The sequence below is a fragment of the Rhinopithecus roxellana genome, chromosome 5, assembly GCF_007565055.1.
Source record: "Rhinopithecus roxellana isolate Shanxi Qingling chromosome 5, ASM756505v1, whole genome shotgun sequence".
In the NCBI taxonomy this organism is placed as follows: Eukaryota; Metazoa; Chordata; class Mammalia; order Primates; family Cercopithecidae; genus Rhinopithecus; species Rhinopithecus roxellana.
This window is the reverse complement of record NC_044553.1, coordinates 79,318,287-79,388,200: the sequence shown is the minus strand read 5'-3', so window position 1 is coordinate 79,388,200 and position 69,914 is coordinate 79,318,287. Positions and strand designations below refer to the sequence as shown.

The 69,914-nt window shown below is 49.7% G+C and overlaps 3 protein-coding genes across 6 annotated transcripts; 1 reads left to right on the top strand and 2 right to left on the bottom strand.

Annotated features, from left to right (window-relative positions):
- Window positions 1–3,499: 3,499 nt before the first annotated feature.
- Window positions 3,500–32,960, bottom strand: SNUPN (snurportin 1). 4 transcript variants are annotated; one of them, XM_010381894.2, is made up of 9 exons: window positions 32,810–32,960; window positions 27,781–27,943; window positions 23,398–23,542; window positions 15,661–15,765; window positions 15,327–15,420; window positions 13,304–13,401; window positions 11,203–11,280; window positions 6,531–6,611; window positions 3,500–4,098 (listed from the first exon to the last, which is right to left on the bottom strand). In XM_010381894.2, the coding sequence occupies exons 2-9, from the start codon at window positions 27,936–27,938 to the stop codon at window positions 3,775–3,777; spliced, it is 1,083 nt and encodes a 360-aa protein (XP_010380196.1). In that variant the 5' UTR covers window positions 27,939–27,943; window positions 32,810–32,960; the 3' UTR covers window positions 3,500–3,774. The 4 variants fall into 4 exon arrangements, with proteins under 4 accessions (XP_010380196.1, XP_030787562.1, XP_030787560.1 ...); XM_030931702.1 differs by lacking the exon at window positions 32,810–32,960 and adding an exon at window positions 32,194–32,211; XM_030931700.1 differs by lacking the exon at window positions 32,810–32,960 and adding an exon at window positions 29,750–29,888.
- Window positions 32,961–46,315: 13,355 nt separating this feature from the next.
- IMP3 (IMP U3 small nucleolar ribonucleoprotein 3) lies at window positions 46,316–47,541 on the bottom strand. The gene has a single exon (XM_010381895.2). It carries the CDS (start codon window positions 47,390–47,392, stop codon window positions 46,838–46,840), a length of 555 nt encoding a protein of 184 aa, XP_010380197.1. The 5' UTR covers window positions 47,393–47,541; the 3' UTR covers window positions 46,316–46,837.
- Window positions 47,542–53,087: 5,546 nt separating this feature from the next.
- On the top strand, window positions 53,088–67,970 carry SNX33 (sorting nexin 33). The gene is made up of 2 exons (XM_010381896.2): window positions 53,088–56,201; window positions 62,688–67,970. Exons 1-2 carry the CDS (start codon window positions 54,731–54,733, stop codon window positions 62,939–62,941), a joined length of 1,725 nt encoding a protein of 574 aa, XP_010380198.1. The 5' UTR covers window positions 53,088–54,730; the 3' UTR covers window positions 62,942–67,970.
- Window positions 67,971–69,914: the final 1,944 nt, after the last annotated feature.

The following is a 69,914-nucleotide window of genomic DNA, read 5'->3' as shown; positions in this document are numbered from 1 at the left end:
AGACCGGGTGTCATGGCTCATGCCTATAATCCCAGCACTCTGGAAAGCCAAGATGGGTGGATCACTTGAGCCCAGGAGTTCAAGACCAGTCCGGGCAACATGGCAAAACCTCGTCTCTACAAAAAATACAAAAATAGCCAGGCATGCTGGCTGTAGTCCCAGCTACTTGGGAGCTGAGGTGGGAGGAGAATGTGATTGGCCCGTCTTGAGTTATGAACCTGACACTTGACTAAGGGAAGGTAGTTTTCCCAGACTATAGCACCACTCAAATATATTGCATGGGAAGATGACTCCACAATAAAAAGAAACTTGGGGCTGGGCGCAGTGGCTCACGCCTGTAGTCCCAGCACTTTGGGAGGCCAAGGCAGGTGGATCACCTGAGGCCAGGAGTTCGAGACCAGCCTGACCAACATGGAGAAACCCCGTCTCTACTAAAAATACAAAATTAGCCGGGCGTGGTGGCATGTGCCTATAATCCCAGGTACTCGGGAGGCTGAGGCAGGAGAATCACTTGAACCCAGGAGGCAGAGGTTGTGGTGAGCCAAGACTGCACCATTGCACTCCATGCCTGGAAAACAAGAGTGAAGCTCTGTCTCAAAAAAAAAAAAAGAAAAAGAAATAAACAAACAATAACAACAAAAAGAAACTGGGTGCTGTTTAGAGGGTTGGCTAGAAAACTAATATGCAGTCATAGCAACCTATAACACAACCATCTTTTTTTTTTTCCTTTTTTGAGACAGGGGCTCACCCTGTTGCTCACATTGGAGTACAGTGGTGCAATAATAGCTCACTGCAGCCTTGACCTCCCAGTGATCCTCCTGCTTCAGCCTCTCAAGTAGTTGAGATTACAGGCGTTAGCCACCATGCCTGGCTAATTTTCGTATTTTTTTTAGAGACAAGGTTTTGCCATGTTGCCCAAGCTAGTCTCAAACTCCTGAGCTCAAGTGATCTGCCCACCTTAGCCTCTCAAAGTGCTAGGATTACAGGCATGAGCCACCATGCCTAGCCAACACAACCATCTTTAAAACAGGTGGCAAAAGGTGGTTTGATAATCCCTAAAGAAATATGACCAGGTGGAGGCCAGGTGCCGTGGCTCATGCCTGTAATCCCAGCACTTTGGGAGGCCAAAGTGGGCAGATCACGAGGTCAGGAGTTCGAGACCAGCCTGACCAACATGAAGAAACCCCGTCTCTACTCAAAATACAAAAATTAGCCAGGTATGGTGGCACATGCCTGTAATCCCAGCTACTCAGGAGGCTGAGGCAGAAGAATTGCTTGAACCCAGGAGGCAGAGGTTCCTGTGAGTTGAGATCATGCCACTGCACTCCAGCCTGGGCGACAGAGTGAGACTCTATCTCAAAAAAAAAAAAAAAAGAAATATGACCAGGTAGAGCCTAGGCAACATGGCAAAAGCCCATCTCTACAGAAACTACAAAAAAAAAAAAGAAAGAAATCAACCTGGCATGGTGGTGTGTACCTGTAGTCCCAGCTACTCAGGAAGCTGAGGTAGGAGGATCATTTGAACCCAGAATGTCAAGGCTGCAGTGAGCTGTGTTCACACCACTGCACTTCAGCCAGGGTGACACAGCAAGATCCTATCTCAAAAACAAACAACGACAACAACAACAACAAAAACAGGTGGCCAGGTGTGGTGGCTCATACCTGAAATGCTAGTGCTTTGGGAGGGCAAAGGAGAATCACTCAGCCCAGGAGTTCAAGACCAGCCTGGGCAACATAGTGAGACTCTATCTCTACATTAACAACAAAAAAGACACACAGAGAGTGAGAGAAATATGACCAGGGGACACACTGCTATTCAATGACCAATAGATAATACTGGCTCCTCAGTTAAAAATGTAAGGGGCACTCTGAGATAGGTCCTTCAAGCTACCATTCAAAAATATCAAGATGTGGGTTGGGTGCAGTGGCTCATGCCTGTAATCCCAGCGCTTTGGGAGGCTGAAGAGGGTGAATCATGAGGTCAGGAGTTCGAGACCAGCCTGGTCAACATGGTGAAACCCCACCTCTACTAAAAATACAAATTACCCAGGCGAGGTGGCAGGTGCCTGTAATCCCAGCTACTCAGGAGGGTGAGGCAGGAGAATCGTTTGAATCAGGGAGGAGGAGGTTGCAGTGAGCAGAGATTGTGCCACTGCACTCCAGCCTGGGCAACAGAGCAAGACTCTGTCTCAAAAAAAAAAAATTCCAGTTGTGTTTGTTGATAATTTTGGCTGATATATCCTTTGATTCATGCCACTGCCTCCAGAGTGCGCCCTTTGGGGAAGCAGTCCTTCCAGACCTGATTATTTCTGAATACGGCGTGGCCAAGTCACTATTGACACTAGCATGAACAGCTCCTGAACTGATACGGTTGGCTGCTGACAGCACAGACTAGAGTGCTCAGAAAATTATCAAACAGAGACTAAATGTCTAGGCACCTACAACATGCTGCTTGGCAAGAGGAACACAATGTTCCTATTGCAGAATTGACCTAAATTCAGGAAAGAGCTTATTGATATAGGCAAATGCTTGAATCTGCAGCCAGGATCATCAATGGATGAGGGTGGGAGGCAGGAATCTTCCTTCTCCAATTTTACAAGGTCAGCTTGAGCAGCTCTCTAAGAGCCGACACTGAGACTAGTTCCACTGGATGTACTGAAGTTGTGTAATCAGGCTCCAAATAACTACTACCTCTGCCCAAATCTGTTCCCAGAACTAATCAACACAAAGGGACCACTGCATGTCAGACAAGAGCTGACCTGGACCCCTGTGAAAATTTGTCCACAGGACACTAGTGCTGCTGGAGGGAATGGTGAAGTACTTGCATCCATGACAGAGTCCTAGAAAGATGGGAAGCAATGTGGGAGCCGACTGAAGCCACAGGAAGTGGGATCCATTTCCTGAACACAAGGCAGAAACTAATTAGTTAGTTTCCAACACAATCTTCCATTCTCACAGCTGCCAAAGAGCTCCAGTTTACAAATCTCAAGGGACCTTGCCTGCTCAAAGTTTTTTCTTAGCTCCCTTCATCCATTACACAAAAACTAAAGCCTCCTATCTCTCTCCAGTATCTTCTCCCAAACTGTCCTGGTGGGCTTATTTTCTCATGGGAGTGTGAGCTCCTCAAGGGCAGGGACTAAGTCCTGTCCACCTCCATAAACCCTCTACTCGGCAGGGGCCTAGGACAAGGCTTATCTCCTGGTAGGCACAAATGTTTGCTGAAGGAGTGAATGAACTCCATTTGCATTTTATCTCTGGCAATGTCTAAACCAAAGAAAATCACACTTGTCTTCTCAGAAGAGGGAACATATTCAAATACCCAGAATTGCAGTTCCTGGTAAAACCTTTCAGCAGCAGCAACTGGAAACTCAGCAGAATCTTTGAGTCTAAAAAGAGTGAAACGGGCCAAGACTTGAACAGCCATGGTTGAAGTAGCCCAGAGGACTGGGGTCGGAAGGGGAGATTCATGGCTATCTAAAGCTTAAGAACCACAAACCAGTTCTTTCTTACAAATCACATATATTTACATTGTGGATCTGGGATACACTTATCACAGTAGGAGCTGCTCAAATCAATCTGAATGCTACCCAATCTGGGAATCTCCCCATAACTGTTTGAGCCAGCATTTCAGATTATAGATAAGCGGTTTCCAGCCAGACTGGCTTTGGAAAGTTCACTCTAAAGAATGAAGTCACCTGTTGTCACTGTCCTCCTCCCCAGGATTCCTTTTGGGGCCGGGTACCATCCTGTGGCTCGTTAAGGAGGCTTCCCTCTTTAATTCTCCATGAGGCTTCCAGGGTGTTCTGGGCTATGGGGAGAACTCTTCAACTTGGGAGTAGACAGGTGCTCCAACTCATAGTGCCCATTTTCAGAGGCCGTGTGTGTAAGTTTCTCCTTCATGCCTTCCTTCTGGCTCTTTTTGTGCTCCATAATCTGCTGGAGCTGGTGCCCAGCATAGTCTGGCTTGGTGGTCAGTGGGCCAGCTGGCACAGCTACACCAAGGACATCTGACACCATGTAGGGACGCAGCCAGCCCACCAAGGGAGTGCTTCCGGGGCTGTAGTGGGTCTGCTTATGGTAGAAGAGAAGTCCATCTACCTATAAGATGGGAGGAAATTCAGGATCAAAATGACTTCTGGGGCCACATGTTTCCAGGAGAGCCTATACACACAAGGGCAGCTCTTGTGGTCCAACTCCTTTTTCTGGGTCACTGAAAGAGGAAAGAGTCCCAGCTTCTCACACATGCACTTTCTCTAAATAAAGAAATGGCCTAGAAAACTAAATTTGAGAAAATAAAAACATTGGCTGAGCGTGGTGGCTCATGCTTATAATCCCAGCACTCTAGAGGCTGAGGCAGGCAGATTGCTTGAGCTCAGGAGTTTGAGACCAGCCTAGGCAACATGGTAAGACCTCATTTCTACTAAAAATACAAAAAAATAGCCAGGCATGGTGGCATATGCCTGTAATTCCAGCTACTCAGGTGGCTGAGGCACCTGAACCCAGTAGGCAGAGGATGCAGTGAGTTGAGACTGCACCACTGCACTCCAGCCCGGTGACAGAGTAAGACGCTGTCTCAAAAAAAGAAAAAGAAAAGAAAAGAAAAACATAAATAGCACTTTCCTGTTTACAGAGTGCTTTCCTGCCCACTATTTCACTATCTTACCCATGACGGTGTCTGAGAGAGGGGGCTGCTGATACTCAGGGAGTTCTGAGGACCTCCTTAAAACACACAGTGAGTAGGAAGCAGGAATTCAACTTGAACTCTGGTCTTCTGTCCCTAGATTCCATGGACTTTCCACCACTTAGGGGTCTGTGTTGCATTGGATGAGCTCTGTGCATGGAATGAAAAGCAGAGGAACTGGACAGGCCCTTTGGAGGCAGCAGACTGCTGTGTACAGGGAAAACAGGCTGTCCAGATGCCCTGCTCCCCTGGCTACCGCTGGTTGCCTAAACCTCCCCCTAAATTGTTTGTGAGCCATGTTCTGGGAAACAGTTTTTCTCAACGGGAAGACCTCCTCCACATTTTATTTTCTATGATTCAGTGACTCATCTCTAAAAAGCATTTATTGTCACTGGGGCATAAGGGTTATAAATAAAGATGGTATTCTTACCACCTTCTTAATTGACTCCCAGAAATGCTGGCAACTCAGCCTTTGCCATTTCCTCATTCGGGAAGCTGTGATCCTTATACAAAATTAAATCCAGTTCAAGCAAATGCTTGCAGTGACTAGGCAGTTTTTGTTTTTTTCTAATTTGTTTTGAGACGGAGTTTCACTCTTGTTGCCCAGGCTGGAGTGGAGTGCAGTGGTGCGATCTCAGCTCAGTGCAACCTCCGCCTCCGGGTTCAAGAGATTCTCCTCCCTCAACCTCCCAAGTAGCTGGGACTACAGGCATGTGCCATCACACCTGGGTAATTTTTGTATTGTTATGTTAGTAGAGATGGGGTTTCACCATGTTGACGAGGCTGGTCTTGAACTCCTGACCTCAGGTGATCCACCAAAGTGCTGGGATTACACGTGTGAGCCACTGTGCCTAGCTAAGGCAGAATTTTTAAAGGAATGATGGGCAAAGGAAAATGTGCTTGTTGAGCCTAGAGAAGGTAACTGCAGGTTCTGAGGCTGACAAGACTGTCGAGGACTTGGGAGCCTCTGGGGCTGTGAGACTTTTTTTTTTTTTTTTTTTTTTGTGAGACAGAGTCTTGCACTGTTGCCCAGGCTGGAGTACAGTGGCTCAATCTTGGCTCACTGCAACCTGCCTCCCTGCCTCCCTGCCTCCCGGGTTCAAGCGATTCTCCTGCCTCAGCCTCCCAAGTAGCTGGGACTACAGGCATGTGCCAATATGCCCAGTTAATTTTTGTATTTTTAGCAGAAATGGGGTTTTGCCATGTTGGCCAGGCTGGTCTTGAACTCCTGACCTCAAGTGATCCACCGGCCTCGGCCTTCCCAAGTGCTGGGATTATAGGCGTGAGCCACCATGCCCGGCTGCTGTGAGACTTTCAGTGCTAAAACAGGGCGAGTCCTGAGCAAACTGGAATGAGGTAGTCACCTGATTCATGTGCCTGCTCAGCAAGTGCTCCCGTCCCCAGGGGCCATCTTCCTTGGTGATGAAAGGATTAGGGGGTCTGGACATTTGTTGGGGTCATTCAGTCACAGAAGCCCTTTCACTTTATAAGCAGTCACGACAGTCAAACCAGGGACCTGGGTCTCAGTTTGCAGTAGGAAGAGGCACACAAGAAGGATCTAGGCATGGGAGTCTTGCTCCTGTCTGGGCCTCAGTGTCTCCATCTGTAAGATGAGGGAGTTGGACGAGCTGTCCACTGGCCCTTCCAGTGCCAGCATTCTGACTTATCCAGCAGGGGTGGAGCTCAGGCTCTGAAGGGCAGCAAGTACATCCTTTCTCCAGAATCAGCTTTCAGTCCCTTTCTGATGCTTTGACACAGCACAATCAAGGAATATTTTAAGACTTTGTGTAACTAAGTCTCTCCGCAGCCTATTATCATGTCAAGGCAATAAAGACAATGGTTTCGTTACCTCAAAAGGGAAATCCATAGACAGCACATCACACAGGCTTTCGGGAGTGCAAGGGAAATTCTTTAGCCCCACAAATTTAAACTGAAATAGAAATTAGAACAAGGAATTAGTACACGTTATAAATGATATTGGCCCAAGCAATTGAAAATCTCTGTCAGGCCGGGCATAGTGGCTCACACCTGTAATCCCAGCACTTTGGGAGGCAGACGCAGGCGGATCACCTGAGGTCAAGAGCTCAAGACCAGCCTGGCCAGCATGGTGAAACCCCATCTCTACTAAAAATACAAAAATTAGCCAGGCATAGTGGCATGTGCCTGTAGTCCCAGCTACTTGGGAGGCTGAGGCAGGAAAATAGCTTAAACCCGGGAGGGGGAGGTTGTGGTGAGCTGTGATCATGCCACTGCACTCCAGACTGGGCAACAGAGCAAGACACCATCTCAAAAAAAGCAAAAAGAAAAGAAAATCTCTGTCAAAGAAGAAAAATCTGTAGTCCCAGCTACTTGGGAGGCTGCTGAAGTAGGAGGATCGCTTGAGCCTGAGGTCAAGGCTGCAGTAAGCTGAGATCGCGCCACTGCACTCCAGCCTGAGTGACAGAGCCAGATCCTGTCTCAAAAACCAAACCAAACCAAACTAAACCACGCCAAAACAAAAAAACAAAGAAGAAAAGTTTTCAGTCTCATCCTTCTCTACCAATTCCCCTCTACTTACTCTCTTAACTACTAGGTCATGGTTCCCAATCTTCCCCCCTTTTTTGTTTTAGAGACGAGATCTCACTCTGTCACCCACGCTGGAGAGCATTGGCACAATCACAGCTCACCGCATCCTCAAATTCCTGGGCTCAAGGATTCTCCCACCTCAGTTTCCCAGTATGTTGGGATTATAGGCATGAGCCACTGTACCCAGCCTCAACCTTCTTTAATCCACAAGAATCATCTGGGGAGCTTTTAAAAATTACTGATACTCGGGAGGCTGAGGCAGGAAAATGGCGTGAACCTGGGAGGCAGAGCTTGCAGTGAGCCGAGATGGCGCCACTGTACTCCAACCTGAGCGACAGAGACTCCGTCTCTTAAAAAAAAAAAAAAAAAATTACTGATGCTGGCCAGGTGTGGTGGCTCACACCTATAATCCCAGCACTTTGGGAGGCCAAGGAGGGCAGACCATGAGGTCAGGAGTTCGAGACCAGCCTGACTAATATGGTGAAACCCCCATCTCTACTAAAAATATAAAAATTTGCCAGGCATGGTGGCGCACACACATAGTCCCAGCTACTTGGGAGGCTGAGGCAGAAGAATCGCTTGAACCTGGGAGGTGGAGGTTGCAGTGAGCTGAGACTGTGCCACTGCACTCCAACCTGGGCAACAGAGCAAGACTCTGTCTCAAAAAAAAAAAAATTACTGATGCCCAGACCCTACCCTGTGATTCTGACTGAACTGGTCTGGGGTGGGATCCAGGTTTTTGTTTTTTTGTTTTTTATTTTTTTTGAGACAGGGCTGCACTCTTTCACCCAGGCTGGAGTACAGTGGCACAATCACAGCTCACTACAGCTTCAACCTCTTGGGCTCAAGTGATCCTCCCACCTCAGCCTCTCAAACAGCTGGGACTCTATAGGTGCACGCCACCATGCCTAATCTGTTTTTGTATTTTTTTGTAGAGATGGGGTTCTGCTGTGTTGCCCAGGCTGGTCTCAAACTCCTGGGCTCAAGCAATCCACCTACCTCAGCCTCCCAAAGTGCTGGGATTATAGGCACATGTCACCATGCCTGGCTAATTTTTTTTGCTTGTATTTCTTTTGTAGAGATGGGGTTTTACCATGTTGCCCAGGCTGGTCTGGAACTACTGAGCTCAGGCACTCCACCTGCCTTGGCCACCCAAAGTGCTGGAATTACAGATGTGAGCCACTGTGCCTGGCCCAGGTATTTTTTTTAAAAGCTCTCTAGTGGGCCCGGCGGGGTAGATCACGCCTGTAATCCCAGCACTTTGGGAGGCCAAGGCAGGCGGATCACGAGGTCAGGAGAACGAGACCATCCTGGCTAACAGAGTGAAACCCCGTCTCTACTGAAAATACAAAAAATTAGCTTAGAAAATACAAAAAGGCGTGTTGGTGGGCGCCTGTAGTCCCAGTTACTCAGGAGGCTGAGGCAGGAGAATGGTGTGAACCCGGGAGGCAGAGCTTGCAGTGAGCCGAGATTGCGCCACTGCACTCCAGCCTGGGCAACAGAGCGAGACTGTCTCAAAAAAAAAAAAAAAAGCTCTCCAATTGATTTTAACATACAGTCAGAACTGAGAACCACCGTATTATACTAGGTTGAAAGGTTGTGTGTTATTCTCTTGGCCTCATGACAGCTACCACTAATAAAGGGCTAGTGAAATCCTTTTCACACCTGCAAGGGTTTTTAGACTGAAGCAGCATAACAAAGTGATTAGAACAACAAACTCTAAAGTCAGATTCCTTGGGTTTGAATTTCAGTCTGCCAATCATGTAACCTCCATATACTTCTATCTTCCCATCTGTAAAATGGGATAATAACAGCACATATCTACTTCATAGGGTTGCTGTGTGGATTCAATGAGATAATATACATATAGCACTTAAACGAGTGTCTTAGAGAGAGCAGCCTTCCCATTCCTCAATGCATGTTCCTCCAGGACCTATATGATAATAACATCACTGAAAGTACTGATCATATTTATTCTCCTATAACTGGTTGTCTAATTCCCTTTAACATTTTTTTTTTCCCCTGAGATGGAGTCTCGCTCTGTTGCCCAGGCTGGAGTACAGTGGCGCAATCTTGGCTCACTGCAACCTCTGCCTCCTGGGTTCAAGTGGTTCTCCTGCCTCAGCCTCCCAAGTAGCTGGGATTACAGGCATGCACCACTACACCTGGCTAATTGTTTTTGTATTTAGTAGAGACAGGGTTTTGCCATGTGGGTCAGACTGGTCTCGAATTCCTGACCTCAAATGACCCACCTGCCTCGGCCTCCCAAAGTGCTGGGATTACAGGCGTGAGCCACCGCGTCCAGCCCTTGTCTTTAACATTTTTTGTAAGCAATCCAAGCAAATACCAATCTGCAGGGCTAATAAAATGCCCTGAAAGTAGCTGTCACATATTTAAATCACTGAGTAGATAGCAAGATGCCTGGGTGATCACACTGGACTGTAAGACCTTGAGGAAGGCAGTCCCCTCTCTGAGCCTATATTCTCATCTATAAAATGAAGGCGCTGAATAGAGGAAGGCAATCTCTGCTCAGATACAAGAGCAGTGGTTCTTGAAGTGTGGGTGCCAAACCAGCTGTAGTAGTACCACCAGAGAACTTGTTAGAAATGCATATTCTCAGATCCTACCCTAGACCTACTGAATCAGAAACCCTGGGAGTGAGGACTAGGAGTCTAAGTTTTACCAGGCCTCCAGGTGCTGCTGATGCACGCTCAAGTTTGAGAACCAATGAACTAGAATTCTATTTTTTTTTTTTTTTTTTTTGAGATGGAGTTTCACTCTGTCACCCAGGCTGGAGTGCAATGGCATGATCTCAGCTCACTGCAACCTCCACCTCCCAGGTTCAAGCGATTCTCCTGCCTCAGCTTCCTGAGTAGGTGGGATTACAGGAGCATGCTACCACGCCCAGCTAATTTTTGTATTTTTAATAGAGACGGGGTTTTGCCATGTTGGCCAGGCAGGTCTTGAACTCCTGACCTCAAGTGATCTGTCCACCTCAGCCTCCCGAAGTGCTGGGATCACAATCGTGAGCCACTGCACCTGGCCTATTTTTATTGTTTCTTTGAGACAGAGTCTTGACTGCCCAGGTTGGAGTGCAGTGACACGATCTCAACTTACTGCAACTTCTACCTCCCAGGTTCACGTGATTCTCCTGCCTCAGCCTCCCAAATAACTGGTATTACAGGCAAGCGCCACCATGCCTGGCTGATTTTTTATATTTTTAGTAGCGATGAGGTTTCACCATGTTGACCAGGCTGGTCTCAAACTCCTGACCTCAAGTGATCCACCTACCTTGGCCTCCTCATCCGCCTGCCTCAGCCTCCCAAAGTGCTAGGATTACAGGCATAAGCCACTGCACCCAGCCATCAATCATTATTTACTGAGTGCCTACCATGAGTATTATGTTAGGAAGACTTGTATATAATAATTCGGTTCTTGTAACAACCCTGTAAATTAGATGTTATTATCCTATTTTACAGATGGAAAATCTAAGGGTAAGTGAGATTATTAACTTAACCTAGTAATAATTATTTTGAGTCTTTTTTTAGTTATTATTACTTCAATAGGTTTTTGGGGAAGAGGTAGTGTTTCGTTACATGAATAAGTTCTTTAGTGGTGATTTCTGATATTTGGTGCACCCACCACCCGAGCAGTGTACACTGTGCCCGATTATCTCTCACCTCCCTTACCCTTCCCCAGAGCTCCCAAAGTTGATTGTATCATTCTTAAGGCTTTACATCCTCATAGCTTAGCTCCCAATTATGAGTGAGAACATAGGATATTAAATTAGTAATAAAAGCCAAAAATGGAATTCAGATCTACATGATTGATACTCTTCCCTTTATACCATGCTGCCTCAAAAAAGATCATTTTATACATAATGATTATATTTAGATAACAGACCAATCCACACTACTCCCCATAAGGAACTCTGTGATCCTAACACCAGGTCTTACAGGATTGAGCTTGGTTTTCTCTCCCAGTCCTTCTTCTTCTGGTAACTTTGAATGCATCCAGTAGAATCGGAAATCAGTCTGCCACAGAGAAGGGAAACAGAAAGATGAAATACTTTCCATTTCAAACTCTAATATAAACAAAAACACCCCATTCTAATTTTTTTTTTTTTTTTTTTGAGATGGAGTCTTGCTCTGTAGCCCAGGCTGGAGTGCAATGGCACGGTCTCGGCTCACTGCAACCTCCACCTCCTGAGTTCAAGCGATTCTCCTACCTCCCAAGTAGCTGGGACTACAGGCGCCCAACACCACACCAGGGTAATTTTTGTATTTTTGGTAGAGATGGGGTTTCACCATGTTGGTCAGGATGGTCTCGATTTCCTGACCTTGTGATCTCCCCACCTCGAGCCTCCCAAAGTGCTGGGATTACAGGCGTGAGCCACCACACCTGCCGGGCCTCTTCATTCTTTTAAATTATTTCACTTTTGGAAATTTAAAAAGACACATATAGTCTTTTGTTTAAATTATAAAAATATATTTGGTTTTAGTTACCAAATTTGTAGGTTGTGAATACATGTAATAAAATATCCTTCAGCAGAATTAAAGCAAAATATGTTCTAGATTGAATTTATGTTCTGAGTTGTAGGCTTGATTCTGCACTTGGGCAAGGTACTTAAGACCTGTGCTTCTTAACATCTCAGCTTCCATATCTATATGTCAAGGACAGGCCGGGTGCAGTGGTTCATGCCCAGCACTTCGGTAGGCCAAGGCAGGTGGATCACTTGAGGTCAGGAGTTCAAGACAGCCTGGCCAACATGGTGAAACGCTGTCTCTACCAAAAATACAAAAATTAGCTGGGTGTGATGGCAAGTGCCTGTAATCCCAGCTACTCAGGAGGCTGAGGCAGGAGAATTGCTTGAACCCGGGAGGCAGAAGTTGCAGTAAGCCAGATCGTACCACTGCACTCCAACCTAGGCGACACAGCGAGACTCCGTCTCAAAGGAAAAAAAAGGATAATAATAGTACTTACCTTACAATAAGGAGGTATTGTAAGGGATTTAATGAGCTAATGCACAAAGCGCTTAGCAATGTACATCTTGATTGTTATTGTTTGAATGAGATGCACTTTAGAATTCTGACTACCAATACCTAGCATGTTTTAGAAACCTAGTGTGCAGGAATGGCTTAGAAAGAAGCAGACTATGGCGACAGGCTGCATGAAGATCACTGGAGGCCTGTTCACACATCAGCCTCGGGCCCATGGCTTCTGGTTCAGCAGGTCTGAGAATGTGCATTTTTACAACGTTCTGATATGCCTGGTCTGGAGACTACACATTGAGAACCACTATAATAAACTAATTGACAGGGAGCAAAAGGAAGTACCAAAATCCCCAAACCCACTATTATACAACTGGGACAATGATAGGGAGAGTGTTGTTAACAGGGATGGAGGCCTGTGGGGCTCACTCAGCCTCACCTGATGACTGCTGCTGTTACCTATTAAGAATCAGCAATAGTAAAATGTTGGGGGTATGGTGAAACTAAAGGGGAGAATATTGGGGCCTCTCCTCACTTGAAAAGTCTCCTCCTAGAGCTAACCTTTGAGATTTGAGGTTCTGGGTCATACCAAGGAGGCCCTGCCATTTTCAGGGTCAGGATGTGGTTGGTGAAGGAGTGGAGGTTGCAGGAGTCTAGTAGATGGTGACTTACATTCAATTCCACCTTCTCTTCCTGGGGCTGCCTGCACAAGGTGGCACCCCCACCCCCTTGCCCCACAATCTTCACTGCCAGAAATCCTCCCATACTCTGGAGAGAGATAAGGGGGCGGTTGCAGCTGCTACCAAGTCCCAGCCTACACCCCTGCCGTTTCTCTCTTTCCTCGTCTCAAAAACTGCATGTTTCTCTTAGTTCCTCCTATTTCTCTTTTAAAACTAAGCTAATTTAAACACACTCAAAGATGCAGGGAGCATTAGATAATGTTCTTGATATACCACATCCTGTACACACCAAGCAGTTGGTCACGTACCAAACCCACATGCTGAGCTGTTTTCCCGGGAGGAGAGGAGAAGACAGGAAGAGCCATGAGGGGAGGATCCATCCCTACCTGGCAATCATAAAAAGGGTGTCCCCGCCAGCACATCACATCCAGAACGTAGTAGGTCTGGTTTACCTCACTGTAAATGCAATCTAGAATGGTGTAGTCTGGGGACACAAAGCAGAAAGTCAGCACAGAGTTCTTCTTCCAACCAGGTTCCTTCCACCACAACTTAGGGAGCCCCATCCTAGAGGCTCCAGTCCAACAATCCTCAGTGCTTACAGCAGTCACTGGCACTAAGGACTAAGGATTCACTGGGGAGAGAACCCTGCCTGGCTACCAGCTACAGCTTCATGGTGACTTGGGGTAAGACAGCACAAGACGGATCAAGGCAAACCTTAAGCAAAGTGAGAATTCTGAAGTTTTAGATAAACTGGCACATTTACTCACCTCAGAGAGGTTTAAAAGCAAGTCATCTTCCATTTTAGTTTACAACTGCTTTTTAAGTTTCTATCATAGGCACTGTGTTATGTAGGGAATATTAACTATAAATATTCTCTGCCTTTAAGGAAGTTACCATTTGGTTAAGGGGATAAGATGATCACAGAAGAAAGAACTAAGAGTTAAATTACAGAGCTCATATTAACAGCAACAGGAGTTCCAGAAAGAGAAGTCTGGAGCAGCAGGAAATGTTCAAGGGAGAGACGCAATACAAATAGAGTCTTCTGGGACCAGGAGGGTTTAAACAACAGGGCAGAGAGGTGAAGAGAGGGCATTTCAGACCCAGGTACTGATGTGGCATGAGCAAAGGCCCAGAGGCAGAATGAACTGGGCACATGAGGGGAGGCAAGTCAGCTGAACAGAAGGTGGGTATAAGAAGTAGGGAAGACATAGGATGGGGGGACAAAGCCTGCATGTGAAAGGCACTAAACGCCAGTAAAGAAGTCGGATCTAGGCCGGGTGCAGTGGCTCACACCTGTAGTCCCAGCACTTTGGGAGGCGGAGGCAGGCAGATGGCTTTGAGCCCAGGAGTTCCAGACCAGCCTGGGCAACATGGCAAAATCCTATCTCTACCAAAAGTACAAAAAATTAGCCGGGCGTGGTGGTGCACTCCTGTAGTCCCAGTTACTCAGGAAGTTGAGGTGGGAGGATCACTTGAGCCTGAGAAGTAATGGCTGCAGTGAGCTGTGATCATGCCCCTGAACCTGAGCCTGGGCCACAGAGTGAGACTATGTAAAAAAATAAAAAAGAGAAGTCTGGGCTCAGTACAGAGGACATGAGGAACCTCCAAAGGAGCCTGAGCAGGTAGAGAAGAAAGCAAGCCCAGATCTGTCAATTCCTGCCTGAATAACCATGGGTAAGTTATTTCTCCTCCATGACCTTAGCCCACTCAGCTAGGCCCAGTGGGAAGAAGCTAAGGTTACAACAATGAGAAAGGAGAAAAGGGAGTTTGGCAGGGAAGCACCAGCATCAGTTGACTGTACCATTATAAAGCTTGGTATTCTCCAAGGGACATTTCCCCCCAAATCTGCATCTGTTGTCTCGTAATAGAAGTCCAAAGGCATGTTGACCTTAATTCAGGAATTTATGGACCATCAGGCCTCATGGGACTGCATTTATTCTGTACCTGAGGAGGCTTGACCTTGAAGGGGAGGTTCTTGGTCCAGGGGCCAGGATGGTGTCTACATGTAGTTTCAAAGATAAGCTTTCAGGTGAGGTGCAGTGGCTCACAACTGTAATCCCAGGAATTTGGGAGGCCAAGGTGGGCAGATCACTTTGAGGCCAGGAGTTCAAGACCAGCCTGGCCAAAATGGTGAAACCCAGTCTCTACTAAAAGTACAAAAATTAGCCGGGTGCAGTGGCGGACGCCTATAATCCCAGCTACTCAGGAGGCTGAGGCAGGAGAATCACTTGAACCCGGGAGGTGGAAGTTACAGTGAGCCAACATTGTGCCACTGCACTCCAGCTTGGGCGACAAAGTGAGACTCCGTCTCAAAAAACAAAAAAAACAAAGATAAATTATCAAAGTGGGTCTTTAAAGCACATTACACTGTCTTTTACTGATTAATAAGTAGACACTCTACGTAGGTACCTTTTGCTGTTGAGTTTCGCCTATTGCCTCCTGGCAGAAGGGAAGAAAACCTGTTGACACAGTAACCACTCTTGGTGTAGGCACTGGTAGAACCCTGCGTGGAGAGAAAGTTACCATTCTCATTAGACCTCAAGGTCTCCTCACCCTCTTGCTTCCTCATTGTGCAGGAATGTTACTGGACCAAAGATGACTCTCAACAAATCCTTCCTGCAGGACAGTGTTTCAAGCTGCACTCCAGGCACAGCTGTTGTGGTGGATGAGGAAAATGGAGCAACAAAAAATCCCTCCCACTACAGACCAGGCCTACCGGCATAGGGGGCAGACAGTTACTCACCCTGGAGGCCACGATAAGGGCTCTTTTTCCAACAGGGCACACGACCACTATCCATTCCCGCCCCAAATCTGAAGGAACGTCAATTAACCACTCAGAAAGCATCAACTGGAAATGCAAAAAATAGTGTTAAAGATCAGCAAGGGTGTGCTACTTGAATGTCTGCAATGTCAAGGCATTCATATCCTGTGTGTATATTAAAAACCCAAGTGAAAGAATGAGGGCAGAGAGTTGGACATGGTGGCTCACGCCTATAATCCCAACACTTTGGGAGGCTGCAGCAGGTGGATCACCTGAGGTCAGGAGTTCGAGACCAGCTTGGCCAACATAGTGAAATCCCGTCTCTACTAAAAAATACAAAAAATTGGGCCGGGCGCAGTGGCTCAAGCCTGTAATCCCAGCACTTTGGGAGGCCGAGACGGGCGGATCACGAGGTCAGGAGATCGAGACCATCCTGGCTAACACGGTGAAACCCCGTCTCTACTAAAAAATACAAAAAACTAGCCGGGCGAGGTGGCGGGCACCTGTAGTCCCAGCTACTTGGGAGGCTGAGACAGGAGAATGGCGTAAACCCGGGAGGCGGAGCTTGCAGTGAGCTGAGATCCGGCCACTGCACTCTAGCCTGGGTGACAGAGCGAGACTCTGTCTCAAAAAAAAAAAAAAAAAACACAAAAAATTAGCTGGGTGTGGTGGCAGGCACCTGTAATCCCAGCTACTAGGAAGGCTGAGGCAGGAGAATTGCTTGAACCCAGGAGGCAGAGGTTGCAGTGAGCAAAAATGGTGCCATTGCACTCCAGCCGGGGCAACAAGAGCGAAACTCCGTCTCAAAAAAAAAAAAGAATGAGGGCAGAAAAGGCTGACAGTGGCACCTCCATCCCATATGCTCTAGGGAGTTGGTTGTGTCTCCTGCACAGCTGACAGGATGATGGGGGCCACTGACTGTGAATTTCGGCTTCTCTCCTCCATCTCCACCTGTACCCACACCATGCTTACTGCCTCACCTCCCAGGTCAGGGTTATGAACGCTCTTCCTTTCCTTACTTTGTCCGTCTCCTCCTATCATCATTACTATTATGTTCCATGGTCACAACTCAGAGATGAATAAGATCCCTGACCTTGAGATGCTCTTCGACTAGACCAGCATTTCCCAAACTGATGCCCCAAATACGGTACTAAAGGATGTTAGGAAATTTGCCTTAAAAAACAAAACACCACCAAACCAAACCAACAAAAACAGTGATGTGGTAAAATTAATTTGGGAAGACAAACTCTTCCACTCAGTCTCTTCCATCTGTAAAGACTTTGTCCCATGGGCCGGACGCGGTGGCTCACACCTGTAGGCCCAGAACTTTGGGAGGCCAAGGCGGGCAAATCATGAGGTCAAGAGATCGAGACCATTCTGGCCAACACGGTGAAACCCCGTCTCTACCAAAAATTAGCTGGGCGTGCTGGTGGGCACCTGTAATCCTAGCTACTCAGGTGGCTGAGGCAGGAGAATAGTTTGAACTCAGGAGGCGGAGGTTGCAGTGAGCCAAGTTCATGCCACTGCACTCCAGCCTGGCAACAGAGCGAGACTTCATCTCAAAAGGAAAAAAAAAAAGACTTTGTCCCATCAATTAATCCCTCCCATTGAATCTTTCATTTCTCCTTCCCTTTAGACACTCACTCCCAGTCTTAAAAAAAAAAACTTTTTGTGGCCGGGCGCAGTGGCTCACGCCTATAATCCCAGAACTTTGAGAGGCCAAGGAGGGCAGATCACGAGGCCAAGAGATCAAGACCATCCTGGCCAACAGGGTGAAACCCCGTCTCTACTGAAAATACAAAAATTAGCTGGGCGTGGTGGCGTGCACCTGTAGTCCCAGCTACTCAGGAGGTTGAGGCAAGAGAATCACTTGAAGCTGGGAGATGGAGGTTGCAGTTAGCCGAGATCCCACCACTGCACTACAGCCTAGCAACAGAGCGAGACTCCGTCTCAAAAAAAAACTTTTTGTCACTCAGCATTTCTGCTGAGCTACTCCACTTTCTCCTAGTTTAAAACTACTTAATACTGCTTGATGATGCCTTCCTGCTCACTCTGACAGTCACAGTCCAGATTTGCTACCCCACAGTCCTACTGAAGGCCCTCAGTGACCTCTTCCCATACCTCTTCCTTTTTTTTTTTTTTTTTTTGAATTGGAGTCTCACTCTGTTGCCCTAAGCTGGAGTGCTGTGGCACAATCTCAGTTCACTGCAACCTCCACCTCCCGGGTTCAAGCGATCCTCCCATCTCAGCCTTCCTAGTAGCCAGGACTACAGGCACACACCACTATGCCTGGCTCATTTTTGTATTTTTAGTAGAGACAGGGTTTCACCATTTTGGCCAGGCTGGTCTCAAACTCCCGACCTCAGGTGATCTACCCACCTCGGCCTCCCAAAGTGCTGGCATTACAGGTATGAGCCACAGAGCCTGGCCTCCCATACCTCTTCCTTATCCTTCCCACTCTACTCCTTGCCCTGTGTAACGCTACCAGCCACATCTCTCTTCTTGACACACGTTCTCTTGGCCCCATGACATAGCACTACTCTGTTTTTCCCTCTAAACATTCCTCCACACACTCCCCCAAAATATGTAATCTTCAGGGGGCTGTTTTAGGTCCCCCTTTTCTCTTAGATGCCTTCCCCATTGGGGTGGATCTCATCTATTTCTATAGCTTCACTTGTTACTTCTAAGAGGATGCCTCCTAATGCTCCTTCATCTCCAGACTTCTTTCCTCCACACCCACCTATATTGCCAGATGTTTGTTTGGTATCTCTTTCTCTGTTTGTCTCCTCTGCACCTAAAACTCAGTATATCCAAAATGGAATTAACTACCTTCTGTTGCCTAGGTACTTCCCATCCCTGAAACACCTACCCTTCCCTTCTGTATCTCATAACCTTGTTAATGGCATCACCACTCTGTTATTGAATCTTAGATTTTAAGCATAATCTAGACAAATTAGACTACATCAAAATTTAAAAATTCTGTGCTGCCAACAATATCACCAAGAAGACAAAAAGACAACCCACATAATGAAAGAAAATATGTGCAAATCATGTATCTGATAAGGAACTTGTATCTAGAATATATTAAAAACTCTTATAGTTCAATAATAAAAAGATAAATACTCAATTAAAAAATGAGGCAGGCAGATCACGAGGTCAGGAGATCAAGACCATCCTGGCTAACACCACGAAACCCCGTCTCTACTGAAAACACAAAAAAAAAAATTAGCCAGGCATGGTGGCGGGTGCCTGTAGTCCCAGCTGCTTGGGAGGCTGAGGCAGGAGAATGGCGTGAACCCGGGAGGCGGAGCTTGCAGTGAGCCGAGATCGCGCCACTGCATCCAGCCTGGGAAACACAGCGAGACTCCATCTTAAAAAAAAAAAAAGGCAAAGGACAAAGGATTTGAACAGACATTTCTCCAAAGAAGATATACAAATAACCAACACGCACAAGAAAACATGTTTAACATCAGGCCGGCACAGTGGCTCACGCCTGTAATCCCAGCACTTTGGGAGGCTGAGGCGGGCAGATCACAAGGTTGGGAGTTCAAGACCAGCCTGGACAATATGGTAAAACCCCATCTCTACTAAAAATACAAAACTTAGCCGGATGTGGTGGCAGGGGACTGTAGTCCCAGCTACTTGGGAGGCTGACGCAGGAGAATCACTTGAACCCAGGAGGCAGAGGTTGCAGTGAGCTGAGATCGTGCCATTGCACTCCGGCCTGGGCGAGACAGCGAGACTCCATCTCAAAAAAAAAAAAAAAAAAAAAAAAGATGTTTAACATCATTAGTCACTAGGGAAATACAAATCAAAACCACAAGACACCACTTCACACCCACTAAGATGGCTATACTTAAAAGGATGGACAATAACAAGTGTTGGCAAAGCTGTGGAGAAATTGGAATACTTACATGTTGCTGGTGGGAATGTAAAGTAGTGGAGTCACTTTGGAGAACAGTGTAGCACTACCTCAAAAGGTTAAACAGAGTTATCATATATAGACCCAGGAATTCCACTTCCAGATATATACATAAGAGAAATGAAAACATATGCTCACACAAAAACTTGTAGTGCATGAATGTTAATAATGGCATTATTTGGCCAGGTGCAGTAGCTCACACCTGTAATCCCAGCACTTTGGGAGGCCAAGGTGGGTGGATCAGCTCAGGTCACAAGTTTGAGACCAGCCTGGTCAACATGGTGAAACCCCCGTCTCTACTAAAAATATAAAAAGTAGCTGGGTGTGATGGCACACACCTGTAGTCCCAGCTACTAGGGAGGCTGAGGCAAGAGGATCACTTGAACTCAGGACATGGAGGCTGCAGTGAACCAAGAACATGCCACTGTACTCCAGCCTGGATGACAGAGTGAGACTCCACCTCAAAAAAATAAATAAATAAAATTAATTTAAAAATCAAATAAAAATGGCATTATTCATAACAGCCAAAAAGTGGAAGCATCTCAAATAGCCATAAACTGAAGAATGAATAAACAAAATGTAGTCTATCCATACAGTGGAATATTATTTGGTAATAAAAAAGAATGAAGTACTGATACATGGTACAACATGATGAATCTTGGAAACCTCATGCTAAGTAAAAGAAGCCAGTAACAGAAGTCCACATAGTATATGATTCCCTTTCTATGAAATGTCCAGAATAGGCACAGAAAGTAGATTAGTGATTAGGGGCTACAGGGAAGAATGGAGAGTGACACTAATTAGTATGGGGGTTTCTTTTGGGGATAAGGAAAATGTTCTAGAATTAAATAGTGGTGATGGTTGCACAGTCTTGTGACTACACTAGGGCACTGAGTCAGGTTTATTATAGTGATCTGCTGTTTCATGGCCTGAACCTCACCCTGGCCAACTGACTGGTCTGGGGTGGCTGGGCAGGCTCACTTTATTCAAAAACATTAAACTACACAATAAAAATAGGCAAATTGTATGGTATATGAATTATATCTCAATATAATTGTTTAAAAAATAGTCGTAGCAGCTAATACTTGTGGGGCACTTACGGGCTCTGGGCTAGGTATTTAAGGCACATTAGCATTATTTCATTTAATCCTCCTACCAATCCTGTGAGATAAGTACTATTACTATCCCCTATTTTACAGATAAGAAACCAAAGACTTAGAGTGGTTAAAATATCTTGCTTAAAGTCAACACAGAGCCTAGCTTTGAGATCAGATCTATGTGACCTCAAAGCTTACATCCTTGACCACTTCTTATACTGCCTCTCATATCCAGTCCACTGCTAAGTTCTTCCATTCTATCTGGCAACATTTATTTTTTATTTATTTTATTTATTTTTTATGGAGATGGGATCTTCATACGCTGCCCAGGCTGGTCTCAAACTCCTGGCCTCAAGCAATCCTCCTGCCTCGGCCTCCTAAAGTGCTGGGATTACAAGTGTGAGCCACTATACCCGGCCTCCCTGCGTGTATATATATATTTTTTTGTTTGTTTGTTTGTTTGTTTGTTTTGAGATGGACTCTAGCTTTGTCACCCAGGCTGGAGTATAGTGGCATGATCTCGGCTCACTGCAGCCTCCACTTCCCAGGTTCAAGTGATTTTCTGCCTCAGCCTCCTGAGTAGCTGGGATTACAGGCACCCACCACACTTGGCTAATTTTTGTATTTTTAATAGATGGGGTTTCACCACGTTGGCCGGGCTGGTCTCAAACTCCTGGTCTTAGCCTCCCAAAGTGCTGGGATTACAGGCATGAGCCGCTGTGCCCGGCCCCTACACATATTTTTGAGGCCCGTTACATCTCTTCTGCCATACTCCTTCCCCTAACTCTATGCCACTCCACCCTAACCGGACTGCAAACTGCTCCTGGGCACACCATATACTCCTTTCCCGCTTCTGGGCCTCGTGCTCAGCCTGTTTGTTCCCACTGCCTGGAATGCCCTAAAATGCACTGTACTTCTATCTATTAATGTCCTACTTACCCTTCAAGGCTGCCTCTTCCTTCATTAACCCTTCTCTGATTTCACGCTCCCTCCTTCCTCCCTGGTTGGAAGGAATCTCACTTTTTTTTTTTTTTTTAGATGGAGTCTTGCTGTGTCGCCCAGGCTGGAGTGCAGTGGCGTGATCTTGGCTCACTGCAAGCTCTGCCTCCCAGGTTCAAGCGATTTTCTGCCTCAGCCTCCCAAGTAGCTGGAACTACAGGCGCCTGCCACCACGCCCAGCTACTTTTTTTTTGTATTTTTAGTAGAGACAGGGTTTCACTGTGTTACTTTTTGATAGCACAAAACATCTTCTACACCTATTCTAGGAGTACAGGGACTATTTCTGCTCCACATCTATCTTCCCATGTGCATAGCCTAGTTTAACAGAGAGCAGGTCTTTCAATAACGCTTACTGAACAAAACTGAATTGTACTTTGTAACAGAGGATGTTATCTATAATGTACTGGGGGTAAAGAAACGGGCTGTGGGAGTGCATGCAAGAACCATATTCCATTGTTTTTTTTTTTTTATTTAGAGATGGGGTCTCGCCGGGCACAGTGGCTCACGCCTGTAATCCCAGCACTTTGGGAGGCTGAGGTGGGGTGGATCACCTGAGGTCAGGAGTTCGAGACCCACCTGGACAACATGGTGAAACCCTGTCTCTACTAAAAATACAGAAAAGTAGCCGGGAGTGGTGGCAGGCGTCTGTAATCCCAGCTACTCGGGAGGCTGAGGCAGGAGAACTGCTTGAACCCAGGAGGCAGAGGCTGCAGTGAGCCAAGAGTGCACCACTGCACGCCAGCCTGGGCAACAAGAGTGAAACTCCATCTCAAAAAAAAAAGAAAGAGGTGGGGGTCTCACTATGTTAGCCAGGTTGGTCTTGAACTCCTGGCTTCAAATAATCCTCCCACCTTGGCCTCCCAAAGTGTTGAGATTACAGGTATGAGCCACCACACTCAGGCCCAGGAACCATATAAAGACAGGGGAGAATTCTGAGATGACAAGATACTTGGGTTCTAGACGCAAGTATATGATAGCAGGGTAGACCTCTCTCCCAGCTTGACCCATACCCTGCTTCCTGAAATACCTGAGCTGCCTGGAACACAAGAACAGTCTCTCTCCACGCTTCTTTCCCTATGGTACCACAGCCATGTTGGTTTCCTCTCTGGATCTAAAAGGGCACTGAGTCAGGTTTATTATAGTGATCTGCTGTTTCATGGCCTGAACCTCACCTTGGCCAACTGGCTGGTCTGGGGTGGCTGGGCAGGCTCGCTTTATTCAAGAGCAGCTGTACTTCCCACCTGAGTGTGAAATTTCAAAACTGGCCTCATAGTACACTGCCTGGGAAAGATTCTACCACCCAGAGAAGTGGAAGGAGTCAGTGGTAGTCTGGGCAGGCCCAATCCAGAACAGTTGTGCAGTGACAACTAAAAAAAATGACAAGGATAAGGAGTCTGTTACTATATCAATAGATGAGGGACTTTCTGCAGTGGGCTGGCAGTCTTTGGTAACAGCATAGGCTAATAGTTCCCAAACCCCACCACCCACAGACTCCATCAGTGATTCCTAGTCCATAGCACAGTAAGCCATCTCTTCTTATCATCCCATATGCTCTATGTACATTGGCATGTTCTTTGTAGTTCCTATTCCTTTTCCCTGCCTCATTCTCCTCTCTTTATGACAGCATTTATTTCGGTGGGCTTTGACTGCATAGTAAAGGGAGTGAGATTAGTTGGGTCTAATCTTCTCTGGACCACCTACTTGATTAGCATAGCGTTTTGGTAACTTCTTGACAGTGTCAATGTCCATTTCTTCATCATCTTTCTTATCTTCTTCCTCACTCTCCATCCCTGTCCAGTCATCTTCAGCCAGTCTTCTGGCATGGTTCACATAATCCAGCCGCTTGCTGGAAGGAAAAAAAAGGCATAAGGACAGATCTTTTTTTTTTTTTTAGACAGGGTCTCACTCTGTTGCCCAGGCTGGAATGGTGCAATCTCAGCTCACTGCAGCCTCGACCTCCTGGGCTCAAGTGATCTTCCCACCTCAGCTTCCGGAGTAGGTGGGACTATAGGCACACACCACCACCCCTGGCTAATTTTTGTATTTTTTGTAGAGATGGGGTTTCACCATGTTGCCCAGGCTGGTCTCAAACTCCTGGCTTCAAGTGATCTGCCTACCTCAGCCTCCCAAAGTGCTGGGATTATTAGGCACGAGCCACCACGTCTGGCCAGGGCAGGTCTTTATGTCTTCTAGGAAGATGCCCTATAATGCGACACATTTAATTCGAAAGCTCCAAATTTGGGAGCAGCTTGGGGATTCTGGTGGAAGTAAGAAATGATGGAATCTCCTTTGCAAGGCTAAACCAGTGACTGCCCCCTCAAAATCCTAAATAGGGAAACCCCCTCTGAATATACTCAGTCTTCCTCAGAGTTTCCTAAGAATGCAAAATAAAATATCTAAAGAAATTTCCAAAGTTTACTAGCTGGAAAGGCTAATTTCACCCCTACCCCATCCCACCCCAGATGAAAGCCAATACCTTCCCGCCTAGCAGGTAGCTCATCCAAAGACCCCAAGGATGGAAGAGAAGAGCCACTGAGATGTAGTGAGAAGTCTAAAGCAAGGACAGTTTCTGGAGATTTCTGCTTTATACACTTTTTTTTTTTTTTTTTTTTTTTGAGACGGAGTCTCGCTCTGTCGCCCAGGCTGGAGTGCAGTGGCCGGATCTCAGCTCACTGCAAACTCCGCCCCCCGGGTTTACGCCATTCTCCTGCCTCAGCCTCCCAAGTAGCTGGGACTACAGGCGCCCGCCACCTCGCCCGGCTAGTTTTTTGTATTTTTTAGTAGAGACGGGGTTTCACCGTATTAGCCAGGATGGTCTTGATCTCCTGACCTCGTGATCCGTCCGTCTCGGCCTCCCAAAGTGCTGGGATTACAGGCTTGAGCCACCACGCCCGGCCCATCTTTTTTGTTTTTAAAGAGAATTTTTTCTTTTGTAGGGACTGTAGGTGTATGCCACTGTGCCCAGCTTATACAGCTTTCTCAGAAGCCTGGTCTTTCTCCAGCTCCTGTCTAACTTTCAAAAAAGGCCACTTAGTTTACAATGTAATATATTTTATTTATTTGTTTCCCTTTATCATTATCTTGTTTTAAAACAACACATGCTAGAAAGTTTGGGAAACTGAACAGAAAAAAAAAAGAACCTTTTGGAACCGAATTGTCTCAAAGTGATTTGGAAATACCACATAACCTCCCACACTTGATTTCTTCAATGCTAAAGCAGGAATTCCACCACTGAGGCAGTGAAACCAACACAGCTGGTTTCTCTTAAACACATACATGTTCATGCTCACTACAAAAAGGCGCACACCAGAGAGAACATATGAAAGCACAATGGTCTTTTATCTTGAGAATAAAAGAGCTGGTATATTTGCACATGTGTGAAAGAAAGTCTGCCTGTGGTTCTTTTCTGAGCATTGTTTATAATCACAAAAGAAGAAAACTGCCCAGACACCCATCAGGAGGGACTGGCTAGATGGCATTATGAAGTATCCATTCCATGGAATACCTGACACAACGAAAAAGGAATGATGTAGAACTTTATGAACTGATAGAGAATTTCTCCCCCAAAACACCACTAAATAAATGTGCAGAACAGTATATAGTATACTGCTACTTGTGTTTAAAAAAAAAAAAGCCAGGCGCAGTGGCTCCTGCCTGTAATCTCAGCCCTTTGGGAGGGTGAATTGGTCAGACCACTTGAGCTTAGGAGTTCAAAATCGGCTTGGGCAACATAGTGAAATCCTGTCTCTACCAAAAATACAAAAATTAGCTGGGTGTGGTGGCCTGTGCCAGTGGTCCCAGCTACTTTTGAGGCTGAGGTTGCAGTGAGCCAAGATCATGCCACAGTACTCAGCCTGGGTGACAGAGCTGAAAAAAAAAAAAAAAAAAAAGGCCAGGTGCTGTGGCTCAAGCCTGTAATCCCAGCACTTTGGGAGGCCAAGACAGGCAGATCACGAGGTCAGGAGATCGAGACTATCCTGGCTAACACGGTGAAACCCCATCTCTACTAAAAAATACAAAAAACTAGCCGGTTGAGGTGGTGGGCACCTGTAGTCCCAACTACTTGGGAGGCTGAGGCAGTAGAATGGTGTAAACCTGGGAGGCGGAGCTTGCAGTGAGCTGAGATCTGGCCACTGCACTCCAGCCTGGGTGACAGAGCGACACTCCGTCTCAAAAAAAAAAAAAAAAAAGCTTTTATACATATACTACCACACACACTTGCTCATATATACATAGAATATCTTCAGAAGGGCCGGGTGTAGTGGCTCACATCTGAAATCCCAGCACTTTGGGAGGTCAAGGTGGGAGGATCAGTTGAGCCTAGGAGTTCAAGATCAGCCTGAGCAACAGAGGGAGACCCTGTCCCTACAAAATATTAAAAAATTAGCCAGGTGCTATGGAGTAGTGCCTGTAGTCCCACCTACTTCAGAGGCCGAGCTGGGAGGATCACTTGAGCCTGGGAGGTTGAGGCTGCAGTGAGCCAGGATCTGCACACTCCAGCCTGAACAACAGAGTGACACCCTGTCTAATATATATATATATTTGGAAGGATACACAAGAAACTAATAATACAGGAGAGGAACTGGATAGCTATGGGACAGAAATGGGAAGAAGAGTTCACCATATACTCTTCGATTTATTTTTTTGAGAGAGACTCTAGCTCTGTTGCCCAGGCTAGAGTGCAGTGGCGCGATCTTGGCTCACTGCAACCTCCACCTCCCGGGTTCAAGTGATTCTCCTGTCTCAGCCTCCCAAGTAGCTCGGACTATAGGCGTGCACCACCATGTTGGGCTAATTTTTGTATTTTTAGTAGAGACAGTTTTTGCCATGTTGGTCAGGCTGGTCTCGAACTCCTGACCTCAGGTGATCCACCCGCCTCGGCCACCCAAAGTGCTGGGATTACAGGCGTGAGCCACTGTACCTGGCCTCTTCTGTATATTTTAAATTTTCAATCATATAAATGTACTACCTATTCAAAGATAACTACATTTTTAAAAATGGGGAGAGGAATGATCTGGAAATGTATTCTGCAAGCCACCCAGAGCCACAGGGAACCAACCATCTCTGCCAAACACAACCAGTGATGCAACACTGGGCAAAATGCAGACTGTATGGAAACTATGCAGCTGTTAGTAGTTTCTTCTGATCCCTAATTCCTTAATTTATGACCCAGAAGAGGCCCATGCTGCACTGAGAATATAAGGATCAGCCCCACCTTCAGAGCAGCTCAGCCTCAAACACTCTTATCCTGCCCTATTTCCCTGTTTGCCCATCTTGGCACTTAGAATTAAGTGTATGGAAGACATTTCCTCAGATTCCCTTAGGCATTATTCGTCTTGAACTCCCAAGAATGCCACAGAAACATTTGGGCTGAAGGCAGATGGGAAGACCACACCAATACCAGCATTCAGAGTACAGAAGCCAAACACAAGCATCCCAGGAAATGTGGGGAGTGAAAGTCTGGGCGTGGCTTTCACAAGTTCCTAAACCACAGAGCTCAGTACAGCTGCCAGGAAAAAACTTAACCAAATAATTGAGCTTTTGGTTTAAAAGTTTGGTTTCTCCCTACTTCCTCATCTTCTCCTAAGCTCTGGGTATAAAAGAAACCTATTGGCCGGGCACGGTGGCTCACGCCTGTAATCCCAGCACTTTGGGAGGCCGAGACGGGCGGATCACGAGGTCAGGAGATGGACACCATCCTGGCTAAACCCCCTCTCTACTAAAAAATACAAAAAATTAGCTGGGCGTGGTGGCAGGCGCCTGTAGTCCCAGCTACTCGGGAGGCTGAGGCAGGAGAATGGCGTGAACCAGGAGGCAGAGCTTGCCATGAGAGGAGATGGCGCCACTGCACTCCAGCCTGGGCGACAGAACGAGACTCCGTCTCAAAAAAAAAAAAAAAAAAAAAAAGAAACCTATCTCTGCCAGGATTTACCCCTCCGAATCCCAATCTGTGGGCAAGAAGATCAGCCAGCCAACAAAAGGTCTACTTTGAAGGGGGACTCTGTAGAGACAAGCCTAGAGCCTTCGGAATGGTTCACAGCTCCTAGCCCAGAGAAAGAAGCCAAGGAGTTAAAGCTTCCTTACGATTTCTGCAGTTCCAGTAACCGCCGGCGGCGCTCACTCTGCTCCAAGGAACTGTACTTGGACTTGTACTGGGATAGGCGGGGGTGTGGGGCAGCTGTGCTGTTCAAATCTTGAGACACAGAAAAGCTACTAGCCAGGGCTTGACTCAACTCTTCCATCTTCCCTACAAAGAAAAACGTAAGAAAATGGTTCATTCATTTCATATGATCTCCTGTATACAGGCAGTTATGCAGTTATGACATAATATGATGGCCACATTCCTGAAAAAACATTAACTTAATGCAAAATCACAATTGTTTCCATGAGAAAAAAAGAAGTTAAAGGGTAAATGAGTCATATATTAGCAATAGATTATTTTCCTACAGATATTTCCTTTTTTTCTTTTTTTTGAGACAGTGTCCTCTCTATCACTCAGGCTGGAGTGTAGTGGTGCAAGCACAGCTCACTGTTGCCTCAATCTACTGGGTGAAGTGATCCTCCTACCTCAGCTTCCCCAGTAACTGGGACCACAGGTGTATACCACCACACCCAGCCAATTTTAAAATTTATTGGTACAGACAGGATCTCCCTATGTTGCCTAGGCTAGTCTTGAACTCTTGGGCTCAAGCAATCTTCCCTCTTCAGCCTCTCAAAGTGCTGGGATTATAGGTGTGAGTCACTGCGCCCCGCCTTTTCTGAGCAGTTCCTCTATAGTTTCCTGAATAGCCACTACTCATTAACCAGTGTAACTCTCTATGCAGTTGATTCAATTGTTAATTGAATTAATTTCAATTAATTCAATTAATTACTTTGTTCAATTGTAAATTGAATTAATTTATTTAATTCTCAACTAAGTGTCAACTCATATTATGAAAACTTAGTTCCAGAGGAAACACTGGTTCTAGGATCCCTGGAGGAAGACAAGAGGAGTCAAAAACCCCAGACTCCAAACTTGCTGGGCGCAGTGGCTCACGCCTATAATCCCAGCACTTTTGGAGGCTGAGGTGGGTGGATCACGAGGTCAGGAGTTCGAAACCAGCCTGACCAACATGGTGAAACCCCGTCTCTACTAAAAATACAAAAATTAGCCGGACGCGGGCCGGGCGCGGTGGCTCAAGCCTGTAATCCCAGCACTTTGGGAGGCCGAGACGGGCGGATCACGAGGTCAGGAGATCGAGACCATCCTGGCTAACACCGTGAAACCCCGTCTCTACTAAAAAATACAAAACACTAGCCGGGCGAGGTGGCGGGCGCCTGTAGTCCCAGCTACTCCGGAGGCTGAGGCAGGAGAATGGCATAAACCCGGGAGGCGGAGCTTGCAGTGAGCTGAGATCCGGCCACTGCACTCCAGCCTGGGTGACAGAGCAAGACTCCGTCTCAAAAAAAAAAAAAAAAAAAAAAAAAAAAATTAGCCGGACGTGGTGGCAGGCACCTGTAATCCCAGCTACTCGGGAGGCTGAGGCAGGAGAATCACTTGAACCTGGGAGGCAGAGGTTTCAGTGAGCCGAGATCGTGCCACTGCACTCCAGCTTGGGTGACAGAGCGAGACTTCAAAAGAAAAAAGAAACTCTAGCCAGGCATGGTGGCTCAAGCCTGTAATCCCAGCACTTTGGGAGGCCGAGACGGGCGGATCACGAGGTCAGGAGATCGAGACCATCCTGGCTAACATGGTGAAACCCCATCTCTACTAAAAATACAAAAAACTAGCAGGGCGAGGTGGCGGGCGCCTGTAGTCCCTGCTACTCCAGAGGCTGAGGCAGGAGAATGGCATGAACCCGGGAGGCAGAGCTTGCAGTGAGCTGAGATCCGGCCACTGCACTCCAGCCCGGGCGACAGAACAAGACTCCGTCTCAAAAAAAAAAAAAAAAAGTAAAAAATTATTTTAAATTATATTTTATTTTTTAAAAATCTGGCTGTTACTTCCTCATAGTCTAGTTTTGTTTTTAGGTGGGCAGAAAGAAGGTTTCAGGGTTACTTACGTGGGACTCACTTGGAAAAGAGCTAGGATGTGGAGGGCTGCTTAACAAGTAACGCCAATGCTCCAGTAGTATGAAGAACTTACATAAAGTACATTAGGGAAACAAGACAAGTAGATGTCATTTTGAAAACAGACTTCCCACTTTAGGTGGACCCTAAAGAATGGGAGTGGGGAGAAAGGTGAATTCACACTTCATTCACACTCCTGTGAGCCTTAGACTATAAGAAAACAGGAACATTTGGGAGAAATCTGATTCGCACTGCTGGGCTGGCCCAACCCTCTGGTTCTAGTGTAAACCAGAGGGCACCTCCAGTGCTTAACCTCCATCCCAGGCCAGGTCCAGTGCTCTCAGCACCAAAATCAACAGGTTCATTCCAGAGCCTCTACAGTGAAAAATATAACTCCATAGCCCTCTACTTGGCCAGTGAGTTACTTTCCATTGCACAAGTGAAGTCAGATCTTTTTCTTCATTTGAAACATTAGATTTTGTTTAATTAATTTTTTTGAGATGGAGTCTCGCTCTGTCGCCCAGGCTGGAGTGCAGTGGCACGATCTCGGCTCACTGCAAGCTCTGCCTCCCGGGTTCATGCCATTCTCCTGCCTCAGCCTCCTGAGTAGCTGGCACTACAGGCGCCTGCCACCACACAAGGCTAATTTTGTGTATTTTTAGTAGAGACAAGGTTTCACCGTGTTAGCCAGGATGGTCTCAATCTCCTGATCTCGTGATCCATCCGCCTTGGCCTCCCAAAGTGCTGGGATTACAGGCGTGAGCCACTGTGCCCGGTCGATTTTAATTTAAAAGGAACTTAAAAATTGTGGTTTGCAGGTGCAGTTGTGCTTGCCTTTTGTCCCAGCTACTCTGGAGGCTGAGGCAGGAGGTATGCTTGAGCCCAGGAGTCTGAAGCCAACCTGAGCAATATAGCAAGACCCTGTCTGTAAAATGAAAAAAAAAAAAGTGGCTAAATACACATATCATGAAATTCATCATCTTAACCATTTTTAGGTGTACAGTTCTGTAAACTTAAGTATGTTCAACATTGCTGTGCAGAACTCTCCAGAACTCTTTTTTGAATAACTGAACCTCTATAACCTTTAAACATAAAAGACATTTTTTTTTTTTTTTGAGACAGAGTTTCGCTCTTGTTGCCCAGGCTGGAGTGCAACCGCATCATTTTGGCTCACTGCAAGCTCCGCCTCCCGGGTTCACGCCATTCTCCTGCCTCAGCCTCCCGAGTAGCTGGGATTACAGGCGTGCGCTGCCACGCCTGGCTAATTTTGTACGTTTTTTGTTTTGTTTTGTTTTTTTCAGTAGAGATGGGGTTTCTCCATGTTGGTCAGGCTGGTCTCAAACTCCCGATCTCAGGTGATCTGCCTGCCTAGGCCTCCGAAAGTGCTGGGATTACAGGCGTGAGACACCGCGCCCCGCCATAAAAGGAACTTTTTAGTAGATAAGATTAGCCTATTATCAGTGTGAATTTAAGATGTGGTTTTTTTTGTTTTGTTTTGTTTTTTTTGAGACGCAGTCTTCGCTCTGTTGCCCAGGCTGGAGTGCAGCGGTGCGATCTTGGCTCACTGCAAGCTTCGCCTCCCGGGTTCACGCCATTCTCCTGCCTCAGACTCCTGAGTAGCTGGGACTACAAGCGACCCCCACCACGCCTGGTTACTTTTGTTTTTGTATTTTTAGTAGAGGCGGAGTTTCACCGTGTTAGCAAGAATGCTCTCCATCTCCTGACCTCGTGATCCGCCCGCCTCGTCCTCCCACAGTGCTGGGATTACAGGCGTGAACCACCACGCCCGGACTTTTTTTTTTTTTTTTTTTTTTTTTTTTGAGACAGGGTCTCGCTCTGTTTCCTGGGCTGGACAGCAGTGGTGTGATCTCGCCTCACTACAGCCTCTGCCTCCTGGGTTCAAGTGATTCTCCTGCCTCAGCCTCCTGAGTAGCTGGGATTACAGGCGTGCACCACCATGCCCGGCTAATTTTTGTATTTTTAGTAGAGAAGGGGTTTCATCATGTTGGCCAGGCTGGTCTGAAACTCTAGACCTCAAGTGATCCGCCTGCATCAGCCTCCCAAAGTGCTAGAATTACAAGCACGAGCCACTGCACCCGGCCTGAGGCGTGTCTTAATATCTTTGCAGGGCAACCAGGGATTGCCATTCCTGAGTGACTGAGGCCTCATGATGAGTGCTTGGGATTCATATGGTATGTTATTCAAATCATCCATAATGGTATATATGCTATTGTCTCTACTTTTCTGTACTTTTGTGTGAGTTTGAAATCTTTCATAGTAAAAAAATTTTTTAAGTCATTATGTCTTCAGTTCATCACCAAAGTAATGACCAAATCCAAAGCACCTTTACTAGGCCTATCATGCACTATCTTGGTGTGGGCTCCTGCTCTGCCAAGAACCACACAACCTTTGAAACTGATGTCCTGGATACTGGGGCGGTTCCTTTACCTTCCTTCAAGGCTGTTCTTGGCTAGCTCCTGCTGTTTCAACCCATTCCTTGGATGGTGCTGCCTCCACGTGTTCGGACCTTAGCCCAAGGTGGTTTTATTCTCCACCATTATCCCCCGCCTCCAACTCCCTAAAGTACGACCCGACCAGGCCCCGCCCACGCTCCACCCTCCCTGCCTGTCTAGCCCCTTCCCCCATCCGTTCCCCCTCATTCGCGTCTTCCCATCCGGCACCCCCGCCTCGCGTCCCCTGGGTCCACATCCTGCCAGCCTCCGCGTTTCCCTACCCCTGCTACCGGGCTCCAGCCCCGGGGACGCTATCTGCTCCATTCGGCCGTGCGCGCCGCCACCGCCCCGCACCGCCTTTTTCTAGGCATGGGGTCATCTAGGCCATATGTGATTCACCCCTGCCCCACAAAAGTCCCTGAGGGGTCCTGGCCGGACAGTACGGAATAGAAGAACGGAAACTCTCCCAAAAGGAGTCCCCAGCCTTGCTCTACCCCTCCAGATGACGCCCCGGGAGGCCAGAATGCGGGGCCGGCCAGAGGGAGTCACAGCCCGGCACCGAGAGGCAACTCGGCAGCTGGCGGGGCCCGGGCTCGAACCCAGAAACTCACCCAAACCGAGGTGACCGTCGCACGCGCCGCCGCCGCCACCGGGGCCGACCAATCACCTGCCCTGGGAGAGCTGCCCCCCCCCCCCCCCCCCCAGCGGCTGCCGCACCGCTGGGCCCACAGGTCTCGAGCCCTGAGTTTCCGGCTCCTCCCTACTTCGCGAACGCTGGGAGTTCCGTTGCCTGCAGGCCGTTACTTCCGCCCTCAACGGCTGGCGCATTTCCTAACGGCTAGGGTGGAGGCCCTCCTGCATTTGCTTTGCACTGTCCGGGACCCTTCCTGCAAGATGACTTGACCAGGCCGAGGCCTCCCTCCTGGTCACAAGCTCTTCGGGGCTCCTTTCGCCAATGGGAGGAGGCTGATCTTGTGGCCCGGCATTCAAGGCCCTGGGTCCTGCCGCCTCTCGCAGATGCTCCCGGGTCTTAGGGCTACACCTGGAGTCCCCTTCCTCTCCTGCGCCCGTGCTTTTAAACGGGCAGTGCCAATTGCGTGGAGTACTCCTCCTAACCCCTCACACCCAAGTTTCAGACACAGGCCTTCGCCCCCCCACTTGCCCTTACAAAAGCAGATACATACCCCGATTATTGCCTGTTTGCTGCTGTTGCCAGCTTCTTTCCCACTCGGCTGCGGACTGAGCAATGGCAGGGACTTGGCTTGATTCCTACTTAAGTAGCCAGAGTCCAGCATAAGGGATGGTGCTCAGTAGACCCTGGGTGAAGGAATGATTGAATTGATGCAAGAGATTAGGGGAAGCAGCAGAGATTTAGGAGATTCAGTCCTACCAGGGTGTAGCCTCTGCAAGGCGGGACGGCTGAGATTACAATTTTAAAACAATATTTATTGAATGCTTACATTCATCCACACGCTGCTTCATACACATCATCTCATTTAATTTTTTTCCTTTTTTTTCTTTTTTAAGCCAGTAGATATTAACTCTCAATCATGACATGAGGAAGTAGACACACTGAAGCTCAGGGAGGTTAAGTAATTTGGCCAAAGTAACACAACTTTCAAGGAAAATGTTTGAATTTGCTGAATGTTTGATGTATAGAGAAGTTGACTACTAATGTATGACAGAAGCAAAGTATCCACCTTTGGCACATTTTTGAGTCCAGGGAATGCTAAGATGTGGACTTGTGTATTTCATGCACATTACACTATACATTCAGACTAAAAAGAACAGGAAATTTGGCCGATGAAAGGCTACTACTAGACTGGCAAAAAAGGGTGCTGGGGCCCTGAAAGGCCAATTTTTTTTGGACCTGAGATTTTATTTAGGTGGCTCTTTCAGTGGCCAGGCTGAGCAAATCTGTCCACTAGGGTATTTATTTGGTGCATCCACGAATAAAAGCTCATGTCTGCCTGATTTATGAGACTGACAAAAAAGAGAAGCCCAGGGCCTGACTTCACTTGGGAATTTTGACACACAGGATATTAGGTATTTTGTATCCAAACAACCATCCCTTACAACCACGGAGGTCACATCTAATGGTCAGGACTGCACAGAAAAGAACAAAGACCCTAAACATTGGAGGAAAATAGACTAAGACTGAGAAAGAAGTTCCCAAATTCATGCATGGAGGTCCAGGAGAAAGGTTCTAGTTCCTCACTTAGCTGAATAACTTCCCGTATCCCGTATCACTGAAAAAACAAAACAAAACCAGGCCAGGCACAGTGGCTCACGCCTGTAATCCCAGCACTGTGAGAGGCCAAGGTGGAAGTAGTCCATGAGTTTAAGACCAGCCTGGGCAACATGACAAAAACCTGTCTCTACAAAAAAAAATTAGCTAGGTGTAGTGGTGTGAGTCGTGATCCCAGCTACTTGGAAGGCTGAGGTGGGAGGATCACTTGAGCCCAGAAAGTCAAGGCTGCAGTGAGCTGCGATTCTGCCACTACACTCAGCCTGGAGACCCTGTCTCAAAACAAAGAAAAACCAGAGCTCCTGGCCCAGGGGTTCATCTAGAGCCAGTGGGTGTTTCAGAAGGGGCTACCTCTGGAATCTCAGCTTCAGAATGTTGGTCACATACACATACTGTGCTTAACGGCTTTAAATCAATTAATTTAAGACAAAAAAGCCTGACTACATTTATTTAAAAGGGCAACATTGGCCAGGTGTGGTGGTACATGCCTGTAATCCTAGCACTTTGGGAGGCCAAGGTGAGCGGATCACGAGGTCGAGAGATCCAGACCATCCTGGCCAACATGGTGAAACCCCGTCTCTATTAAAAATAGAAAAATTAGCTGGGCATGGTGGCACACGCCTGTAATCCCAGCTACTCAGGAGGCTGAGGCAGGAGAATCACTTGAACCTGGGAGGCAGAGGTTGCAGTGAGCCGAGATCGCACCACTGCACTCCAGCCTGGCGTCAGAGCAAGACTCTGTCTCAAAAAAAAAGGGCAACATCGTAGCATTACCTTACATCAATCACTTCCCACTTTATTAGAAGGTATCTATAAAAATAAATGCATTGCTCATGCCTGTAATCCCAGCACTTTGGGAGGCTGAGGCAGGCGATCACCTGAGGTCAGGAGTTTGAGACCAGCCTGACCAACATGGAGAAACCCCGTCTCTACTAAAAATACAAAATTAGCTGGGCATGGTGGTGCATGCCTGTAATCCCAGCTACTTGGGAGGCTGAGGCAAGAGAATTGCTTGAACCCGGGAAGTGGCAGTTGCGTTGAGCCGAGATTGTGCCATTGCATTCCAGTCTGGGCAACAAGAGCGAAACTCCGTCTCAAAACTAAATAAATAAATAAATAAAGTGAAAACAATGTTATAGGTTGGTGCAAAAGTAATTGCAGTTTTTGGCCAGGTGCAGTGACTCATGCCTATAATCCCAGCACTTTGGGAGGCCAAGGCAGGCGAATCACCTGAGGTTAGGAGTTCGAGACCAGCCTGACCAACATGGAGAAACCCCGTCTCTACTAAAAATATAATGGAGAAACCCCGTCTCTACTAAAAATATAAAATTAGCTGGGCATGATGGCGCATGCCTGTACTCAGCTACTTAGGAGGCTGAGGCAAGAGAATCGCTTGAACCCAGGAGGCAGAGGTTGTGGTGAGCCAAGATGGTGCCATTGCACTCCAGCCTGGGCAACAAGAGTGAAACTCTGTCTCAGAAAAAAAAAAAAAAAGTAATTGCAGTTTTTGCCATTAAAATTAATGGCACCAACCTAATATAATCTTGCTAGATAGATGTGGATGTCTGCAGAAAGCTGTAAGTCTGGGGACTTTATAAAAATCAGAGATTAGCAAGTGTCGAAGTGATAAGGAGTCACACTAATAGAATTTTTCTTTGATGTAATCAGAAAAATTCAAAGAGGACAGAAGAGGGAAGAACCACTTTCTCACTCTATTTTTCAATGTCATTAAAGTGGAATCTGTGTACCCCTTAAAATCTTCTGGTTGCCCATGGGCAGGAGAATCCTTACCTAGAAAAGAGGAGGGTGAGAGCAGGAAGGTGTCCAGCCCAGAGAGGAAGTGGAGGGCGGTAAGATTACAGAGGCAGCTGGGACACAGGGGCAGGTAAGGGCCTGCAGGCCACAGTGGGGAGTTTGGATTTTACCTCCATTGCTGAAGAGGGTTTTTTTTTTTTGGCGGGGTGGCGGTGCAGAGGGGGTTAGTTTTTGTTTTTGAGACAGAACTTGCTCTGTCGCCCAGGCTGGAGTGCAGTGGCGCGATCTCTGCTCACTCCAACCTCCGTCTCCCGGGTTCAAGCAATTCTGCCTCATCCTCCCGAGCAGCTGGGATTACAGGCATGCACCACCATGCCTGGCTAATTTTTATATTTTTAGTAGACATGGGATTTCACCATGTTGGCCAGGTTGGTCTTGAATTCCTGACCTCAGGTGATCCGCCCCCCTTGGCCTCCCAAAGTGCTGGGATTACAGGCATGAGCCACCATGCCTATCTGCAGATGAGGGTTTTTAAACAGTTATGAGAGAGCAGATTCCGGCTTTAGTGAGCTCTCACTGGCTGCTTGCTAGAGAACTGAATGTAGGCAACTAAGTGTGGAGGCCTGGAAGTCAGTGAGCAGACCTTGCATGAAAGTATGTTGGGGGATGTGATAGTAAGTAGCTGGATTAAAATATAATCTAGAGGCCGGGCGCGGTGGTTCAAGCCTGTAATCCCAGCACTTTGGGAGGCCGAGATGGGCAGATCACGAGGTCAGGAGATCGAGACCATCCTGGCTAACACGGTGAAACCCCGTCTCTACTAAAAAATACAAAAAAAACTAGCCGGGCGAGGTGGCGGGTGCCTGTAGTCCCAGCTACTCGGGAGGCTGAGGCAGGAGAATGGCGTAAACCCGGGAGGCAGAGGCCGCAGTGAGCTGAGATCCAGCCATTGTACTCCAGCCTGGGCAACAGAGCGAGACTCCGTCTCAAAAAAAAAAAAAAAAAAAAAGATATAATCTAGAAATAAAACCTGGACATTTTGTTACTCTTTTTATTGAGATAGAGTCTTACTCTGTTGCTCAGGCTAGAATGCAATGGTGTGATCACAGCGCACTGCAGCCTCAATCACATGGGCTCAAGTGATCCTTCCACCTCAGTCTCTCAAGTAGCTGGAACTACAGCTGCATGCCACCACACCCAGCTTATTTATTTATTTATTTATTTGAGACGGAGTTTCACTCTTGTTGCCCAGGCTGGAGTGCAATGGCGTAATCTCGGCTCATTGCAACCTCCACCTCCCGGGTTCAAGCAATTCTGCCTCAGCCTCCCGAGTAGCTGGGATTACAGGCATAAGCCACCATGCCTGGCTAATTTTGCATTTTTTAGTAGAGATGGGATTTCTCCACATTGGTCAGGCTGGTCTCAAACTCCTGACCTCAGGTGATCTGCCTGCCTCGGCCTCCCAAAGTGTTGGGATTACAGGCCCGAGCCACCAGGCCCGGTCTAATTTATTTTTTTAGAGACGAGGTTTAGCTATGTTGCCCAGGCTGGTTTTGAACTCCTGGGCTCAAGAGATCTTCCTGCCTTGGCTTCTCAAAGTGTTGGGATTACAGGTGTAAGCCACCATGCCTGGCCAGTTTATTACTCAAAAAATAGGGGAAATTAGCAAGAATTATATATGCGTCCTAGTCTAGTCCCCAGCCAAGACTTTCCCCTTGAGGTTTATTAGATCTGAGAGAAAATAGGAAAGGGAACAACTTCCTCCCTAACTCGATGTTGTTAAAGGCCAAGGCCATGCACCGTCTACGTCATCCTGAGGACCAGTGCTTCTCATTGGCCACTTGGAGACACCTTGTAGGACAGTAAAGTCAGTTATGGGCCGGGCGCAGTGGTTCACACCTGTAATCCCAGCACTTTGGGAGGCCGAGGTGGGCGGATCACAAGGTCAGGAGATGGAGACCATCCTGGCTAACATGGTGAAACACCATCTCTACTAAAAAATACAAAAAATTAGCTGGGTGTGGTGGCAGGCGTCTGTAGTCCCAACTACTCGGGAGGCTGAGGCAGGAGAATGGTGTGAACCCAGGAGGTGGAGCCTGCAGTGAGCCGAGATTGCACCACTGCACTACAGCCTGGGCGACAGAGCGAGACCCCATCTCGAAAAAAAAAAAAAAAAGTCAGTTATGGCTGATCGCGGTGGCTCACACCTGTAATTCCAGCACTTTGGGAGGCCAAGGCAGGTGGATCACAAGGTCAGCAGTTTGAGACCAGCCTGGCCAATATGGTGAAACCCCAACTCTACTAAAAATACGAAAATTAGCCAGGCATGGTGGCAGGCGCCTATAATCCCAGCTACTCGGGAGGCTGAGGCAGAAGAATCACTTGAACCCAGGAGGCAGAGTTTGCAGTGAGCCAAGATTGTTGCCACTGCACTCCAGCCTGGGCAACAGAATGAGACTCTGTGGGGAAAAGAGAGGTCAGCTTGTTACTGTGTTTATATAGAAAGGAGTAAATTTAAGAGACTCCATTTGGCTCTGTATTTGAGATGCTGTTAATCTGTGACTCTACCCCCAATCTTGTCCTTGCTAGAGACATCGCTGTGGTAATTAAAGTTGAAAAGATTTTGGGCTGTAAGGAATGTGCTTTGTTAGGCAAATGCTTAAAGCCTGCTTGTGGTTGAAGGTCAGTACCATTCTCTTAAATCTCAGTAAAAGAAAAACATCTGTCTCCTGCCCGTCCCTGGGTAAATGGAACATCTCCGTGTATCTGTATGTCTTACTGCTGATTTACTCCCTTATCTTTTGAGCAATAAATACTGAGGGAACTCAGGGGCTGGTGCCGGTGTGGGTCCTCTGTAAGCACAGCACCGGTCCCCTAGGCCCCGCTTTTCTTTCTCTATACTTTGTCTCTGTGTATTATTCTTTTTCTCAAGTCTCTCGTTCCACCTAACGAGAAGCACCCACAGGTGTGGAGGGGCAGGCCACCCCTTCAAGACTCCATCTCAGAAAAAAAAAAAAAAAAAAGCAGCAGCAGCCAATTAAAAAAAAAAAAAAAAAGCAGCAGCAGACGTGAAAGCGTGGCAAAGTCAGGCAACAAAGGGGGTCACAGGAGCCAGGCTGCAGAAACTACAGCCACACGGACCCTAAAGCTCAAGGGAGCCAAACCTCTTCCCTATTCCCACCGCACCCCACCCCACCTCCATCCCAAGGTTCCTGAGCCAGTCCTGGGTGAGAGGAATCATGAAAGTGGTTAAGGGTTAAGGTCTTGGGCCCTGGAGCTAGATGGCCTAGATCCAAATCCAGACTCAGTTACCTGCTGGCACAGTTGCCTGGGTTTGTTATTTCACCCTCTGCTCAGTTACCCTCTCTGTAAAATGGGGTTAACAACAGCACCTAGCTCATAAGGTTGTTACAGGGTTCATTGAGCTAATCTAGGTGAGGTGATTAGAATAGTACCTGGCACAGAGTAAGTCTTTAAAAGTGCTGTTTTGTTAGTCTTTAACTTGTTATAAAATAACCTCTCCATGACTGATTTACTTATATCTACAATAAGTAAATTGACACCTACTTAGGTGAGCCCAAGAGAATCTCTTCCCTGCAGACAAAAGTGCTTGCCCAGACTTGAGGGGAAATAGTTTGCCCGGGTTAGGTACAGGCAGAGGGTGACTGGGTGAGGATTTTAATCCAGACTTTCAGCCCTTATGGACTCCAAAATCCCTGATATTTTTTTTTTTAGACGGAGTTTTGGTCTTGTTGCCAAGACTGGAGTGCAGTGGCATGATCTCAGTTCACTGCAACCTCTCCCTCCGGGGTTCAAGTGATTCTCTTGCCTCAGCCTCCTGAGTAGCTGGGATTACAGGCATGCACCACCATGCCTGGCTAATTTTTTGTATTTTTAGTAGAGATGGGGTTTCACCATGTTGGCCAGGCTGGTCTCAAACTCCTGACCTCACGTGATCCATCCGCCTTGGCCTCCCAAAGTGCTGGGATTACAGGCGTAAGCCACTGCGCCTGGCTTTTTTTTTTTTTTTTTTTTTTTGAGACAGGGTCTTACGTGTCACCCAGGCTGGAGTGCAGCAGTGTGATCTTGGCTCACTGTAATCTCCACCTCCCGGGCTCAAGCAGTCCCCCGATCCCAGCCTTCCAAGTAACTGGGACTATAGGTGCTTGCCCCCACACCCAGCTGATTTTATTTATTTTATTTTATTTTATTTTATTTTGTTTTATTTTTTTTTTGAGACGGAGTCTGGCTCTGTCGCCCAGGCTGGAGTGCGGTGGCCGGATCTCAGCTCACTGCAAGCTCCGCCTCCCAGGTTCACGCCATTCTCCTGCCTCCGCCTCCCAAGTAGCTGGGACTACAGGCGCCCGCCTCGTCGCCCGGCTAGTTTTTTGTATTCTTTAGTAGAGACGGGGTTTCACCGTATTAGCCAGGATGGTCTCGATCTCCTGACCTTGTGATCCGCCCGTCTCGGCCTCCCAAAGTGCTGGGATTACAGGCTTGAGCCACCGCGCCCGGCCTTTATTTTATTTTTTTAGAGACGGAGTCTTGCTCTGTTGCCCAGCCTGGAGTGCAGTGGCGCGATCTCAGCTCACTACAACCTCAGCCTCCCGGATTCTAGCAATTCTCCTGCCTCAGGCTCCCGAGTAGCTGGGATTACAGGTGCACACCACCAAGCCTGGCCAGTTTTTTGTATTTTAGTAGAGACGGGGTTTCACTGTGTTGCCCAGGCTGGTCTCAAACTCCTGAGCTCAGGCAATCCACCAGCCTCAGCCTCCCAAAGTGCTAGGATTACAGCACTTTAAGCATTTACAGCACTTTCAGCCACCGTGCCTGGCCTGATTTTAGTATTTTTAGTAGGGATGGGGTTTCGCCATGTTGCCTAGGCTGGTCTTGAACTCTTGACTCAAGCAATCCAGCCACCTTGGCTTCCCAAAGTGTTGGGATTATAGGCATAAACCCGGCCAAAATCCCTGATTTTTATCCCATGGACCCATGGAATGTTACTTGCCCTGTAATTTTTTTTTTTTTTTTTTTTTTTTTTTTTTTTTTTTTTTTTTTTTTTTTGGGAGACAGGGTCTTCCTGTGTTCCCCAGGCTAGAGTGCAGTGTTGAGATCACAGCTCGCAGCAGCTTCTACCTCTTAGGCTCAAGTGATCCTCCCACCTCAGCCTCCCTGAGTAGCTGGGACCATAGGTGCATGCCACCAAGCCCAGTTATTTATTTATTTTTTTTCCTGTAAAGACAAGGTCTTGCTATGTTGCCTAGGCTGGTCTCAAACTCCTGAGCTCAATCCTCCCACCTCAGCTTCCCAAAGTGCTGGGATTACAGGCGTAAACCACTGCACCTGGCCCCTGCCTTATATTTTTAAGGGGTCTACTTTCACTCCTGATTTTCAGCTCGTTTGCTGAATGAGTGACTGATTTGGTTCATCTCTGCTGAGATTCTGCCCTTCCATGCAAGGAAGCAGCCTGGCCCCAGGTTGGGGGGAAATGTCCTTTACAAACTGCCCAGGGGCTTCAAAGTTGGGACTCATTCTTGGATTTTTTTTGGGTTTTCTTTGAGATGAAGTTTTGCTCTTGTTGCCCAGGCTGGAGTGCAATGGCCTGATCTCGACTCACTGCAACCTCCACCTCCTGGGTTCGAGCGATTCTCCTGTCTCAGCCTCCTGAGTAGCTGGGATTATAGGGGCCCACCACTACACCAGGCTAATTTTTTGTATGTTTAGTAGAGATAAGGTTTCTCCATGTTAGCCAGGCTGGTCCGGAACTCCTGACCTCAGGTGATCCACCCGCCTCGGCCTCCCAAAGTGCTGGGAATATAGGCATTAGCCACTACACCCAGCCTTTCTTGGATGTTAAAACCAAGGTTTGTCCTAAAGATTGCACAGCTTTCCTGAGCCAGGGCTGGGGATTGTTGGGGCAGCAAAGCACCTCTAAATTCTTCTCTACTTTGCAAGTGTTGACAGCACTCTTTTATATCCTTTTCTCTAAATCAGAAACAGAGCAGAAACTAGAGCCATCTCATCCTGCCTCTTCCTATCATAGAAGGCAGATGGAGGGAGGCCTAGAGAAGGAGAAGCTTATGCCCCTAGTTCCACAGCAAGTCAGAGGCAGGCAAGACCCCTTTTCCCTGAAGCCCCTGCAGCCTCTCTGCCCCTCTGGTGCTGGAATAGGATGCAGCATCTGTGTGATGTTTGCTCTGTGCCAAGCACTGGGCTAGGAACAAGGCCTGTGCTTTTCAAAGTGTGGTCCCCTGACTAGCAGCACCAAAATCACCTGGGAACTTGTTAGAAATGCAAATTTTCAGGTCCACCCCAGACCTCCTGAATCAGAAACATGAAGGGGGCCGGGCACGGTGACTCATGCCTGTAGTCCCAGCACTTTGGGAGGCCAGAGGTGGGCGGATCACAAGGTCAGGAGATGGAGACCATCCTGGCTAACATGGTGAAACCCTGTCTCTATTAAAAATACAAAAAATTAGCCTTGTGTGGTGGCGGGTGCCTGTAGTCCCATCTACTCGGAAGGCTGAGGCAGGAGAATGGCCTGAACCCGGGAGATGGAGCTTGCAGTGAGCCAAGATTGCGCCACTGCACTCCAGCCTGGGCAACGACAAAGCGAGACTCTGTCTCAAAAAAAAAAAAAAAAAAGAAAGAAACATGAAGGGAGTGGAGACAGCATTTGTTTTCACAATCTTTCCCCAGGTTCAAATGTGGCATGCTCAAGTTTGAGAACCACTGCTCTAAGCCATAGTAGGCTCACTCCCGGTGTAACTGAGTAGCTAAAATTGTAGAACCCGGAGCCAGAGGGAATTAGGTGCAATCTGCCTCCATCACTAACTCTGTGACTCAGGTAAGCTATTATCTTTGAGCTTTAGTTTTGTCAGCGATAAAATGGCCACAATAATAGTGCCCATAAGGTTGTTGTGAGGACTACATGAGACAGCACAAAGCCTGGGGTGTAGTAAGCACTGTCGGGGTAGCCATTATTAGCTAGCTGAGTGTTTATTTATTTTTTATTTTTTTGAGACAGTCTTACTCTGTTGTCCAGGCTGGAGTGCAGTGGCACGATCTCGGCTCACCGCAATCTCGGCTCCCCACAACCTCTGCCTCCCGGGTTCAAGCAATTTTCCTGCCTCAGCCTCCCAAAGTGCTGGGATTACAGGCGTGAGCCACCATGCCTAGCAGATTTTTTTTAAGTCTAAAGCTTTTATTCTTGTTTTATTTATTTATTTATTTATTTATTTATAGATGGAATCTCACTCTGTCGCCCAGGCTAGAGTGCAGTGGCATGATCTCGGCTCACTGCAACCTCTGCCTCCCAAGTTCAAGCTATTCTTCTGCCTCAGCCTCCCAAGTAGCTGGGTTTACAGACATGTGCCATCACACCCGACTCATTTTTATATTTTTGCTAGAGACGGGGTTTCACCATGTTGGACAGGCTGGTCTTAAACTCAGCCTCAAGTGATCTGTCTGCCTCAGCCTCCCAGAGTGCTGGGATTGCAGGCATGAGCCACCGCACCTGGCCTGAATTTTGAGGTTTTTATCTGCTTGGGTCATGGGTGCAGGGTCCAGTTACTCCAAGGGGGCTGATCTATCTGCCATGCCTTGTGGGGTCTGGTGGGAGCTGGAGGGCCACAGGGGTCCTGCCTTGTAAAGTCACTTTTTTTTCCTCCATGAGATCCACAATCTTGGGAGTCCTGAGGATGTTCCTCCAAATGGGCAGACTATGCCCAGCCACCAGAGCTGGAGAGCAGGATTCTCTCTTTCCACTTCTAAAGGGACAGCACTGAAACAAACATGGCCTCTGGAGTCACGTGAGACTGGACTTGAAACCTAGCCTTGGACAAGTTCTTATTCTAATTGTTTCCCAAACTGAAGTTACAGATACCACCAACTACCTTGCAGAGTTGTTGGTAAGAGTGAATGGCAGCCTAGCACTAGCAGGGCCTAGATGAGAGTTCGTTCCCTTCCTAACTTGAATATCACCTTTTCCTTAAAGCCTTCCCAGTACAATGTGTGCTCCCTCCTCACTCCTTTATACAGCATCCTGTGGAGACCAATCACATTGTCTAGTGCTGCTGCTTTTCCCTGATGGTTTGTAAATTCAAGTTCAGAGATTCTTTCTAAACTCTGACACACACCAAGGGCTGGGTGTGCTGACACTGACACAGTCCCAGTCCATTGCTTACTGGCTACATAATCTTTCGTAATTTGACCCATCTCTGCCTCAGTTCCCTCATCTGAAAAGTAGAGAATTGGATTTTCCACTTTATAGGATTGTTGGGAGGTTGAAATGGGCCAATACAGGTGGTGCACTTAAAAATGGGGCTGACATACAGCAGAAGTATTTGGTATGACATCATCCCATGATGTAATAAGTCCCCTTCTCTACATCATTTCTTCACCAAATGCTGCCTCACCTGGGGGAGCAAACAAGGAACCCCTAAAAGCCAATCCACTGATCTCGGCATCCTATTTATTCTCCTTTTAGAAGACTTGGCCAGGCACGGTGGCTCACACCTGTGATCCCAGCACTTTGGGAGGCTGAGGCAGGAGGATTGCTTCAACTTAGGAGTTCGAGATCAGCCTGGGTAACATGCCAAAACCCTGTGTCTACAAAGATTAAAAACTAGCCAAGTGTGGTGGCACATGCTTATAATCCCAGATACTGGGGACGCTGAGGTGGGAGGACGGCTTGAGCCCAGGAGATAGAGGCTGCAGTGAGCTGTGACAGCTCCACTGCACTCCAGCCTGGGCCTTGTGTGAAAAAAAAAAAAAAAAAGAAAAAAAAATAATAAATCTTGAGGCTGGGCACGGTGGCTCAAGCCTGTAATCCCAGCACTTTGGGAGGCCGAGACAGGTGGATCACGAGGTACCGGAGATCGAGACCATCCTGGCTAACCCGGTGAAACCCCATCTCTACTAAAAAATACAAAAAACTAGCCGGGCGACGTGGCGGGCACCTCTAGTCCCAGCTACTTGGGAGGCTAGGCAGGAGAACGGCGTAAACCTGGGAGTCGGAGCTTATAGTGAGCTGAGATCCGGCCACTACACTCCAGCCTGGGTGACAGAGCAAGACTCCATCTCAAAAAAAAAAAAAAAGAAATCTTGAGTAAAACTTGGTAGTCTCCCTTCTAATTATCTATCACTGCTATCATCTAAATTTTCAGGAACCTCCCAGGCCACTTCTAACCGCTAGATGGCCAAGCTACAGGGTGATTATTTCCTTAGGCAAGCAAACATCCCAGCCCTCTAATACGGTATTTCCTGGGGCTGGAATATCAACAGGAAGTTATGTGAGGAAGAGCTCTGCCAAAACACTCATTCCAAGGAAGAGACCGGTAAAGTGACAAATTTGCCCAATCCTGTACAACATCCTGCATCCTCCACATCTGGCCCGTTGCAGATCTCATCCATAGGCAGGTCGCTCGCTGCTGACCCTATTCTTCTCTGGGCTCCTAGAACGTATAAATATGACCCTATGTAAGAAAACCAGTCTGGCCGGGCGCGGTGGCTCAAGCCTGTAATCCCAGCACTTTGGGAGGCCGAGATGGGTGGATCACGAGGTCAGGAGATCGAGACCATCCTGGCTAACATGGTGAAACCCTGTCTCTACTAAAAAATACAGAAAACTAGCCGGGGGAGGTGGCGGCGCCTGTAGTCCCAGCTACTAAGGAGGCTGAGGCAGGAGAATGGCGTAAACTCGGGAGGCGGAGCTTGCAGTGAGCTGAGATCCGGCCACTGTACTCCAGCCTGGGTGACAGAGCAAGACTCCGTCTCCAAAAAAAAAAAAAAAAAAAGAAAACCAGTCTGGGCGCGGTTTGCTCACGCCTGTAATCCCAGCACTTTGGGAGGCCAAGGCGGGCGGATCACGAGGTCAGGAGCTCCAGACCAGCCTGGCCAACATGGTGAAACCCTGACTGTACTAAAAATACAAAAATTAGCCGGGCGCGATGGCGGGTGCCTATAATCCTAGCTACTCGGGAGGCTGAGGCAGGAAAATTGCTTGAACCCGGAAGGCGAAAGTTGCAGTGAGCCGAGATCGCGCAACTGCACTCCAGCTTGGGTGACAGAGCAAGACTCCATCTCTAGAGAAAAAAAAGGAAAACCAGACAGATTAAAAAGTTGCACTTACAAAGCAGTTGGGGCATTTATTGGCATTTAAACAAGGGTGGAGATCCTGAACACTAGTCTCGCTCAGTTTATAAAAACTTGAGGCCAAACTCTCCATCATCTGTACACAGCTTAACCACGGCCAGGAGCAAGAATTGGAATTAAACGAATTGAACCAGTCCAAAGACTAGATAAAGGGAAACAGGGCGTAGGGATTTGCAGTTTTTCCTTTTACATTACAACGTTTCCAACACAAGAAGCCAACAATACCCCTGTGCAGCACCAACTTACTTCCCACTGCTTCCCAAGGCACAGTCAATAATCAGTAGTCCAAGTTCTAAGAACATTTCCTGGAAAACAAGGACGCACCTCCCGTGGCTCTATGCAAGGCCTGCCACCGATGAATCAAGTTCTTAAGAACCTACGACCATCTGACACCCTTGGGGATAGCACCCTCATAGAATCTCCAGAATCAGGCCTCAGTTTTCCCATCTGTAAAAGACAGCCATGGAAAGTGGGAGATCCGCTAGGCTTCCAGATCGAAGTCATCGCGCTCCTCATTGTACTCCAGCACGTGCCGCTTGATCTTGGACGAGTCCACCCAAGTGACAAAGTCCTCCATGCTGCGCGTGACAAGGAAGGCGGGGTCGGTAACCACATCAGGGCCCACGCGTACGTGCCCTTGCTCCACAAAGGCCACGGCAGCCTGAAGGTGCTGCGCCATGCGCAGCTTGAGGAGCACGGTGGGAAGGCGGCGGCGGCAGAAGGACGAGGCCGTGACGAAGTCGCAGAGTTCCAGCGAACCTCGCGTGGGCACCAGGCCAAGAGCATACAGCTTGTCCAGCAGCGCGGCCGAAGCGCGCACGCGGAACTGGTCGCGTTCGGGCAGGTCGCGCAGGCGCCGCGCCAGGTCACGGACGGCACGGCTCAGCTGGTTGTAGCGCGTGTAGTCCTCCCGCCGCTGCAGCCGGTAACGCCGCAGCACGCGCAGCTCGTGCAAGTTGTGGTCGGTGACCTCCCAGTTCAGGAAGTCCACCTGCTTCAGCAGCTTCTGCTCGTGGAACTTAAGCTTCCGCACCATGATGGCGGCAGCCGCAGCGGCAGGACCCGAAACTGATAGTGTGTCTCGGTCCCCGCGCGATTTCCGCCGCGGCGCACCAAGACCTTGACGGTCTGGGACCCTGGGCCAATGAAAGAAAGGCTTAAAGTCACGCCCTCATTTTCCATTGGCCAGGGTGGGACCACGCCCCTGCACTGGGATCTCGCGTTTCTTTTTTTCGCGTTTGCAGAGGGAGGGGGTAGAAGCACTGCGTAGGGGGGGCGGGTCCCTAGGCGGCCACGCGCGGTGTTTAGTAGCCAAGACTGTATCCCTTTCTGCGGCAATCATTTCCTCCTAGACTTCTGTCCTTTGGGGACTTTCAGAGTCTCCCCTGCAAGAGCTGAAGAGGCCATTTCTGGGGAAGAAGGGTGACTGCAGCTTGTTGATTAGGTTTACTGTGCTAACTTCCACTGGGCTCTTGCCATCCCGTGGGGGAGCTTGCCGGAGCCGGCTGTCCTGGGACTGACCTGGTAGTCCCCGCCGCAGGTGCTTCACCTGGCAGGCAGAGCGATCTCTCATTGTCAGGTTGGGCTGGATAGCACCGAACCCATGAAATACCGATTGCCTGGCCGCTTCCTAGGCGCACATAATCAGGATCTATAAGGGAGCCGCCTGGAAATCTGTATTATTAACTAAAGTGTCAGATGATTCATAAAACCCAGCAAGTTTGAGAAACTTGGACTATAAGTACAAGTCCAAACCCTTTAGTCTGTGCTCAAATGAATTATCCTGACATGAATTTCTGGCCACCAAGTATTGCGTTAACAAATGTAATGCTGTTTCGGCTAGTTGCAGCTGTAAGTTACATCCGGTGTAGCGCTGCAGACCTAACCCCTTTTTGCCCAGGCATTTGACGCCATCTAACTTCCCACTGATCATTTTTGTTTTGTATGCTTTTCATTGTCTTTTACAATACAATATTTCGGGGTGGGGCGCGGTGGCACACGCCTGTAACCCCAGCACTTTGGGAGGCTGAGGTGGGAGGATCATTTGAGGCCAGGAGTACAAGACCAACCTAGGCAAAAAAAAAAAAAAAAAAAAGAAAAGAAAAAAGCGAGATCCCGCCTCTGTAAAAATTCTTAAAGAATTAGCCAGGCATGGTGGTGTCCACCTGTAGTCCTGACTACCTGGGAGGCTGAGGCGGGAGGATCACTTGAGCCCAGGACTTGGACGCTGCAGCGAGCTACAATGGTGCCACTGCACCCCAGCTTGCACAACAGAGCCAGACCCTGTCTCAAAAAAAAAAATATATATATATATATATGTATATATATAAATTCGATATCTGGAAAATAATAAACATAATATGTAAATTATAAATTTATAAAATAATAAACATAATATGTAAATTATAATAAATACTCATGAATTTAGCCAGTTTAAGAAAACATCACTAGGCTAGGCATGGGGCTCATGCTTGTAATCCCAACACTGGGAGGCAAAGGTGGGAGGATCACTGGAACCCAGGAGTTCAAGACCAGCCTGGGCAACATAGTAATACTCAGTCCCTATGGACAAAAAAAAAAAAAAATTAGCAAGGCATGGTGGCAGCACCCATAGTCCCAGCTACTGGTGGGGGTTTCGGGGTAAGAAGGGGGAGGATCCCTTGAGGCCAGAGGTTCAAGGATGCAGTGAGCCATGATCATACCACTGCACTCCAGCTTGGGCAACAGAACAAGATCCTGTCTCTAAAACAAACGGAAAACTAATACAGATCATTTGCCTTTTTAAATCTAATTTTTTTTTTTTTTTTTGAGACGGAGTCTTGCTCTGTCGCCCAGGCTGGAGTGCAGTGGCATGATCTTGGCTCACTGCAACCTCCGCCTCCTGGGTTCAAGCTGTTTTGCCTCAGCCTCCTGAGTAGCTGCGACTACAGGCACCTGCCACCACGCCTGGCTAATTTTTTGTATTTTTAGTAGAGATGGGGTTTCACTGTGTTAGCCAGGATGGTCTCCATCTCCTGACCTTGTGATCCACCCACCTCGGCCTCCCAAAGTGCTGGGATTACAGGCATGAGACACTGCACCTGGCCCCAGAGTAGGTCTTACTGAGAAGGTGATATTTTATAGGGGTTAAGCCATGTGTAGATATCTAGGGGGAGAACATTTCAGGAAGAGGAAACAGTGGAAATGCCTTAAGGCAGGAATGTGCCTGGCATGTCAGAAGAATAAGAAAGCTATTTTGGCTGGAGCAGAGTGGGCAAGGAGGATAGGAAGAGATTAAAGAGCTTGTAGTCCCTTGAAAAGACTTTGGCTTTTATGTTGAGAGGCAGATACTTCAGGGTTTTGAGCAAAGGATTGACACTTATGTTTTTTGTTTGTTTTTGTTTTTGAGATAGGGTCTCACCCTGTTGCCCAGGTTGGAGTGCAGTGGTACAACCAGGGCTCACTGCAGCCTCAACCTTCCAGCCTCAAGCGATCCTCTTGAGTAGCTGGGACTACAGGCACATGCCACCATGCCCGACTAATTTTTATTTTCTATTTTATTATTATTATTATTTGAGACAGAGTCTTGCCCAGGCTGGAGTGTAATGGCGTGATGTCGGCTCACTGCAACCTCCGCCTCCCAGGTTCAAGCGATTCTCCCTGCCTCAGTCTCTCAAGTAGCTGGGATTACAGGCGCCTACCACCATGCCTGGCTAATTTTTGTATTTTTGGTAGAGACGGGGTTTCGCCATGTTGGCCAGGCTGGTCTCGAACTCCTGACCTCAGGTGATCTGCCCACCTCGGCCTCCCAAAGTGCTGGGATTATAGATGTGAGCCACTGTACCCGGCCGCTAGTTTTTAAATTTTTTGTAGAGATAGGGTCTCACTATGTTGTCATGGCTGGTCTTGAACTCCTGGGCTCAAGCGATCCTGCTACCTCAGCCTCCCAAAGTGCTGGGATTACAAGCATAAGCCACCACACCTGGTTCAGAAATTCAGTTTTGGACATTTTGGGTTGATGGCATTCATTAGACTTCTGAGGGGAGATGTCAAGGAGAAATAGATATATGAGTTAGGAGTTTTTTAAAAAAGGGCTGGAGATTTTAAAAATTGGACATTACTAGAATGAGTGGTATTTGAAGTCATTCGGCTGGATGAGATCATCAAAGGAATGCCTATGGATACAAAAGACAAGAGGACAACTCTACTGTGGTTACTCTAATGTTAAGAATTATTGGAGCCGGGCGCGGTGGCTCAAGCCTGTAATCCCAGCACTTTGGGAGGCCGAGACGGGCGGATCACAAGGTCAGGAGATCGAGACCATCCTGGCTAATACGGTGAAACCCCGTCTCTACTAAAGAATACAAAAAACTAGCCGGGCGACGAGGCGGGCGCCTGTAGTCCCAGCTACTCGGGAGGCTGAGGCAGGAGAATAGCATGAATCCGGGAGGCAGAGCTTGCAGTGAGCCGAGATCACACCACTGTACTCCAGCCTGGGCGACAGAGCAAGACTCTGTCTCAAAAAAGAAAAAAAAAAAAAAAAAGAATTATTGGAGAGAAGAGGATGAACCAGTGAGGCAGAAGGAATATCAGGAGACTATGTTCTCTCCAATGCAAATGAAGAAAGTGTATCCAGGAGGAAGGAGTGATCAACCAGGTCAAATGCTACCAAAAGGTTAAATAAGAGAAGGACTGAGAATAATACCATTAGGGTCCAGCAACACCAAGGATATTGATGACCTTGACAAGAATAGTTCAGTGGAGTGTGGGAGTAAAAGACTGGCTAGAGGGATTTAAGGAGAGAACAGGAGAAAAGAAATTGGACACGCTTAGGAGAGAGAGTTATTTCAAGGAATTTTGCTGCAAAGGTGAGCAGAGGAATGGGGCAATAGCTGGTGGGGAAAGTGGAGTAAAAAAAAAATTTGAGATGGAGTCTTGCTCTGTTGCTAGGCTGCAGTGCAGTGGCGGGTGCAATCTCGGCTCACTGCAACCTTGGCCTCCTGGGTTCAAGTGATTCTCCTGCCTCAGCCTCCTGAGTAGCTGGGACTACAGGCACATGCCACCACGCCCGGCTAATTTTTGTATTTTTAGTAGAGACGGGGTTTCACCATGTTGCCCAGGATGGTCTCAAACTCCTGAGCTCAAGCAATCCACCTGCCTTGGCCTCCCAAAGTGCTGGGATTACAGGTGTGAGCCACTGCACCCGGCCCTGATGCTATTGTTAAACTCAGTTTAGAGAAAGGCTATGTGGACAGAAGATAGATCACAGGGAAGAGGGGTCCTAAAAGCATGTGGGGAAAACGTATATTCAGTCTTAGAGATGCTAGGAGGAACTGTGTCTTTAGAATCAAGGCTGCCCCATGACAGGAAACAAGGTTTTAAGGTTACTTGACGAAGAGACTCGTCATACCTTTTCCCCTCTTGGAGGTTCCGGACTCACTGAGCTAACTTTCTGGTAACTGGGCTTCCCAAGGGTTAGCCCAAACTGCCTTGATCTATTGATGCAGAAATTCAGTTCTGCTTGACAGTTTTATTTCGCTGTGCAAATTAATACCTAACCTTCTGGGGTTTGTACATAGGCCTTTATTCTGGTCAAATGCCAGACCTGCAAAGCTAGTCGGATGCACTCACTGAACCAGTGAAACTGGGTTTTGGGGCCAGAGGTCTGGGAACCGTGTCCCTCAAAACAGCCAAAGGTATCCATCTTTAGCAGAACTACCTTGTACCAGTTAATCTGCAATAAGTGACTAGAGAGAGAATGAAGGGAAGATCTAGCTGGACAGGGTAGACAAGACTCCAGGGTACAGCCAGGAAAGGGGGTCCTCCTGAAGCCTTTGCCTCATCTTAGGCACCTCCTCCTTCAGGAAGGTTTCCTTGATCCTTGCTCCACCCAGGCTGGAGTAGGTATCCTCATGTGCACTTTTCATGGCACTAACTAGTCACACTGGGCAGGGAGCATTTGTCTACTTGTCACAACGTCTGAGCTTTTGGAAAATAAGGATAATGTCTTAATTGTCTTTGTAGCTCAGGGGCCTGGTGCAGAGTAGGTACTCAGTTAATGTTTCTTGAGTGCATGACTTGGCTGAATGAATGACTGAGAATGGATTGATTAAAGACAAGAGAGGGTGGACTGTAAGCCCCCCAGGATAGGAACCCCGACTGACTTGTGGTGTACTCCCCAGTGCCCAGCACAGTGCCTAGCAGAGTCAGTGCCCAAAGTGTTCCAGATATGCTGACCGAGGATCAGATCCCACTTGCCTCTTCTCAAAGACTCTCTACCTGACCACCTCTCTCCTTGCTGCCCCTGGCTAGTACAGAACATCCAGTCCCGCTGCCGCACTAAGCAACACGGAACCAGGTGGCACCTAGACTTGTTCCCTGTCGCTGCAGATGTAGGGTAGTGTCTTTCCCTCCTTCCAAGCTAGTCGCCCAGGGCAGGGTCGCCCTATCTGGCTAGGGTGCTGCACCCTCAGCTGTCAGACGCCCGGAACGCGCAGGCCGTTTCTGCCCTTCCGGAAAACAATCTCCGAGCTGCGCCACGACCCCGTCCCTGCGGAGCAGGAGTGGGGAATGGGAAGGTGGGAAGGCGAGCCCGCGACTCTGCTCCCCAACCCCAGCTGGCACGGCTTTCCACGTACCTCTCCCCACCCCGCCCGATCTCCCCATCCTGGCTCTGGCGCGGTGCTCCTCGCAGCCCCACGCTTTGCAAACTTTCGGAGTTTTACTCCATTTGCGTCACGGAAAAGGCAGGAGGATGACGGAGTCCAGGAAGCGAGGCAGCGGTGGCTGGCAAGCTCCACCGCCAGGCGCTCCAACCACGGGGGCGTGAGGTGTCTCCCGGCGAGGGCAGACAGACGGAGGGAGAGCAGGGGAGGTGGCGGTCCCAGATACCAGCCCCGGAGGCTCTCGGGCTCCCTCGTTCCCGGGTCGTTTCCTCCCTCTTGCCTCCGGGACTGAGCGCCAGGGAGCGAGGGCACTGGCCAGATGGGAAGCCGCGCGGAGGAGTAGGCGGGGGCTCGGCTGCAGCGCCCCGGGCCCGCGGGAGGGCGGAGCTGGCCGTCCCTGCCCCGCCGGGACGCACGGAAGTGCAGCGGAGTTTGCCCGATTCTCCAGCCTGCTTCCCCCTCCCTCCTCCCTCTCCCCACCCCTCACCTCCCCTTTGGCGATCCCCTCCTTCCTCGGGACGCCACCTCCCGGAATCGCGTTTTTGTTTTGGAGCTGCCTTCTAGCTGGCAGCGCGGAGGGTCTGCGAGCGCCGGGGAAGGCAGCCTGGGGGCGCAGCCCGCCCCCGACTGGCGGGGCCCCGCAGGGCGGAGCGGAGGACGGACGGACGGACAGACGGCCAGCCGCGCCATCTGCTCGCCGGAGCTCACTCTCCAAACTCCAAACTGTTGAGTGTGTGCGTGCACGCGAGGGTGGGGGTCGGGGGTCGTAAGTCCCGGGTGAGGAACTGGTTTCTGCTGGGGTTACCTTTGGACGGGGTTCCTGGGATTCAGAGCAGGGTCGGCGTCAGTCTCAGAAACTGCTGAGGAATTAGGCAAACAAAAGAGACCACTCAGCGACTGGCCAGAAGTCGCCCGACCGCCTCGTCGCGCCCCCTGCTTCCTCCGGGGTTGAGACTGGCCACTTCTGGGGCGGGGAGAGGGCGCCCGAGCCGGCGGGGGCTCCGGCTGTGCAGCCGGGGTCGAAGAGTTGGCGGCCTGTTGTGTAAGCTCAGTCCTTGTTTTCCCGGCCTGTCTCGTTGTGAAGCCGGACACATCCACCCTTGGACTCGATTCAGGCGGCTGCTGCTTTTCTCCTTGCCCCTCTTGGATTTCCCGGATTTTTGAAAACCCAGTGGCCCAGGAGCAAGAGGAGGAGGAAGGAGGAAGGGGCAGATCTGCAGAGGAATGTGAGAGCCTCCCAAAGCGAGAGCGGCCAAAAGAATCTGGGAGCCAGAGGGACAGCCGAGCCCTGCCCGGGTTTCTGGAATGGTGGTTTCCGAGTGAGTCTTCTATTTTAGAACGTTGTTCCAGTGGAAAGTGTCGAATTTTCCCCTCGCAGGGCAGATTTCTCCAGGTCACTTGACTTTTCTTCTGGGAGTAGGAGTTAGGAGAGACTCCCCTCTAATCCCCCAGGGGCTGCTAAGGGAGGAGGAGACTGTGGACATGAGCCCTCCCTGCTCACAAACATATGCCCGGAGACCTGATAGGGCAGTTTCTGGGCTGTGGACATTGCTTTGAAGAGCGGGAGATTGGACAGCATCTGTGGGTGCTGAGACCCCACCTTAGGACCTGAGAGATTGAACTGTGTAAGCGCCATTCAGCTGCGAGTGCATTCTTGGACTCCCTTGTGAGCATCCCGGATCTGGACAGGACCCTCTCCTTCCCATCTTTCTATACCACCCAGCCCAAACATGGCACTGAAAGGCCGAGCCCTCTATGACTTTCACAGTGAGAACAAGGAGGAAATCAGCATCCAGCAGGATGAGGACCTGGTCATCTTTAGCGAGATCTCACTGGATGGCTGGCTGCAGGGCCAGAACAGCCGTGGGGAGACAGGGCTCTTTCCTGCCTCTTATGTGGAGATCCTCCGTTCTGGCATCAGCACCAACCATGCTGACTACTCCAGCAGCCCTGCAGGCTCTCCGGGGGCCCATGTGAGCTTGTACAATAGCCCCAGTGTGGCCAACCCAGCTAGGAGTGGTGGGGGCAGTGGCTTCCTCTCAAACCAGGGGAGCTTTGAGGAGGATGATGATGATGATTGGGATGACTGGGACGATGGATGCACAGTGGTGGAGGAGCCACGGGCTGGTGGGCTGGGAACCAATGGGCACCCTCCCCTCAACCTCTCCTACCCTGGTGCCTACCCCAGCCAGCACATGGCCTTCCGGCCCAAGCCACCGCTGGAGCGGCAGGACAGCCTGGCATCTGCCAAGCGAGGCAGTGTGGTGGGCCGTAACCTCAACCGTTTCTCATGCTTTGTGCGTTCTGGAGTGGAGGCCTTCATCCTGGGTGATGTGCCCATGATGGCCAAGATCGCTGAGACATACTCCATTGAAATGGGCCCTCGTGGCCCCCAGTGGAAGGCCAACCCCCACCCATTTGCCTGCTCTGTGGAGGACCCCACAAAACAGACCAAGTTCAAGGGCATCAAAAGCTACATCTCCTACAAGCTCACACCCACCCATGCTGCCTCACCTGTCTACCGGCGCTACAAACACTTTGACTGGCTCTATAACCGCCTGCTACACAAGTTCACTGTCATCTCGGTGCCCCACCTGCCTGAGAAGCAGGCCACAGGCCGCTTCGAGGAGGACTTCATTGAAAAGCGGAAGCGGAGACTCATCCTCTGGATGGACCACATGACCAGCCACCCTGTGCTCTCCCAGTATGAAGGCTTCCAGCATTTCCTCAGCTGCCTAGATGACAAGCAGTGGAAGATGGGCAAACGCCGGGCGGAGAAGGATGAGATGGTGGGTGCCAGCTTCCTGCTCACCTTCCAGATCCCCACCGAGCACCAGGACCTGCAGGACGTGGAAGATCGTGTGGACACTTTCAAGGCCTTCAGTAAGAAAATGGACGACAGCGTCCTGCAGCTCAGCACTGTGGCGTCAGAGCTGGTGCGTAAACACGTGGGGGGCTTCCGCAAGGAATTCCAGAAGCTGGGCAGTGCCTTCCAGGCCGTCAGTTATTCCTTCCAGATGGACCCCCCTTTTTGTTCTGAGGCCCTCAACAGTGCCATTTCTCACACGGGCCGTACCTATGAAGCCATCGGGGAGATGTTTGCTGAGCAGCCCAAGAATGACCTCTTCCAGATGCTGGACACACTGTCTCTCTACCAGGGCCTGCTCTCCAACTTCCCTGACATCATCCACCTACAGAAAGGTAAGACCCAGTGCAGCCAGGTAAGACTCTCTGCTGGGCCCTGGGGAGATGGGGATGGCCTGGATAGAATGGAGCAACTTATCTTTATTTCTCTGTCTCAATCATTCATTTAACAAATGTGTTGGACTGGGCACGGTGGCTCATGCTTGTAATCTCAGCCCTTTGGGAGGTTGAAGTAGGAGGATCAATCACTTGGACCCAGGAGGTTGAGGCTACAGTGAGCCCGATTGTGCCACTGCACTCCAGCCTGGGTGACAGAGTGAGACCCTGTCTCTAAAACAAACAAACAAACAAACAAACAAACAAACAAGCAAACAAACATGCTGAGTATCAACTCTGTGTCTGTGCAAATGTGCTTCTAGGTGCAGGAATATTGTTGTGCACAGGACTGGTCTCTGTCCTCATGGAGCTTGATATTTACCTTCTTGTCAGTTCATTCATTTTCTCTGGATCTCATTTACCCATCATGCATGGTGTCATGCTGGGTTCTGAGAACACACAGATGACCAGGCCCCAGGCCTTGCCCTTGAGGAGCCGGTAGGCCCTTTGGAAACAGAGACCCAACCCAGATAACAAGAGCTCAGAGTGGGGGCCTGTCTTCTGCCCCTTGCAAGTTCACCTCCCCACCTTTGCAGCTTTGCAAGTTACTCTCACGACTGTGTATTCTCTCTATGAGCGTCTTGTCTGTGTGCAGGAAGATCCCTGTCCCCATTTTGCGGATGAAGGAGCTAGTGTCCACAGAAGAGTGGTTGCACAGCCTGTGGCCCGGCTGGGACTGTCCCTTCCTCCTGCCACCTCCCCAAGGACACGTCCATGTTGGCCGCTTCCCAAGCCTAGCCGTGTTTTCAGTTGTCATGACCCCCTCTGTGGGGGAGGGACAGGATGGGCCTCTGCCTGTTACTGCTGGGGCTGTCAAGGAACTGCCGGGGAAATGACTCATCCTGGGTCACACAGGGGCACCCTGGCTGGACCAGGGCTGCGGAATCAGGGGTCCAGGGCACTGCCCACATGGCCTATCCAACTCCTGCTTCCCAAGCCTGGCTTCTCTTGCCTGAGGAGACAGCCAGTGACTGCCCCAGCAGGTGCCTGAGTCCTGGGGACAGCTAGGAGGGCAGATGTCAGGAGAGAGGTGTGATCCTCCCTGGGGCTGCTGGGTAACTCATATGCAGGGTGTGGAGCTGGCTCCCTGGCCCTTGGGCCCTGAGGTCAGGCCTGGCTTGGTGGGGAGTTTGACTCTGGGTGGGGCCAGGAGGCAGACCTCTGGACTGAGCCTGGGGAACAGGAAACATGTCACCCACCACCACCAGGGACGGCCTGGGGTAAGCTGGCCTTACTTTCCTTTACCAAGAGGTTGACTTCTATAACTTCTCCAGCTCCCAGCCTTCTTTCTCCCCTCACTATATCCTCTTCCTCTTCCTTTCTTTCTGTTTTTTTTTTTTTTTTTTTTTTTTTTTCTTTTTTCTCATCTCTACCTTTCTTCCTCCTCCTCTGAACTCCAGGAAACACAAACCTGAGTGCTAGTCTTGGCTCTGCCCCTAGATTGCTGTGCATCCCTGGGGAGTGCCTTTGTCTCTCTGGGTCTTAGTTTCCTGGTCTGTAAAACAAGGGAAGGTCAGGTCTTCGAGGGGGTGGGTGGGAAGGGACTCCTGGGGAGGGTCTGGTTCAGAAGCAGAATGACACCTTAGCTCTGACTCTGAGCTCTGGGGCAGGAGTAGGGCAGGGGAGATGGCCAGGCCTGCTGGGGGCCCACTGGGGCAGGTGTCTCCCTGAGCAGAAGTGGGAAGGCTGGTTCAACCAGCTCCTTAGATGGCTTGTTCTTGCGCAGGCAGCAGGAAGGGGAGCACAATGATTAAACAGATGCTCCCATGTAGTGGCTGGGGACCCCCACCCAGAGCAGAGCTGAGGGCATTAGGTCAGTTCCCACACCCAGAAAGGACACCAGGGCCTCCCAGGCTGAGGGGGAGCCAGATTGGCCTTTCTGACCCTGCGCAGAGAGACCGAACTGAGAGAGGCCATTTCGGAGTTTCTACTTGAGGTGTTTCTAAGAGTCAGGGGCCACTGTCCTCTGTGCTGACGCATTTGACCTGAAGCAGAGGCAAGCCCACCTCCTTCCCTTCCCGGGATGAACCCTACCAATGGGCCAAGCCCCCTCTGGCTTACTCTAAGTTCTGGGCTCTGCACTGCTCCTCCCAGGCCTGTGGTGTGGGGCAAGTTAGGGAGGGGGTACTGAGACAGAACTGGACAGGCTTTGGAGACTACAGCCCAACGGGGGTGATAAGGAGGGTGTCCTATGCTGGCTCTAAGGGTGGAGCCCTTCTCACAGAAAGGAGAAGAACAGTTGGGTCCTGGGCCCCAAGGATTCTGTCCAGCTTGTCTGGACATCTGAATGAGTGGTGAGTGTGTGGGAGGAAGGACAGTGGAGGCCTAGGTGGGAGTCAGGAGACCAGGATTTGGACAAACTTTCCATCTGACATGACTTTGGGAGAGATTTCTCCCCTCAGTCTCTAGGTGAACAAAATGGGACCTGAGGGTCTTCATTTCCTTAGGAGGGCTCCATGTCATGTGAAACTTACATTAAACAAATTTGTATGCTTTTAAAAAAAAAAAAAAAGAAAAGAAATAAAATGGGACATAAACCCTGGCTGGAGCTGAGAGGAGCCTGGTCTTCCCACGGGCCTAGTCCCTGTAGCCCAATCCAGGGGTCTCCTAAGAGAAGGGTAACCATAGGCAGTTTGGGGCATAAAAGGGGGCCCTAGCAATAGTGATCCCAGGACAACAAGGGGAAAGTGTCCAGGACTGTCCAGGGCAAGCCGGGACCTATGGCCCCCCAACTTAAGAGCCAGTAAGAGCAGGGCTGGTCCTAAGGCTCATGACAGGTCAGGAGGGCAATGTGGTCACCTCTGTTTTACAGCCGAGGTGCAGCAATGCAGATGAGCCTTGGAGCAGGAGCTGGCGCCCAATGTGTCTGGTTCCGCAGCCCAGGCTGTTTCTACTGTGCCCCCCAGATGGGGGAGGGGATCCCCAGGGATGGAGAGCTGAGCCAGAAGGGGAAAGAGGAGGGAGGAAGGCTTGGGTGCTCCTTCACTGGTCCCGTGGGCTAGAGATAGGCCCAGGACCATAGAGCATCCATGGAGGGGCCACAGGGACAGCGTGGTCAAGGCAAAGTGGCCATTGTAGGGACAAGTTCTTGCTTTGGGGATAGATGGGTTCAGCCTCTGGGTTCTGAGCCATCATCTAGCCCTCCCTCTACCGCACCCCCCTAGGTGTAAACAAAGAAAATAATACTCTGCTGTGAGCTACCACCTGAAGGTACTTGCTGTGAGCTCATGGATAGAAAAGCAGTTTGCACTGGGCTCAGTGGCTCACTCCTATAATCTCAGCACTCTGGGAGGCCAAAGTGGGCGGATCATAGGAGTTCAAGACCAGCCTGGCTAACATAGTGAAACCCTGTCTCTACTAAAAATACAAAAAAATAGCCAGGCATGGTGGCGGGCACCTGTAATCCTAGCTACTTGGGAGGCTGAGGCAGGAGAATCATTTGAACCTGGGAGGCGGAGGTTGCAGTGAGCCGAGATCAAGCCACTGAACTCCAGCATGGGCAACAGAACAAGACTCCATCTCAAAAAAAAAGAAAAAGAAAAAAAAGAAAAGTAGTTTTCAAGCCATAGCATGTAGCATCTGGAGCTCCTATTCTATCTCAGATGCGCTCCTTTCTACTGTGTACATATTAGTTCAGTTAAGCCTGAACTATACTATAGGGCGGGTACTATTATTATCCCATTTTACAGATGTGAAAACTCTAAAGCACTATACTGTATGAGAGGTTGTCAACAGCATCACATCTAGTGCAACCTGTCCCACTGGGCAGTGGGGAGACCTGGAGCCCAGGCAAGAGCAGTGGCATGCTGGAGAGGACATAGCTAGGACTAAGACTCAGACCTCCTGCTCCCTCCTGCCCCCAACCTGGGGTGGATGTTAGCTATCTCCAAGAGGTAGGGGCAAGATGGATTGAGATGGGAGCTTAGGGAATATCCCTGGGACTCTGCAGCTGGTGGGCTCCAACCCTCCTTTCTGCATTTCTGGGACCCAGCCTGTAAGAGGAGTGCTGAGGCAGGAGGTCCTCCTGGGTCCTCAGCTCTCAGGTTAACTCTTAAGTAGAATGTAGGGGGGATGCTGGACAGGCCTGAGCCATGACTCCCAGCCTGTGGGGTGGGGTGCATTATTAGCATTAGCTGGTCCTGGCCCCAGAGCTGAGTCACAGGGTGGAGGGGTAACGGAGAGTAGGGTGGGGCCTCTGTTTCCCCCTGACCTCTGTGGCCTTTGCTCCCCATCCCTGGCCTCCTGCCTGTCTTTGGATACCTAACCATTGCAATGGGTTCATTCTTACTCTTTGGGCTCCTCATTAGCAAAAGAGACCTTTCCTTCCTTCAAGGCCATGGGCAGGAAAAGTCTACAGTGCACTTCCACTGTGCCAACTTTCTCAGGCAGGTGGAATCCAGGCTAGTTCAGTATCTCACCTTTAGCTGGGTTCCTTCTGTGGAAGTTTAACTGCAGTTTCTTTACCCTGCTGTTTTCTACCTTTCTTGTTATGGTTCTTCCTACTCCTTGGGACCTTCTTGAATCCCTGTGTCCAATGTCTGGGGGCCCCACACATATGCCTGAAGGACCTAGCATGTACTCCCTGCAACAGAAGTGGTGTCCAACCCCCAGCTGTGGAGGACCAGGCAGGACAGAGGCTGGGAGTTCTGGGCAAGTTCCTGCCCCTCAGGGCCTTGGCCTCCTCTGTACAGTAGTAGGGTGGAGGTGGAATTGAGGGTCGGACACCTGACCTTTCGGGCCTTTCCAGCTCTGATGTCTCTTTCTGGGTCCTATCCTGGGCCTTGGGGTGATCCCCCTTCTGCTCCCCAGGGCTGGGCTGTTGAGATGGTGCAGGAGGTGGTCCAGGGAAGGTGGCAGAAGGATTGAGTGGGCTGGGAGGTGGGGACTGCAGATTTCTTTTGGGTGCTGTGTGAGCAGCCCTGGAGACTCTCTGAACTTGAGTCTGTTTGCCTGAAATGCTACTATTAGCCGATTAGCCATGTACTTGTCAACTAACATGGATGCTGTCCCTTCTAAAAGCATCCAGAGTTATTCCCAGCATGTAGAGCCCTGGGCCTGATACACAGTAAGTGCTCAATGAATGCATTTAGAAAGCACTGGACAATTTCAGTCAGGGAGTGAAGAGAATACCATCTAGACGGCCCTCAAGAGCCCTCCTTAGAGGAGAAGTGGGAAAGCATGGATATTGAGCATGCTATCTGTGTGCAGTGGGTGCGTTTGAAGTGCTCAGGGATGTGCATGTCCTCTGTGCCAACCCTTCCCACCTCCTAATCTTCTTTGCATGGTGGATTCCCTGTAGCCCTCGGTGACTGAGTGCCAGGCACAGGGAAACTTCCTTCTCTTCCCAGCAACTGTCCCTACTGGCTTAAAGGCAGTATCAGTCAAGTCCCTTTTAATTCAGAACTGAAATTCATTCACCAACTGCTTGTTTATTCATTCAGATTCTTCTAAATTGGGTCCTCTGCTCAGGTTCATCTCCACCCCCCATCTGTCACCTGGTTATTACACAACCTCCTCTAGTTCCCTGGGGGCTGGGATGAGGAGGGAACAGGGCGTGCATGTCTGGGAGATACCAGGTGGCCTTTGAAGAGTTGCTTTAGAATCATAAGTGTGATGGGGGTGGGGGTGGGGAGCCAGGGCATAGGTGACATGGGGGAGGCATTCTGTCAGGGGAACTGGGAGAGGCTCCAGTGTAGAAGTGGCACCTGATCGGGACCATGAATTATGAATAGGAATCCAGGGGGCAGAGGTAGGAAGGTAGGAAAGAGCCAGGTGAGTTTGATGAACATGGGGGTCACTGCAGAATGCATGCAGGGGCCAACTCCAGAGGTGAGGGCCCCCCAGGCCAGGGCAGATTGGTGTGGACCTTGATCTGTTGGTAGTGGAGAGCCAGGAAAGGTGCCCAGCTTGGAAGACCTCTTTAGATGCTGCAGAGAACCTGTCAGAGGCTGGGGCAGAGGGCAGGGAGCCGTGAGGGGACTGTTGTGGCAGTCAGTGATAGACAGGGTTGAATCAGTTCAGCAGGCCTATATCAGGATCTGCTGTGGGCCAGGCCTTGTTCTGGGTACCAGGGACACAGAGAGGTTGAGGACAGGCTGTATCCTCATTGAACTCATAGTCCATCAAGCAGGGCTGTGATTGGTCACGTGTGGGCTACTGGTGACACTGCAAATTTGGAGGGAAGATGATGTGCTTGGTTTAGGAGATACTGAGGGTGAGGACCTGGGGAATGTCCTGGCAGAGACACCCAGGTGGCTGGAATGTGGGTCTGGGGCTCAGGAGTGAGGTCCGAGTTGAACTGATGAGGGTGCTGTCTGCCCTCAAGGGTATAGGGAGCACATGGAGATCAGAGCCCTAACACACTGTCCTCTGCTCTGCCTATGCCAGGCGCTTTTGCTAAAGTGAAGGAGAGCCAACGCATGAGTGACGAGGGCCGCATGGCGCAGGACGAGGCAGATGGCATTCGCAGGCGCTGCCGCGTGGTGGGTTTTGCCCTGCAGGCCGAGATGAACCACTTCCACCAGCGCCGTGAGCTCGACTTCAAGCACATGATGCAGAACTACCTGCGCCAGCAGATCCTCTTCTACCAGCGGGTGGGCCAGCAGCTGGAGAAGACCCTGCGCATGTATGACAACCTCTGACTGCATGTGCCGGGGCCCCCTCCTTCCCCTGGGCCTGGTCACTGCAGTGTACCCCACTTTCCCAACCTCCCTATACCAGCAGTGGCTGGGGGAGGGATCAGCAGCTGGGGAGAGAAGTGGCCTGTCCTGCCTCCTGGGAGAAGGAGCTTTCAAGGAGTCATGAGTACCCCTGGGAAATTCCCCACTTCTTAGAAGTGGGGCACAGCAGGGGTGAGAATGGAGCCAGGAGCCCTCGAGGCCAAGGCCTGGGCTGCCGGCTAGTCAGCGAAGGTCAGGCCAGGGTCTCAGCCTCCCCTAGAGCCTATTTTGCTTGCTCACCTGGCCACTGCTGCCTTATCCATTCAGCAGACACCGAGGCCTGCTGCACCCCTGGGTCGGACTCTGAGCACCCAGGGCTGTAACATGCCTGCTCTTCAGGAGTCCTCAGTGAAGGTCAGGGTTAGACATAGACAAAGGCAATGCAGTATGACTGATGGTTAAGTGAGAGATTTCTGGAAGCTCATAGAAGGGACCACAGCATTCCACTGGTCAGGGAAGACTCCATGGAGTAGGCAACATTCGGGCAGTGTTTTGAAGGATGACAAGGGCCTGCCAGACAGTACATGGGGAGAAGGACTTTCGGGGAGAGGAACAGCATGGGCAAAGTTATGGAGGCATGCAGTCATCTCCCTCTTCTCTCCCTTACTTTCCAAGCAAGTTAGGTGCACTTTCCTTGGGGATTCTGGCCTATGTGGTCGGAAGGGATCTCCCTTGCTCCCATGTTGCTGGCTGTCCTTGCATCACCCTGTCCCCTGCAGGAGGGGGCTATAGGCCATCTCCCTCCTGTAGGCCTCTGACTACCCTCCACTTTTGGGCCCCCAGCTTCTCTCGGGTAGAAGACCATTGCAGCATCCTTCCCTCCTTGGGTTCAAGGTGCTGAGGTATAAACCCTGGGCCCCAGATCCCTGGTGACACCTTCCTGGAGAAGACTCTCAAAAGCGACTGTATATTTGAGTTCACCAGCAATAACTCCCCACACTCGAAGCAGGTCCAAACCCAGGATCCCAGGGTCCTTGGGCTCCTTGGCACTGTCTTCTCCAGATCCTTCCTGTTGCACAATGGGAAACCTAAGAGGAAAAAGACAGGGGCCTGCCTGCCTGCCCACCCGTGTGAGGGATTCCAGGCCCACCCGCTCTCTGCCTGCCTCACTGGAATGCAGGCCCCTGCTCTGGGTTGGGTTGTGCTGTCTCTGACCTATGTTTACATGCCCGAGGGGTTACTGCCTCCTCCCCACCCAGGTCAGGGTGTGGTCCAGCAGCTTGTTGTGGGGTGCTGACCTGTGTCACCACTGTCCTCCTTGCCCCCGGGGGGGTCATGGTCTCCTCCTGGATACTGCTGCTTGAATCTTTTTTCTTGATAAACTTTTTACAATTAAGATAACACAAGCATGACTTTTTCTGTTTGGATCCCAGAAAGGCAGAGGGCGGAAGAAGGATAGAGGCCTAATTGCTCCTGGGAGCCATTGGATGAGATTCTGAGGTCATGGTGGGCACAGATTTACCACAGGACCTCAAAAGTTGGGGGGAGGGCTGTGCTGGTGGAAGGTGCCAGCAGGCAGGAGGAGCTAGAGGTGGCTGTGGACCCCCGGATGGATCCATCCCTCCCTAGAACGCACTGTTGTCTCTAAAACGGGTGGAGTGCTGCCCAGGGGACTGGCTGTATTGCCTTGTGATCTGGGGCTGAGGGTTGTATGAGGAAGGGACAGGATGCTGTGCCCCAGGACAATTTAATAGATGGTTGGCTCCTCTCCCCAAACAGCCATGCCCTGGCCTTGCTCTTGAAAAGCCCTAGTCCACAGGAGAGAAGTGGGGAACTCTGAAGCTGTGTCTCTTCCCCAAGCTGTCCTAGGTACCCAACCCAGCAGAGGCTCCCACACTGGAAATTGAAGAGGATGCTGGCTGTGCCCTTGGGGGTGCCCTGGTCAGGATGAGCAGATCTTGCTCTTGGATCTGTTCATCCACAGAGGAGGGGAGGGTACTGGTTGAGACTTGGCTCTCCTTTGGAGGCAATGGGGACTTGGTGGAGAGAGGGCTTCCGGGGTCAAGGCCGTCAGGGAAGGTTGGCTAGGCCAGGGACCAGGGAGCTTGTGCAGGAAGATGGGGAAGGTCCAGCAGGTGTGGTGGGGGAAGGGGCGGGCAGAACTCCCTGTTCAGGGCATAGAGTCCTCAGAGGAACTTCTGGAATGAGTCCCCCTGGCCCTTGGTCAACATTAGGTCAGATTTGGGACTTTCTGAGGAATTTTCCCCTCTCTCCACCCTGCCCCATTTTCTAACTAATCCGAGGAACTTCCCGCCCTTAACCTCTTCTCAGCTCTGCCCTCCATGTAGCCATCTGCAGAGGGGCTCTGAGCAGTGACTGCTGGGCCAGGCCAGGGCAGGGCTGGTGGGAATGCTCCTCCTAACCCTAATCCATGGTGCCCGGAAAGTCCCCTGCTCATGCTTCCTGCTCTGGGAACAGTGTTGTCCTCTGTGTGCCTTCCTTGAGAGGTGACCACCTCCCAGGCCTCCCATCCTCAGGGTGAAACTGTCAGTCTGATACTTTTCTCAGGAGGGACTTGGATGTAGGAGAAGCATCAGGAAGTGAGGTCTTGGGATAATGCCAGGCCTGCTCCTGGTATCCTGAGGTCTCTGGGCTGGGGCAGATGTGTGTGTGGTGAAGAGGGAGACTGTCCTGGCCCTCCTCTCTCTTTTCTTTCTGCCTCTTTGGGGGTGGGGGTATTGGGAGAACTTGGGGCTGTTCTGGGGTAGCTAAGCCCCTTTCTTAGAGATTGGGGGACCAGTATCGGGGGCATCCTGGTGATGGCAGATGCCTGCCTCGTCACATGCCAGGCAGATGTTCCCGACTCAGCTGGACTCAGCTGCCTCGTTTCCTCCCTCGCTTTGCTCTGAGGAGGTGGAAAACAAGGCCTCTCTTTCTGCCCTGAGCAGCTACCAGCGCCCAGGGTAGGGGATCCCCTGGTCACCAGTCTTGGCCCAGTACAGAAAAAGGAATCCGCTTTGTGGCCACAAGTGGGGGCTGGGAATGGAGGCGGACCTTGGATCCTGCATCTCGTCACCCGCTGGACACAGGAGGGCTATGAAGCACTGGGCCATGACTGCGCCACTGGCTGGAGCAAAGCCAGGCCTGGGAGAGGCAGGTGGCCCCATCGGCCCCTGCTCTGTACCACCGCCCCCCCCCCCCCCCACAGATGATAAAGCCATATGTCTTCCACGTGTCTACACACTCACAGACTCACGGACGTAATCGCTCAGTCTCACAACAAGCACATGCAGTCACATACCTGCCCACAGGCACATAGGCCACATAAGCATGCCTGTATACTCACACAGTCATATTGCCACACGCTGTTACACATTCACGGCCACATCCACACATGCCTTGCCATCCATTCAAAGTACCAGTGGCTACTTTGTCACACACAGCCACACCACAGTCCCATGCACATGGTCGTAGCCTCACACAGTGACACACACTCAGGCACACACTGCCACAAAGCCATGCTTGCACAGAGCAAAGGTGTCACAAGCATCTCTGTGCCTGGACTGCACCTGCACGACCTCCCAGGGCCCCCACCTCGTCAGAGATTCAGGAAAGCTTTGCATGGAGACACCACCCCTGGAGGGGGTGTCTCCAAGCAGGAGTAGAGTCAGTCACAAGCACCACGTGCAGGCACACAGGCTGAGAGGTCTAGGGATGCAATTGGGATGACTAGATTTCACCAAGTTCAGCTCCTTATTGCACAGGTGGGCACCTGAGGCCCAGGGAGCAGTGGTGGCTGGCCTTATCACCCAGCATGGCTCTGGGCAGACTCTGTGGCCTGGGCCTGCCCTCCCCTGGGCCAATCCTCTGGACCAGGCCGCCTCTGAAGGCCCCTGGCTGAACTGATCCAGCAGAGCTCCAGGCAGCTCCCATCTCAATCTAGAGCCAAGCTGCAGTGGCCATGAGAGCTGGAGCCAGGATGCGGTGGGCAGGGCCTGGGCGGGAGGAACATTCCTGCACCATCTCCTCCCGAAGCATGTGAGGACCCGGCCCGCCCTGCCTGCCTGCCCGCTGACTCAGGCCTCCAGGAGCCAAGCCTGCTCAGCTCCCCCACCCACCCCAACCTGCTTCCCCACTAGTTTGGCTCTGGTTCCTCTCTCCATTGGCTGGGGCAGGAGGAGACGGTGAGCCCTGGCAGGAAGACCATGGGGAAAAATCAAACCTCACCACCCCCAGACATAGCTCAGAAGGGCTGATTGTGAAACCCAGCTCTGTTCAACATAGTTGAACACACACTCTTTTTTTTCTTTTGGTTTTGTTTTGTTAGTCAAACCCCAGTGCAATGCAGTCTGTTTAAGAAGTAGTGCTCACATAGCTGTGGCCTGGGTCTGTTCAGCAGCCCTGGTAGGCAACATTTATTCCTTTTCACAACGAAGAGAAGACTTGGCCAGAGGGAAGATGGGACCTGCCTAGATTCACATAGGGAATCTCTGGCGGGGCTGAACTCGGACCCAGCTCCCTGCCATCACTCCTTAGAGTCACATTGATGAACTCATTTGGGCCAAAGGAAGAAGGGGAGGCAGGTTTCTCCTCTAGAGGAGTGAAAGAATAGGAGGCTAGTGAACTCAACAGCTGAAATGTGAAGGGTGAGAGGGTACAGTGAGTCCCACCAGCCCTGAGGGATGAAGGGTCTGAAGATGGCGCTGCGTGGTGATAGCTGCAGTGACTCAGGAGCTCCGTTTACAAAGGAATATGAGTGAGGAACATAACTTCATTTTTCAAATATCTGATCTGAATTTCTCTTTTCCTCCCCCATTCCCCACATGGTAGAAGTGTAATCTCAAATCAATTTGGGGACCCCTTTTTTCCCCAGGGATGCGTAGAACTTTTGGGGATGGCACATTTGAAGACCTTAGGGAGCCCCTAACACTTTGCATTTTAAAGGCCGAATCTTACACTCTATCATACATATTAATATTTACCTGCATTCCATATTAAAGGGTTCAGTTTATGACTTGACAGTGTCTTGTCTTGTAGATACTTAATTAAACTGTATTAATTTTGATTTTGCCCCTTTCTGTTGGTGCTCTGCTCTTTTCCCTCCTCCCCACCCTGCCCACCCAGTGGCACACATTGTTATGGTTGCTTCTTGCAGAACTCCTGGACCTGGATGCTGCCGTTGGGCCTGCGGTGCTCGCCATGGTCCTGGTAAGCATTGGGTCCTCTGATCATCTTGCCCTGCCTCCTGCCTTTCCCCTGCATGCTCCCTTGATGCCCATCCCGAGGCTCTGTGTGTCTGGCTCCTTCTCTGCTCTTGGGCACTCAGGGCTCCCTCCATTACCCTGTACTAAGGGGCTGACAGAGGTCCTTTCTGGGGCCTGTGGTGATCATTCCACAGCTCCCACTTCGCGGTCAAGCACAGGGAGCTCTGGGGTGCTGCTTAGACACCCCATGCCACCCTGTTTCTTCTGGGGTCTGGCTGCCTTCTTGGGGTTCTACCTGGAAAGGGGTTATGAGTCCCACTGCTTCGGAATCTCCCAGCCTCTGGGGATTCTACCCATCTCCCAGTGCAGGCAGCACCGTGATGAGCACCGGATGGTCGTTATTTTACAACCACCCCACGTGCAAGAGATTATTACCATCATTTTACACACCAGGAAATGGGGTCCAGCGAGGGAGGTGCTGGAGTACCCAAGGCTATGTGAAACAGTACCCAGGCCTGGGCCACCTGTGCTGAGAGGCAGATGGCCAGTGCCAGGGCTGGGTGTTGGAGGCTGGCTGAAGCCTGGAGGGACCTGGAGCCTCTTCTGGGCAGACCTGCACCCCCTTGCTGCCATTTAGCAGGAGTGCTCTGGGGTTGGAGCAAGGGAGTATGAGGCTCCTCCATATAGCCCTGCTGCCCCCAGATAGCAGCAGCCCCCACCCCGACCCCGCTCCTTTCCCTTCACCACCTAGAGGCAGGACTGCAGAGTGACTGAGCCAAGTGCAGATCCTGCCCAGTGCAGCCTTGCTGTAGGGATGTTTCTTAACTGCTTCATGCTTGTTTCTCCACTGAGAGGGGAGTTCCAGATGGCTGTTAGGAGGGTGACGTGAGCAGAACACATCATCTGGACAGTGCCTGCACAGCCAGCGCCACTGAGGAGCAGCTGGGGTCATCAGCCTGAGTAGAACTGGAGCAGCTCTGGGGAGAGACAGTGCTATGAATATTGGTACCCCCACTTCATAGGTTGGAAAACTGACTGGGCAAGCCCTTTAAAGCCACACAGTGGGTAGATGGCAGAGCTGGGCCTGGAACTAACCACCCCTAGACCTTGAACCTTGCCCTGTGTTGCCACACTGCCTCCATGGGGAGCAGATTCCTTGGGGTCTCTGGCTGTCATGGTGCTTGTCATCCAGGGCAGGAGGGGTCCACTGGGCCACTGATAGTTACATATACAGGATAGTACAGCCCAAGGTTAAGAGACCCAGTCTCATACCCAATGCCTCTCATAAACAGATTCACTGGGTGACCTCAGGTAAGGTCATCACTCAGTCTGTTTCCTCCAACATCACTCAAGTGATGGTTATCACGATTACACATGGCCACGAGTTCACGATTGTCAACACTGTCACTGCCTCAGGCCGGCTGCACCTTAAAGCCACACAGGTCAGCCTGGTTGTGTGGGCCTGATCGCACAAGAGCTACCATTTTTTCAGTCCTACTCTGTGCTGGTACCATGACTGTTTGGAAGGTAGGAACTCCTGTTGTCAACATTTTCCAGCAGACGGTGGCTCAGAGGCATTGAGTCACTGTGAGATTGCGCGGCTGCCCCGTTGCAGGCCTGGGCTGAGGTCTGCCTGCACTTGGAGCCGTGCCCTTCCCACTGCACCAGGCTGCCTTTTGAAGGCTGGGGGCTAGGCAGGGCGGGGGCCACCATCTTGCTGCAGTGTGAACACAAGTGTGCTGGGAATTGAA

What these genes read in the sequence shown, in the direction of transcription:
- SNUPN (XM_010381894.2), bottom strand. Translation starts at nt 27,938, where the DNA reads ATGGAAGAGTTGAGTCAAGCCCTGGCTAGTAGCTTTTCTGTGTCTCAA. An exon ending in CAAAACGCTATGCTAATCAA is followed by an intron (nt 15,766 to 23,397) that starts GTAGGTGGTCCA and finishes TTGCATTTCCAG; the next exon opens with TTGATGCTTTCTGAGTGGTT. An exon ending in CCCTTATCGTGGCCTCCAGG is followed by an intron (nt 15,421 to 15,660) that starts GTGAGTAACTGT and finishes CTCTCCACGCAG; the next exon opens with GGTTCTACCAGTGCCTACAC.
- IMP3 (XM_010381895.2), bottom strand. Translation starts at nt 47,392, where the DNA reads ATGGTGCGGAAGCTTAAGTTCCACGAGCAGAAGCTGCTGAAGCAGGTG.
- SNX33 (XM_010381896.2), top strand. Translation starts at nt 54,731, where the DNA reads ATGGCACTGAAAGGCCGAGCCCTCTATGACTTTCACAGTGAGAACAAG. An exon ending in CATCATCCACCTACAGAAAG is followed by an intron (nt 56,202 to 62,687) that starts GTAAGACCCAGT and finishes TGCCTATGCCAG; the next exon opens with GCGCTTTTGCTAAAGTGAAG.